The 72,089-nt window shown below is 45.0% G+C and overlaps 1 protein-coding gene and 1 long non-coding RNA gene across 2 annotated transcripts; one reads left to right on the top strand and one right to left on the bottom strand.

Moving 5' to 3' along the window:
• Positions 1 to 13,351: 13,351 nt before the first annotated feature.
• On the bottom strand, positions 13,352 to 54,243 carry LOC116957613 (uncharacterized). Its single transcript, XM_076056969.1, has 6 exons — positions 54,099 to 54,243; positions 48,408 to 48,979; positions 29,149 to 29,301; positions 20,350 to 20,469; positions 17,136 to 17,441; positions 13,352 to 16,203 (listed from the first exon to the last, which is right to left on the bottom strand). The coding sequence occupies exons 2-6, from the start codon at positions 48,454 to 48,456 to the stop codon at positions 15,488 to 15,490; spliced, it is 1,344 nt and encodes a 447-aa protein (XP_075913084.1). The 5' UTR covers positions 48,457 to 48,979; positions 54,099 to 54,243; the 3' UTR covers positions 13,352 to 15,487.
• Positions 54,244 to 62,265: 8,022 nt separating this feature from the next.
• On the top strand, positions 62,266 to 66,909 carry LOC142907457 (uncharacterized). Its single transcript, XR_012931014.1, has 2 exons — positions 62,266 to 62,855; positions 65,785 to 66,909. It is a non-coding gene; the product is annotated as an uncharacterized LOC142907457 (long non-coding RNA).
• Positions 66,910 to 72,089: the final 5,180 nt, after the last annotated feature.

The raw sequence follows: 72,089 nt of genomic DNA, 5'->3' as shown, positions 1-72,089 counted from the left end.
ACGATGCTGGCGGGGGGGCCACCGGCGGAGGGGGCCAATCGGTGATCACGTGGTCCGGAAAGAACTCTCGAGAGCCTTTAGGTTCAAGGGCGAGAGAGATCGAGAAGGTGGGCGGGGCGAGAGGCGGAGCCAGCCCCAGCCCAGCCCCATATAAGGGGGGGGGTGCCCCTGTGAGGGGTTCGGGGTTCTTACTGTTGGAGAGGCCGGAGATCCACGTCAAGCTTGAAGCATGCAGCCACGCGGTCCGGGACCCAGCTTGTGGTCCGGACCGGGATAGCGGAACCCGTGTCTAGTTCCACCGTAGCGGTTTGTTGTGTTTATAGCCCTGGAGTGTGTTGTGCTAATAGTTGAATAAATGTGTTGCTCCCTGAGACAACATCTGCGACTCAGTTGGACTCAATACACAATCAAACAGGGAGAGTGAGTTTCAGGATGACGGAGAGAGACAGCAGGCAGGCAAGCGAAGGTGAAGGTGCAGGAGAGGGAGGGGAGGAGCTTGGACCTTCGCCCAAATCAGCCAAATGTTAATGTCATACCTAGTCAAACCCTATCAAATAGGACACTCTACATTGAAGGAATGTGTTAGTTTTTTTATCGGTGTCCACGATAAGCGCAAGAAGGCCTTTGGATCATTTGCTTGAAGAATGGCAAGTCAAAACACTTGCCATTGCCTGGAGAGGAGATGCGATGATAGGATAGGATAGCAGAGGAATGGAGCAGAAATGACTGCAGAGCAGGGGATCAGAAAATACAGTGAGGGAAAAAAGTATTTGATCCCCTGCTGATTTTGTACGTTTGCCCACTGACAAAGAAATGATCAGTCTATAATTTTAATGGTAGGTTTATTTGAACAGTGAGAGACAAAATAACAACAAAATCCAGAAAAACGCATGTAAAAGATTTCTGGCTCCCGGGTGTCTTTTATACAGGGAACGAGCTGAGATTGGGAGCACACTCTTAAAGGGAGTGCTCCTAATCTCAGCTTGTTACCTGTATAAAAGACACCTGTCCATAGAAGCAATAAACCAATCAGATTCCAAACTTTCCACCATGGCCAAGACCAAAGAGCTCTCCAAGGATGTCAGGGACAAGATTGTAGACCTACACAAGGCTGGAATGGGCTACAAGACCATTGCCAAGCAGTTTGGTGAGAAGGTGACAACAGTTGGTGCGATTATTCGCAAATGGAAGAAACACAAAAGAACTGTCAGTCTCCCTCGGCCTGGGGCTCCATGCAAGATCTCACCTCGTGGAGTTGCAATGATCATGAGAACGGTGAGGAATCAGCCCAGAACTACACGGGAGGATCTTGTCAATGATCTAAAGGCAGATGGGACCATAGTCACCAAGAAAACAATTGGTAACACACTACACCGTGAAGGACTGAAATCCTGTTGCGCCCGCAAGGTCCCCCTGCTCAAGAAAGCACATATACATGCCCATCTGAAGTTTGCCAATGAATATCTGAATGATTCAGAGGACCACTGGGTGAAAGTGTTGTGGTCAGATGAGACCAAAATGGAGCTCTTTGGCATCAACTCAACTCGCCGTGTTTAGAGGAGGAATGCTGCCTATGACTCCAAGAACACCATCCCCACCGTCAAACATGGAGGTGGAAACATTATGCTTTGGGGGTGTTTTTCTGCTAAGAGGACAGGACAACTTCACCGCATCAAAGGGACGATAGACGGGGCCATGTACCGTCAAATCTCTGGGTGAGAACCTCCTTCCCTCAGCCAGGGCATTGAAAATGGGTCGTGGATGGGTATTCCAGCATGACAATGACCCAAAACACACGGCCAAGGCAACAAAGGAGTGGCTCAAGAAGAAGCACATTAAGGTCCTGGAGTGGCCTAGCCAGTCTCCAGATCTTAATTCCATAGAAAATCTGTGCAGGGAGCTGAAGGTTCGAGTTGCCAAACGTCAGCCTCGAAACCTTAATGACTTGGAGAAGATCTGCAAAGAGGAGTGGGACAAAATCCCTCCTGAGATGTGTGCAAACCTGGTGGCCAACTACAAGAAACGTCTGACCATTGTGATTGCCAACAAGGGTTTTGCCACCAAGTACTAAGTCATGTTTTGCAGAGGGGTCAAATACTTATTTCCCTCGTTAATACCACCGGAGTTGTGTCAAGATATTCAAACACCAAATGGACACACATGCCTATTATTGCAAGTCATCAGAGTTTGCATTAACCACACATCAGGCTCGTTGTAAAACATGCGACACAGAACGTGCTCCGATAATAATGTGAATGTAGTGTAGAAGCGCCGACTGGTGACAAGGAGTAGCAATTGCGGGTGTACCTACCCAAGGGGAAGAACTGTGCCAAGGGTCATAGAAGGGATCCATCTTTGAGCCCCCAGAACCAGCTATAAGGTTCGAGAAAGGGGGCGTGGTCAGGGCGGGTCTGGGCCCCGCTGCAAGCATAAAAGGGGGCGAGAGAGGGAGCTCGAGGCTGTCCGTGGGAATCAGGGTCATCTCGCTGTGGAAGTCGCCCTCATCAAGGGGTTATCTGCCAAAAGCCCGACAACAATCAAGAGTCAAGAAGAACAATGCACCCGACAACACGTCCAGCGAATTGTCCATCCCGGGGGAGCGGATATGCATCTGCTACTGAGACCTTATTTAGTTTGCGAAAAGCGACGCAAAACTGCAGGCTCCCGTCCCGTTTTTTTAACTAGCACCATGGGGGCGCCCCAAGGGCTGGTAGAGGGAGAAATAATGTCAGCGGCCAACGTCTCCTCAACCGCCTGCTGAACATGTTCTTTCTCCCTTGGGCTCAGCCTATACGAGTTTTGCCTAATGGGAGCTATATCATCAGTGTCAATACGGTGTTGCACTAAAGGGATGTGGCCAAAATACAATTTTCCCTGTCTGAAAATATCAGCGAATTCCCACAACAAGGTACGCAACTTGTCCCGTTGCTCTCGAGACAAGTCCGATTTCTATGCGCACAACTTGTCTGCCCATGTGCTATCCTACTCACCTCCCTATTTCACTGCGGCCATGACCCTTGCTGCAGCTGGGTCGACAGCTCCGCAGCCCGCAGTCATCGTGTAAGCCAAGACTGCCAGCCTGCACAATAGCTGTTCCCAACCAAACGTTCAACAATTGCAGGAATGGCTTCCGGTCTGTCCTCAGGACCGTCTGAGCATCCACCAGCATGAGGCCCCGGGTCGCTGTGTTCAAGGGGGTTTAGAGGACTCACGCCTCAGAATCGGCGAACTGTAGCCGCTTACGGTAGTGCAGAGGAAACGACATCTGTGCACCCGGTGGGATTTCAACAGATTCCCTCGGCAGTGCTTGGACCATGCCATTGGCCACAGTCACCCTACCTGGAGAACGCAAAAAGGGTAAACACCCTCCTGACGGCATCTCGACACAGCCCTGGTCCATAAAAAATTTCAGGGGCATCTTGCCGAAAAAGTCGTAACCCAGGAGGCAAGGCACTGCCAACGTCCTCGAAACCATTACAGGACTGGACATCGTGATCTTACAGATCCTGATGTGCGCCTCTATTTGTCCAACAATCTCCATGCTCCCCACATTGGCAGCAACACACGCATTTGCGACCGGCCTAATACAACGGTTCTTTGAGTGCAGAATATAATAAATCACATCCGAAATGATGGTAGCTGAGGAACGCGTATCAACCAAGACCCATAGTCCTACCCCTTGATGAGGATTCCAAACCAAAGACTGCATTTTGAACTCCCCAGGGAGTATTTCTGTTTAACTGCCTTCCTATGGGCTTGCATTCGGCTCCAGCCATGTTCCAAAGGCTAATGTAAATGGTCTTGGCAGGTCTACAATGGGACTCATGCCTTATTTATCTCAACGACGTCATTGTGTCCGGGCACACTTTTGATGAGCATTTTGCAGCGGTTGTATTCCATGTTCGTCAGGATAAGGTCAGCTAATCTCAAGTTTAAACCAAAGAAATGCCATTTATTACAAACCTCTGTGCGGTATTTGGGTCACATTGTCAGCGCTTCCGGAATAGCCAGGGATCCAGACTAAACGGCGTGCGTTTGTGATTGGTCAACTCCCAAATCAGTCGGTGGGTGAAGTTCGCAGTTTTATTGGGTTCGCGTCCTATTAATGACGGTTTATTCCTGAATTCGCGACGATTGCCAAACCGCTTAATGCTTTGACCGCTAAAAACCAAAGGTTTTGATGGGGGGAGGAGGAGGATGCATTCGCCGCACTGCATGATCACCTTGCTAATGCCAGTGATATGGGCATAGGCGCTGTCTTGTCCCAGTTAAAGAGTGGCATTTAAAGGGTGGTCGCATATGGTAGTCGCGTCCTGTCTACTGCAAAGCAGCGCTATTGTTTAACCCGCAGGGGAGCTTTTGGCCATGGTATATTTTATACAGCAGTATAGGCCATATCTTTATGGCAGGGCCTTTGTAGTTCGCCCAGACCACGCGGCCCCCCAGTACTCCTTGCTAGAGTCGACCAGCCTTCCGGCCAGCTTTCACGCTGGCTGGAAATACTGCAAGAGTACTCATTCAGGTTAGTTACTGAAAAGGTCTGAGCGATGTGCGTGCTCACCAGGTGCTGCCTGATATAAACCGCCTGCGGCTGGGTCGCCACAGGTCGTGGCGGAGTCTAGAGATGCATTACCAGCCGAGGGGGTTACCCTAGGGCAGGGGTCACCAAACTACGGCCCGCGGGTTGGATCCGGCCCGCGACGTCAGTCCATCAGGCCCGCCGACGGTTCTTGAATTTGGTTGATAAAACGTTATGGAACACGAGCCGTTGTGATACAATTTAAATTCAAATGTTATGTTTAGAATACTGGGAGATCTCCACGCGTGCGGAGACCTCCTGACTGCTATGTACCTTAAATTTACTATTTTAAATTTTAAATAATTGTATCTAGATTTTCTTGTTTAATGTTTGCTTATTTTGCGCCATCCCGAGTCCTTCCCCGGCTCGTGGTAGCTCCGCCTTCGCTCTGACGTTACCGTGGTTTCCATGGCAACGTCATGGCAACACGTTACCATGGTTTCCATGGTAACACACACAAACACGCATCTTTCCCGCCCCCAGATTTTCCGGCTGTCAACACAGGTCCGACGCTCCAGAAATATTTACTTCTTTTTGCCTGTAATCCATTTTATAGGTATGTAACAAGGATTTATTTGTGTTGACAGTGATAGGTAAGTGAACTACAAGTGCGATTAGAGGTCATAAAGTAACAAACATAGAATAACAATGCCATCGAAGCCTCGTGTTATTACGAAAATATTATCCCCAGCTCAGAAAAATTCCCCAGTCAAGGTGTTAATCGAGCTGGTCTCTAGGCTGTTTATTTAGGCCCGCCCTATTTATATATTTAGTAAACCTTATTATGTGATATATTCTATTACCAAAGGTACCTATAAACTTGATATGTACCTTTGGTGAGCCGTAGCTTCACCAGTGACCCCTGAATCCTCTGCTTTTCTTGTGTTTCAATAGGAAACAATTCAATGTCTTTTTCATTTTCAGATCCCGTTTTCTTCACCCTTCATTATGGCTACGAAGAAAATAAAAGTGGACGCCGAGTGTCGCGTTTTCAATGAAGAATGGGGAGCAAAGTACTTCTTTTTGGAAACAAGGGACCAGAAAGCTAGTTGCGTAATATGCAGCGAAAGTGTCGCCGTTTTGAAAGAGTACAATCTTCGGCGTCACTATGAAACAAAACATCTATCAACATTTTTATTTAAAGCTTTCGTGACTGCAGAAATTCATATTCTTAGCTCTTTCGGTAAAGTCACGTTGAAGGAAAACAATAAAATAATAAAATTTATATATTTTATAAAATTTATATATTTTATTATTTTATTGTTTCCCTTCAACGTGACTTTACCGAAATAATAAAATTTATATTACGAGACCTCCTTTGCCAGTAACAAGATATAGGAATAGGTTTTACCCTTTTAACTGGCACAAAAACTGACACCTTTATTCAAGGCATCATGTTTGCAATAACCACAACACAAGCAGTCAAAATGCAAACAAAAAAGACAACTCTGATAATAATATTGGCACTGTCCTTGAATTCAATTGGTCCACAGCTGTCTCGGGTGTGGACCAATTAAATTCAAGGACAGTGCATATTATCATCAGAGTTGTCTTTTTTGTTTGTATTTTGACTGCTTGTATTGTGGTTATTGCAAACATGATGCCTTGAATAAAGGTGTCAGTTTTTGTGCCAGTTAAAAGGGTAAAACCTATTCCAATAAAATGTATATATTTTATTATTTTATTGTTTCCCTTCAACGTGACTTTACCAAAAGAGCTAAGAATATCCATCAACATATTCAAAGTTTTCTGGAAAGTTACGCTCTGAGAAATGAGTCCATGAAACGTGGTTTAGAAACTCAAAGAAATCTCTTCACGAGAAAGTTTGCTGAAAATGAATCTGTCACTCGTACAAGTTTACAAAATAGTGCATAAGATGGCAGAACGAGGAAAACGTTTACTGATGGCAACTTCATCAAAGAGTGTATGATGGAAGCAGCAAATAACTTGTGTCCTGAGAAAGCTGATTTGTTTGAAAGTATCAGCCTTTTGGCAAGTTCAGTTGTGCGGAGAACAGAAGAACTTGGAGAGAACATAGTGCTACAGATACGCGAGAAAGCTAGGAACTTGTTGTGGTATTCTCTGGCGCTGGATGAATCTACTGATCTCTCGAGTACGTCACAACTTCCCGTGTTCATCTTCTTTGGTTCTTTCGGTAAAGTCACGTAGAATGAGAATAAAATAATAAATTGATAAAATAAAATAACACAATAATATTCTCACGACATTTCGGCCACAACACAAGCGGCCTTCATCAGGTGAAGGGACGAGGCTGTCCTACCATTCTACGTGACTTTACCGAAAGAACCAAAGAAGATGAATCATTGCAGTCACGAAAGCTTTAAATCGAAATTTCCCGTGTTCATTCGCGGTGTCAATTGGATTTTCAGATAATGGAAGAGTTGGCATCCCTTTGCGGCATGCATGGAACAACAACTGGAAAGGACATTTTCATGGAAGTCCAAAAAACTTTGCAAGACTATAACCTTCAGTGGAGTCAGCTTCGAGGTGTTACAGTTGATGGAGGAAAAAAAAACATGGCTGGAGTGAGGAAGGGTCTGGTGGGGCAGATCAGGACTCAGTTGTAAGATTTGCAAATTCCGGGCGCTCTGTTCATACATTGCATCATTACATCAGCAAGCACTCTGTGGGAAAAAACTTAGATATTTCTTGTGTACTGAAACCAGTCGTTTCTGCTGTGACTTTCATTCAGGGACATGCACTCAATCACCGTCAGTTCCAGGCTTTTATGGAAGAAATTGATTCTGATTTCTGCGACTTGCCTTATCACGCAGCAGTGAGGCGGCTCAGCTGCGGTAAAGTCCTGTTTCATTTTTACAAGCTCCGAAACGAAATAGATGTTTTTATCACTGAAAAAGATAGAGCTGATCCACAGCTGTCAGATCCGACCTGGCTGTCAAAGTTGTCATTTTTGGTCGACATCACATCCCACATGAATGAACTGAACTTGAAACTTCAGGGAAAGGATAACCTCATCTGTGATCTCTACAGAATCATCAAAGGATTTCGGAGAAAGCTGTCATTGTTTGAAGCACAACTGGAAGGAGAAAACTTCTCTCATTTTCACTGTTTCAAAGAGTTTTGCGCTACAATCGCTGAAGATGTCAACCTCGATTTTCCGAAAAAAGATTATTCGTGACTTGAAGAAGCATTCTTTGAAGAGATTTTCAGATCTTGACAGAATTGAGAGTGACATTCTTCCGTTGCAGAATCCGTTTGATTGTAACCTTGATGATGTGCCAGTTGAACTAAAGTTGGAGCTCATTGATTTGCAAGCAAATGACTTGTTGAAAGAGAAGCACAGAGAAGGAATACTGCTGCTTGCCTGATGTTGAGTTTCCGAAACTGAAGAAATTTGCCGCTGGTATGGCATCAGTGTTTGGAACAACTTATGTCTGTGAGCAAACATTTTCAAAAATGAAGTATGTGAAGTCAACACATCGAACGAGATTGACTGATGAACATTTGAAAGCAATTCTCTTGATTGGATGCAGCAATTCCAAACCAAATATTGATGAGATCTTGAAAGCCCAACGTCATCTTCTTTGGTTCTTTCGGTAAAGTCACGTAGAGTGAGAATAAAATAATAAATTTATAAACAATAAAATAACGCAATAAAATTCTCACGACGTTTCGGCCACAACACAAGCGGCCTTCATCAGGTGAAGGCACGAGACTGTCTGGAGGACAGCGCTGGAGCAAAAAAGCCACGCTCAGATCGCGACCTTTAAGCTGTGTGAGAGGAAACAAAGCGCCTTGACAAAGGAATTAGCATACAATTTAGCATTGAAATAGCTGAGTGATTAGCTTGTGACTGGTCACAGAAATGGCTATGTTGAAGTCAAGGCCTACAGTATAAAGGCTATGCAACTACCAGAGCATTCATAGCTCGGGTTGAGGAACTATCTTCTTTTTCTCTTATATATAAAAGTCTCCGCACGCGCGCGTTTGCGAGGGATTTGACTCTCGGACAGTGGGGGTATAAGTAAAAAAAAAATTGCCAGGCAGAATGCCCTAAGCCCCGCGGTGAGAATAGGCTATTCCTTTTTCACGTCCGTCACCTTTAAATTTGTTAAATTAGCGATTTAGTGCGATTGTGCCAAATGAGTAAGGGGGGGGGGGGGGGGCGGACCCTGCCAAGTGATGCGTGTTCGGTCGAGCTCACTGTTTCCTGGCCAAACCCCATTTGGCGGAGCCAGGGGACTGAATCCTTACCCTCGGGGCTCCTCCAAAAATAACAAAAACACTATGTGTGGCCACGTAGAATGTTCGAATGCTCACTGCGGAGGAGAGGCTGCCACTCCTCTGTTGGAAGCTGTACTTTTCCCGCCTGGATCTGTGGTATTCAAGAGGTCCGATGGACCGGCTCTGGCTTCTGCCACCATGAGGGGTGGCCAGTCCTCTACTCGGGGCAGGAGACTGCCAAACAACAGGGTGTGGCTCTTCTTCTGACTAAAATAATGAAGAGGGCGTGGGAGCGTGGCAGTGAGGTGTGGGCAGCTGTAAGCCCCAGCCTACTTTGGGCTCGCCTTCCCATCAACCAGAGGCGAGGAGTCGTGGTCGTGGTTACTTATGCCCCCACTGAAGACAAACATTCATGAAGGGATGCAGGCAAGGCCGATGAGTCAGATGCCTTCTATGACCTCCTGTCACAGGTGCTAGCTAAAGTGGCCCCTCGGGATAGAGTAATCTTGTTGGGTGACTTCAATGCCCGAGTTGGTCACGATGCTGGCACCTGGTCTGGAGTAATTGGAAGGCATGGGCCAGATCAGCTCAATAACAACGGCAGGAGGCTGCTAGATTTTTGTGCAGCTCATGGGCTTGTAATTATCAACACGCTGTTCTGGCATCGGCGCATCTACACCACATCATAGATGCATGCCTGGTCCAAGCAAGACCATCTGCTGGACCACATAGTGACGAAACAGCGGATGCGGGCCCATGTCCTTGACACCAGGACCGACCGTGGAGCTGATCTGCCCACTGACCATCGACTTGTCATCTGTAAGATGCGCCTGCCATTCTTCCACTCTGGTAGTGGGTGTATACCCAGGACCCCATTCAAACCCTGTGGCATGGTCTCAGCTAGCTGATGAAAGTTGCAAGCGAGAATTTCATCATCGCTTGTGGCTGGAGTTGGCATCGTCCCCCACTCCTCCTGATGTTGAAAGGAAATGGGCGAGGTTTAGGACTGTGACTCATGCAGCTGCAATGGCTGCTTTGGGTACACGGTCCAGACCTCCCCAGAGACCTTGGCTGACAGAGGAAGTGTTCAAGCTGGCTGAGAAAAAGTGACAGGTCCACTCTTATCGGCTACAGCATCCCACGTCGGAGAATGAGGCCTACCGCAGCCTTCGCTCGGAAGTTCGGAGAGCTGCGAGGCGCTGCAAGGATGGGTGGTGGTCGCAGGTTGCAGAGAGTCTGCCTCAATGCCCGCGATCACAAATCGTTCTTTAATTCCATCAAAAAGGTAACCTGCTGCGCCACACCTATTACAATCATTAGAGGAAAAAACGGTGATCCAATTTCCGACCCCCAGGAACAGGTTTGCATTCTGAGGTCCTGGGGGAAGGGGAAATGCCTCAGCCAGGAAATCAACGTGGGACTAAGTGGGGATGCCCCTGCCAAGGCTGCGGTTCCTCAAATATTGGAAGAATTCACCCCCTGTGAGTGGCTGGCTGAGGTGCCATCTGTTGAGGAAGTACTGAAGGCGATGCAGAGTCTGCGACCAGGAAAGGCACCGGCCAGAGATGATCTCCCAAGTGAAATGCTGAGGGAGGGTGGCGTTTGTGCACAGACTGCCCTACATGACATTATAACAACAGTCTGGACCACTGGACAGGTTCCGCAGGATTGTAAGTGTCATGACCAGTAGCGTCACTACTGCGTACACACACGCACACATGTGACATCACTATGCGGGGGAGCGTCACTACACACACACATGACGTCATCTGGGCTGGAGGTGGGAATGACGTGTGTATTGACCTGGTCAACGCCTATGATACCATCAGTAGGCCTGGGCTCTGGGTTGTTCTTCGTGCTTTCGGAGTCCCTGACCCTCTGCTCACGCTCATTAAGGACCTTCACGATGGCGAGCGGGCCCGGGGAAAACTACGTGGCAGGGAGTTAGAGCCATTCCCTGTACACCTTGGGTGCGACAGGGATGTCCTCTTGCTCCCACATTATTGAACATCTATTTTGACCACATAGTTCATGAAGCCTTCAACAGCTGTACCGGAGGAATTTCCATCTGTTGCAGATACAATGGGAGGCTGATCGATTACCCGGGTGCGGTCAAGCGATGGCTCCCTATTGCTCAACCAAGTTATGTATGCCGATGATCTTGTAATTGCTGCTCACTCAGAGGAGGAGTTGGAGGTGCTGCTGAACCTGGAGCTTGACACTAAGAGGTGGGGCCTTACCATCAGCCCCTCCAAAACTAAGCACCTGCCTGGGTATTTAGTACCATTGGACACTCCACCTCCACAACTCCCAATTAGTGATGGGGCAGTTGTGGAGAGAGTGGAGAGTTTCCCATACCTGGGCAGCGTGCTCATGACCGGCTCCAGTTTAACAGCAGAGGTCTCACTCCGAATCAGTCGAGCGGCATTATCCTTTCATCGGTTGCGTAATGCTGTGTGGAAGCTACCTGGTCTCTCGCTCCACACGAAGCTTCAGGTCTTCACGGCCACGGTCATTCCCTCCCTTCTCTACACTTGCTAAACGTGGACCCCCCAAATGGAGCATCTTCGCTGCTTATAAACATTTCGGCTGGCCTGCCTACGATCCATCCTGGGCTTAACCAGGCTGGATTTGTTTAAGGAGCTCACAAATTCTTGAAAAATCTGGACAAAGTCCCATCGGTGGGCTTCTACGGCAGGCAAGGCTGCGTTGGCTGGGTCATGCAGCCCACATGCCCAGCCACCGCATGCCTAAACAGCTTTTGTTTGGCCGGATCGAGGGGGCTAAACAGGCGCGGCATGGGCTAGAGAAGAAATGGAGTGATGTGGTACAGGAAGACGTGGAGCTGAGTGGACTTGCCGATGACTGGTACCAGCGGTGTCAAGATCGGCCTCTGTGGAGGAGGCTCGTGATGGATGCTACTGGGCAGTTGGAGGCAATCGCCCTCCAACAATGGAGGGCGGAGGAGCAACGCTCACAACAATGAGCGGAGCGCCGGGTGGCTAAAGCACAGCAAGTTGGCACAGTAGGGGGCACAGGTGGTGCATCAGCCAGTCATCTCTGTCAGTCGACCTGTGGCATCTGGGTCTGCCCCGTGACCTTCGTGCTAGCGGGCGTTCGACACTTCACGTGGCCTCAAGGTGCACATAGCCTGGCACAAGCGTCGTGGTGACATCACTGCCACTTAGTGGCGAATGGCGGTTGTTGTTGTTGACCGAGTGTTAAGCAGAGCAGCTATTTTTATGGGAGAGCTCGACCCGAACCGGGAGCCCCTCGGTTTAGAAAACCTTCCCTCGCTGCCAGCAAGGTTGAGGTCAGGCACGGCCCAATAGGAGTACACCACGTGCCGCGAGAGGCCATGTAAGAGCGGAGGAAGTACGGATTCGCCGTAGGTATTGTGTGACGGGGCCCACTTTAAGCCGTACTCACGTTGCTCTCCGACAGGCCACCGCTGTATAATTCACATCGTAAGCACCTCAGTTTCCCCTCGATCAGAAAAACACCGGGCACGGCCCGATATAACCATGCTACGCACCGCCAGACGTCACGAAAGAGCAGGTAAAGTGCAATATCACTTAATGTGGCCGCGTGCACACCACGCGCAGACGGACCGCCGCCATGTAATTTGCGTCATGAACAGAGCGGCTCCCACTCTTTATCAGGCCAATGAAAGAGCGGGAGAAGTACAGATTTGCCGCGTGTGCATGGCACAAGGGGCCAAATTCAGGCTGTTACGCTGCTCTCGGATCGGCCACCGCCATACAATTCACACCGTAAACGGGAGCGGTTCCCCCTCTGTCAAGCGAGATCAGGCATGGCCCGATTAGGAGCAAGCCGCGCACTGCTAAAGGCCGCGAAAGAAGTGGGGGGGAGGGGGGGGAAGATTCGCCGCGGGCGCGGCGCAAAAGGCCGACTTGAGGCTGTGCCTCGCGTCGCGTGCAACGGGGACCACCGCCGTGTAAATTCATATTATCAACGGAGACGAGGCACGGCTCAACACGGCCATGCCAGGCGCCACCTGAGGCCGCGAAAAAAAACCTGGGGAAGTACAGACTGGCCGGGCGTGCGTGGCTCATGCCACCCACTACGAGGGGCAACACACTCTGGCCCGAAATCGCTTCGTTGAAAACATGCCCGCTGCCGAAATGCGAAAACGGAGGACGTCGATAAAGACGCGCTGCACGTTTCTTGCATTGCTCAGGCAAATGACAGCGGCGTTTCTTGGTTCACGGCCAAGATGGTCCTATACAGTGGCATCATGTTGGCGAGAATGTTAACTACCTCACCTGGTATACAGAAGGTTGTGGGTTCACTCACAACCATGCCGCCTGCTGTATATTTGGAGTTTTGTGTGTTCTCCCCGTGGCCGTGTGGACTTTTCTCCGGGGTCCTCCATTTTTTAGGTCCACGATTTAAAAACATGCTTCAAAGTATTTGGCTGCTATACATTTTCAAATGAAAAGCCACTTCGTTGAGTTATCATTTGTGATAGCCAGATCGCTTCCGCAAAGTGGGCCCTACCTGTCAAAATAAAAACAATTAATAAAACATCTCTCAGTCTCACGATTTATTCAAAATGTGAGTTTATTACCATGCTGATTAAAGCGACAATTGTATTTGCGTTCAAATTAATGCCAATACCTTCATGAAATAATCGTAATTATTTCATGAAAGAAATACTCTTATGATTTTTATTTGTACCTTCTTATCTGGTTCAGTTAAATGTTTACATTATTCACAATGATTAAGTTTTGCCATGTATTCCAATTTACACAATCGTGCATCTTAAGTAGTGCTAATATTTGTAATACTTGTTTTTATACAATTTGCATTTTGTGAATCTTGAAACATCTGCTCCGAGTTGTTTCAATAATGTAGCTCATGTACCTTGTGTTCAACCAGTGTTTTGAGTGCGACGCCGTGGCTAGGAGATGTCAACTACCTCGCCCTGTATACTGGAGATCATGGGTTCGATCCCGACCCTGACGCCTGTGTTCTTGTAGTTTGTATGTTCTCCCGCGTTGATTTTTCTCCGGGTCCTCCAGGTTTTGCCTCCACATACAGAAACGTGCGTTTTAGAGTATTTTCCTGCTGCTATAAATGTCCACTTTGTTGAGCTATAATTTGTGACATCCAGGTCGCATCTGAAAAAGATCTACGTAGTACCTCATAGATCCCACGGGGGGCACAGAGGCCTTGTGGTACTCACAACACTTGTGCAGGGCTTCTCTCCCGCCCGGGTGTTAATATTCGCGTGGTTTCTGAGATCAAGAAAAAAGAGCCTTCCCCGCACTCACGACACTTATTGGGGTTTCGCCCCACCCAGGTGCTGATCTTTGCGTGGTTTCTGAGATCTAAAAAAAGCCTTCCCAGCACTCGCGACACTTACTGGGGTTTCGCCCCACCCAGGTGTTGATCTTTGCGTGGTTTCTGAGATCTAAAAAAAGCCTTCCCAGCACTCACGTCACTTATTGGGGTTTTGCCCCACCCAGGTGCTGATCTTTGCGTGGTTTCTGAGATCTAAAAAAAGCCTTCCCAGCACTCACGACACTTACTGGGGTTTCGCCCCACCCAGGTGCTGATCTTTGCGTGGTTTCTGAGATCTAAAAAGAACCTTCCCCGCACTCACGACACTTACTGGGGTTTTGCCCCACCCAGGTGCTGATCTTTGCGTGGTTTCTGAGATCTAAAAAAGCCTTCCCAGCACTCACGACACTTATTGGGATTTCGCCCCACCCAGGTGTTGATCTTTGCGTGGTTTCTGAGATCTAAAAAGAACCTTCCCCGCACTCACGACACTTACTGGGGTTTTGCCCCACCCAGGTGCTGATCTTTGCGTGGTTTCTGAGATCTAAAAAAGCCTTCCCAGCACTCACGACACTTATTGAGGTTTCGCCCCACCCAGGTGCTGATCTTTGCGTGGTTTCTGAGATCTAAAAAAAGCCTTCCCAGCAATCACGACACTTATTGGGGTTTCGCCCCACCCAGGTGCTGATCTTTGCGTGGTTTCTGAGATCTAAAAAAAGCCTTCCCAGCACTCACGACACTTATTGGGGTTTTGCCCCACCCAGGTGCTGATCTTTGCGTGGTTTCTGAGATCTAAAAAAAGCCTTCCCAGCACTCACGACACTTACTGGAGTTTTGCCCCACCCAGGTGCTGATCTTTGCGTGGTTTCTGAGATCTAAAAAAAGCCTTCCCAGCACTCACGACACTTATTGGGGTTTCGCCCCACCCAGGTGTTGATCTTTGTGTGGTTTCTGAGATCTAAAAAAAGCCTTCCCAGCACTCACGACACTTATTGTGGTTTCGCCCCACCCAGGTGCTGATCTTTGCGTGGTTTCTGAGATCTAAAAAAAGCCTTCCCAGCACTCACGACACTTATTGGGATTTCGCCCCACCCAGGTGCTGATCTTTGTGTGGTTTCTGAGATCTAAAAAAAGCCTTCCCAGCACTCACGACACTTATTGGGATTTCGCCCCACCCAGGTGTTGATCTTTGAGTGGTTTATGAGATCTAAAAAAAGCCTTCCCAGCACTCACGACACTTATTGCGATTTCGCCCCACCCAGGTGTTGATCTTTGCGTGGTTTCTGAGATCTAAAAAAAGCCTTCCCAGGACTCACGACACTTATTGGGATTTCGCCCCACCCAGGTGCTGATCTTTGCGTGGTTTCTGAGATCTAAAAAAATCCTTCCCAGCACTCACGACGCCTGTGGGGGCTTCTCTCCCGCCCGCGCGTGGATCTTCGCGTGGCTTCTGAGATTGGACGGGCGCGCGAAGGCCTTGCCGCACACCAGGCACTGGAACGGGTGCTCCCCCGTGTGGATTATCGCGTGGCTCCTGAGGACGTAGGCGTGGAAGAATGCCATCCCGCACTCCGGGCATACGTGCGGCCTCTCTCCCGTGTGCGTCCTCACGTGGTTGGCCAGGGCCGAGGGGCGGATGAAGCCCTTGCCGCACGCGGGGCACTCGTGCGGCCTGTCTCCCGTGTGGATCCTCGCGTGGCACCTGAGGTTCGAGGACAGCGCGAAGCCCCTGCCGCAGACGGCGCAGACGTGCGGCCGCTCGCCAGTGTGCATCCTCGCGTGGCCCCTGAGGTCCCACGGGCGGGCGAAAGCGGCGCCGCACACGGCGCACTCGTGCGGCCTGTCTCCCGTGTGGACCCTCGCGTGGCTCCTGAGGTTGGACGACGCGGCGAAGGCCCTGCCGCAGACGCCGCAGACGTGAGGCCGGTCGCCAGCGAGAGCCCCCGCGCGGCGCTTCGGCTCCGCCGGGAATTGTTCCCCACCGCAGCTGCCGCTGCCGCTGCCGCTGCCGCTGCCCCGCGCTGGCAATTGGAGCTTCTTGCCGAGGGGCGCCTTGCCGCGGACTGCGTCTGGGGGCCGCCCCTGCCGACGCTCGCCTCCCGGCAGTGTCGCTGCGTCACGCAAGCGGAAATTTACAGATACACACGGGGGGGACGGGGGGGGCGCTTGAGACTTGTGTTTGTTTTTTTTGTTTTTTTTTAAACGCTTTTGAGAGTTTGACGACAATACCATGGGAAATGTGCCCCCGAGCTCTGAAGGCCGCCTGGAGAATATTCCAAGGCATGCGTCGGCAATGATAGCGAACGAGTGGAGACTCATATTCTTAGTTTTTTTCGGTAAAGTCACGTTGAAGGTAAACAACAAGATAATAAAATATATATATATAAAACAATAAAAAAAATTCTCACGACGTTTCGACCGTAACTCAAACGGTCGTCTTCAGGTGTGTTGGCCGTTTGAGTTATGGTCGAAACGTCGTGAGAATTTTTTTTATTGTTTTATATATATATATTTTATTATTTTGTTGTTTCTCTTCAACGTGACTTTACCGAAAAAACTAAGAATATGAATTACTGCAGTCACGAAAGCTTTAAATCAAGAGTGGAGACTCTTTGACTTTTTGAAGATATCAACGTACATTTGTTATCATGTTACGGTGTGTTATCCATTCTTTCTCCATTAAAAAAACGATAGTTCCATACAAGTGTTAACGCGTTTTTTGAAACGCCGTGGATTTTTGTACGCGACGTGAAAACCACCGCTCGCCATCTCGAGGCGCCGAAATCCCTCCCGATTTTTTTTTTTTTAAATAACAATTGAAAGGTCTGGCACAGGGGTTGCGCTGACCTGTGACAGACCAGGGGCTGGTAAAAAGTAGCCCGATGAGTTCTGCCAAAGAGCCAAGTGTATATACAGGCTGCTTGCATTTAGCGGTTTTTAAATGTAAGCACCCTGGTTCGTAGCGCAGCACGCACACCACCTACACTACCGCTCCCCCCCCCACACACACACACACACAGAGAGATTCACGCTCGCTCCTTACCACCACCAGCACCACCATTTCCGTCCTCCTCTTCCAAGGTCACTTCGATCTCCGCCACATCGGACGAAGCCGCCAGTTCCCGACATGATGCCAACGGCTCTCCGGGGCATGGGAAGGATTTGTCGCGCCGCACGTGGTCGTCCAAAGCCTCCTCCTCCTCCTCCTCTTCTTCTTCTTCTTCTTCGTCGTCTTCATCGTCACCCTCAACCTCCACCTCCACAACCTCCTCCTTCTCCTGTTTAATGTGAAGGTCACATTGTTCACCCAGGAGGTCCTCTTCTTTAATCTGAACGTGAGCTCCCGGAACTGGGGGGGGGGGGGGGGGGGGGGAAGAGGGGGTCAACAAAAAATGAAAAACATCCTCGTGAATATTCAGCTCTGCGGAAACATACCCCGGAGGGTGGTGTAGCGGTCAGCGCTGAGCTGCACTATGAACCCGGTGACGTGAGGTCGATTCCCGCTCACGGACCAACAACCAGTGACAATTACACTGGTCTACAGCCAAAATTCTTGCGAAATAAAATGTGGTCCAACTTTACTAATTCTGGGTCACTGAGAATGAAAATGATGCTTAAAATTGTTGTTTGGCTCGAGTTTTCAAGATATCATATTGGGTCAGTATACATTATACGACCCTTGACTTGGGAATGGTGGAGAATAAGTGAGTTATAAAGGGAAGGGATCTCAATTTAAACCAGAAATTACTAAAATACATCTTCGACTGGATCTATGAAATAAATCTATGACTGGGTTTGGACAGTACTTGCTTTATGAGCAAAACGATGAATGATGCAATCTGAACCTGGTATTGCATCATACATGATATGAATTGCATCATGTTATTCCTAGAAGTCATGAATGATGCAATCATAACTAGGCTTACATCCCTCAGCTCTAGAAATCATACAGTGTGGTGCTCTCTTATTTGTCAGTGTTTGATGTTGCAAAGGGACACATTTCTGTTTAGCCAAAGTGAGCAGAGATGCCTCGTAATTGTGTGAACAAAGCAGATAACTTCTGCCATGTTTGTGGTGAAGTAACTTTTGCATCACAAAAGCGCAGTATAACCACGATGGTTAAGGAAGCCTATCACCTTCTTTGGTTCTTTCGGTAAAGTCACGTAGAATGAGAATAAAATAATAAATTGATAAAATAAAATAACACAATAATAATAATTTTATCAATATATTATTTTATTCTCATTCTACGTGACTTTACCGAAAGAACCAAAGAAGATGAATCATTGCAGTCACGAAAGCTTTAAATAGAAGCCTATCACCTTTATTTTGGCTGCAAAATTGGAGATCAGGACAGGATGTGGGCCCCACACATATGCTGCAACACTTGTGCAACAAATCTTCGCCAGTAGAATGACCGTGGCCGAGAAGACCCGAAGCTTCGTGCGGAGCGACAGACCAGGTAGCTTCCACACAGCGTTATGCAACCGATCAAAAGATAATGCTGCTCGACTGATTCGGAGTGAGACCTCTGCTGTAAAACCGGAGCCGGTCATGAGCACACTGCCCAGGTATGGGAAACTCTCCACTCTCTCCACAAATGCCCCATCACCGATTGGGAGTTGTGGGGGTGGAGTGCCCGATGGTATAAAATACCCAGGCAGGTGCTTAGTTTTGGTGGGGGTGATAGTAAGGCCCCACCTCTTAGTGGCAAGTTCCAGGTTCAGCAGCAGCGCCTCTAACTCCTCATCTGAGTGAGCCGCAATTACCAGGTCATCGGCATACATAACGTGGTTGACCAAGAGGGAGCCATCTCTTGACCGCACCCGGGCATCGATCAGCCTCCCATTGTATCTGTACCAGATGGAAATTCCTCCGGTACAGCTACTGAAGGCTTCACGAACTACGTGGCCGTAATAGATGTTAAATAATGTTAGAGCCAGAGGACATCCCTGTCGCACCCCAAGGTGTACAGGGAATGGCTCTGACTCCTGGCCACGTAGTTTTACCAGGGCCTGCTCACCGTCATGAAGGTCCTTAATGAGCATGAGCATGAGCAGAGGGTCAGGGATTCCGAAAGCACGAAGAACAACCCAGAGCCCAGGCCTACTGATGGTATCATAGGCCTTGACCAGGTCAATAAAGCAGAGATGTAGGTCTTGTTTGAATTCCCTACACCTCTGCTGTAGCAGACGGACAGAAAATATGGCATCTGTGCAGGACTGCCCTTTCCTGAAACCACATTGGGGCTCCGCAAGCCTCTCCTCAGCGTGCCTGGCAAGGCGATGTTGAATAATCCTTGCCAGGATCTTTCCCGGCACACTGAGGAGTGAGATGCCCCTGTAGTTGTTACAGTCTGTGCGGGCCCCCTTCATAAAGAGGGGGACCATCAGGGCATCCTTCCAATCCTGTGGAACCAGTCCAGTGGCCGAGACTGTTGTTATGATGTCATGTAGGTCAGTCTGTACAAACGCCACCCTCCCTCAGCAATTCGCTTGGAAGATCATCTCTGGATTGCCCTTAGTACTTCCTCAACAGATGGCACCTCAGCCAGCCACTCACAGGGGGTGACTTCCTCCTCTAATATTTGAGGCACCGCAGCCTCAGCAGGGTCATCCCCATTTTGCCCCATGATGTTTTCCAGGCTGGGGGATTTCCCCTCCCCCAGGACATCACAGAAATGCTCAGCAAATCTGCAAACCTGTTCCTGGGGGTCAGAGATTGGATCACTGTTCTTTCCCTTAATGATGGTAACAGGTGTGGCGCTGCAGGTTACTTTATTGATGGAGTTAAATAGGGATTTGTGATCACGGGCCATTGAGGCAGACTCCATCTCCTCAGCAACCCGCGACCACCACCCGTCCTTCCATTACACAGATTTTACTCCACAGATTCCACTCCACAAAAATCCAGTCCACAGATTCCACTTCACAAATTCCACTCCACAGAGATTACACTCCACAAATTCCACTCCACAGAGATCCATTCCAGAGATTCCACTACACACAGATTCCACTCCAGAGATTCCACTCCACCATAGATTCCACTCCACAGAGATTCCACTCCACAGATTCCACCCCACAGAGATTCCACTACACAGATTCTACTCCACAGATTCCACTCCACAAAAATCCACTCCACAGAGATTACACTCCACAAATTCCACTCCACAGAGATTCCACTCCACAGAGATTCCACTCCACCACAGAGATTCCACTCCACCACACAGAGATTCCACTCCACAGTTGTCCACTCACCGTCGTGCGGCTCTTGTGGCTCCACCTTCACGTGTGGCCGTGTCTCAGCCACAGCCCCGTGTCCGCCAGCCTCTCGCTTGACGGTCGGTGGCCACGATGGGGAATGCTCCACCGCATCGCCTGTCCCGAAAGCAGCAAAGGAAAAGACACGGCGAGAATCGGTTCGATTGATTTCATACTGCAGCAGGAAAAATTCATTCAGACCGGTGGTTCTTAAACCTTCACTTGCAGCCTGTGCTTAGTGGAGTGTATAGTAGTGTAGTGTATAGTGCAGTGTAGTAAATAGTTGTGTAGTGTATAGTGTAGTGTATAGTAGTGTAGTGTACAGTGCAGTGTATAGTAGTGTAGTGTACAGTATTGTAGTGTATAGTAGTATAGTAGTGTAGTGTATAGTAGTATAGTGTATAGTAGTGTATAGTAGTGTAGTGTATAGCAGTATAGTGTATAGTAGTGTAGTGTATAGTAGTGTAGTGTATAGTAGTGTAGTGTACAGTGCAGTGTATAGTAGTGTATAGTAGTGTAGTGTACAGTATTGTAGTGTATAGTAGTGTAGTGTATAGTAGTATAGTGTATAGTAGTATAGTGTATAGTAGTATAGTGTATAGTAGTGCATAGTAGTGGTGTACAGTGCAGTGTATAGTAGTGTATAGTAGAGTAGTGTATAGTAGTATCGTGTATAGTAGTGTAGTGTATAGTAGTATAGTGTATAGTAGTATAGTATTGTAGTGTATAGTAGTATAGTGTATAGTAGTGTAGTGTATAGTAGTATAGTGTATAGTAGTGTAGTGTATAGTAGTCTAGTGCGTAGTAGTGTAGTGTATAGTAGTGTAGTGTATAGTGTAGTGTATAGTAGTGTAGTGTACAGTATTGTAGTGTATAGTAGTGTAGTGTATAGTAGTATAGTAGTGTAGTGTATAGTAGTATAGTGTATAGTAGTGTAGTGTATAGCAGTATAGTGTATAGTAGTGTAGTGTATAGTAGTGTAGTGTATAGTAGTGTAGTGTACAGTGCAGTGTATAGTAGTGTATAGTAGTGTAGTGTACAGTATTGTAGTGTATAGTAGTGTAGTGTATAGTAGTATAGTGTATAGTAGTATAGTGTATAGTAGTATAGTGTATAGTAGTGTATAGTAGTGGTGTACAGTGCAGTGTATAGTAGTGTATAGTAGTGTAGTGTATAGTAGTATCGTGTATAGTAGTGTAGTGTATAGTAGTATAGTGTATAGTAGTATAGTATTGTAGTGTATAGTAGTATAGTGTATAGTAGTGTAGTGTATAGTAGTATAGTGTATAGTAGTGTAGTGTATAGTAGTCTAGTGCGTAGTAGTGTAGTGTATAGTAGTGTAGTGTATAGTGTAGTGTATAGTAGTGTAGTGTATAGTAGTGTAGTGTATAGTAGTGTAGTGTATAGTAGTGTAGTGTATAGTAGTCTAGTGCGTAGTAGTGTAGTGTATAGTAGTGTAGTATATAGTAGTGTAGTGTATAGTAGTATAGTGTATAGTGTAGGGTATAGTAGTGTAGTGTATAGTAGTGTAGTGTATAGTGTAGTGTATAGTAGTGTAGTGTACAGTGTAGTGTAGTATATAGTAGTGCAGTGTATAGTAGTGTAGTGTACAGTGTAGTGTATAGTAGTATAGTGTATAGTAGTGTAGTGTACAGTGTAGTGTATAGTAGTATAGTGTATAGTAGTGTAGTGTACAGTATTGTAGTGTATAGTAGTAAAGTGTATAGTAGTGTAGTGTATAGTAGTGTATAGTAGTGTAGTGTATAGTGTAGTGTATAGTAGTCTAGTGTATAGTAGTGTAGTGTATAGTAGTGTAGTGTATAGTAGTGTAGTGTACGGTGCAGTGTATAGTAGTGTAGTGTACAGTGTAGTGTATAGTAGTATACTGTATAGTAGTGTATAGTGCATTGTATAGTCAGTTCAACACGTAGGCTTTCACGATCAATTTCATCCATAATGCAGGTTGTTTGGGTCAGATCTCGTAAATATATAAATGTATCGTTAAACCCACCACCACCCGACACAGCCAATTAGTAAGTTTTGATAGTAGTTATTTAGCCTTTTGTTTCATAATACATTGTGTCTATATAACCCTCTTGCTGATTATTAAACTGTTACATGAACAGGACAGGTGACATGTTATCATGTAAAGCAACGATAAACACACGAAAAAAACCTAGGTTTACAATTTATGAGTAAAACTCTACCATCTACACAATATACATAGACGTAAAATGTAAAAAACGTTAATATCTTGGGAACAGTAACCAATCAGTTGTTTTAATTGTCATATTTTAATTAAGCACGTAAAAATCCAGACTCCAAATATACAGCGGCAGGCGTCAGGGTCGGGATCGAACCCACGACCTCCTGCATAGCAGGCGAGGGAGTTAACATCTCTAAGCCATGGGGAGAGAGACACGCAGACTCCAAATATACAGCAGCGGGCGTCAGGGTCTGGATCGAACCCACGACCTCCTCCGTACCAGACGAAGTAGTTAACATCTCATTTGGCACCGCAGAACTAAAATAACTTTGATCGGTACCGAGGCTCTCCCCAACAAGGACTACGTGCGTGAGGGTTGTCCTGTGGCGCCAGCTACCGTAGGGAATGGCGGCGGACGTGCCGCTATGGTTCTCTGCGGTGAGTGATGTCGTCTTTAATAAAGACACAACGGTGCTGCTGCTACTGTGCCTCGCTGCAATGAAACGAATGCTTCAGCCGCTTTGCACATTCCCCGAGATTGGGCGGTGAATGGGGGGCCCCCACACCTGACCCTGCGACTAGCGGACGTCTCGGACACGGGGAAAGGGGAGTCAAGGATGGGTCTCTATGGGTTTCAGTGCGTTTCTGTGGGTCCCTGTGGGTCTCCACAGAGGTCCCACTCCACAGAAATTCCACTCCACAGAAATTCCACTCCACAGAGATTCCACTCCACAGAAATTCCACTCCACAGAAATTCCACTCCACAGAAATTCCACTCCACAGAAATTCCACTCCACAGGAATTCCACTCCACAGAAATTCCACTCCACAGAAATTCCACTCCACAGAAATTCCACTCCACAGAAATTCCACTCCACAGAAATTCCACTCCACAGAAATTCCACTCCACAGAAATTCCACTCCACAGAAATTCCACTCCACAGAAGTTCCACTCCACAGACATTCCACTCCACAGAAATTCCACTCCACAGAGATTCCACTCCACAGAGATTCCACTCCACAGAGATTCCACTCCACAGAGATTCCACTCCACAGAAATTCCACTCCACAGAAATTCCACTCCACAGAAATTCCACTCCACAGAAATTCCACTCCACAGACATTCCACTCCACAGAAATTCCACTCCACAGAAATTCCACTCCACAGAAATTCCACTCCACAGAAATTCCACTCCACAGAAATTCCACTCCACAGAAATTCCACTCCACAGAAATTCCACTCCACAGAGATTCCACTACACAGAAATTCCACTCCACAGAAATTCCACTCCACAGAAATTCCACTCCACAGAAATTCCACTACACAGAAATTCCACTCCACAGAAATTCCACTCCACAGAAATTCCACTCCACAGAAATTCCACTCCACAGAGATTCCACTCCACAGAAATTCCACTCCACAGAAATTCCACTCCACAGAAATTCCACTCCACAGAGATTCCACTACACAGAAATTCCACTCCACAGAAATTCCACTCCACAGAAATTCCACTCCACAGAAATTCTGGCAGGAGGACACGGGACAGACCCAGGTGCCATGAGTTGACAGATGACTGGCCGATGCACCACCTGTGCCCCCTAGTGTGCCAACTTGCCGTGCTTAAGCCGCCCGGCGCTGCGTTCATTGTTGCGAGCGTCGCTTCTCTGCCCTCCGTTGTTAATGGAGAGCGACTACCTCCAACTGGCCAGTATCATCCTTCACGAGCCTCCTCCACAGAGGTCGATCTTGATACTGCTGGTACCAGTCATTGGCAGGTACACTCAGCTCTACAGCCTCTCGTGCCACATCATTCCACCAATGGGACTGTGCCCAGATCTTTAAAGGATTTGTGAGCTCCTCACACAATTCAGCCTGGTTAAACCCAGGATTGATCATAGGCAGGACAGCCTGTATATCTCACACTGGCATAGATGTTCGATTAGGGGGTCCCCATAACAATTAATGTAAATGACATTAATTCGTTCCAGACACAAGAAATCTCTCATTATAAAGCATTGTTACACGAAGTTTACAGTAATTGCACGCGTAAAATCACACAAAAACACAATAAATGAATGAATAAATATATGGAATAAATGAAATAAATGAACAATGAACTTCACTTTACCTGCGGTAAGAGGAGAGTTGTTGGCTTGAGTGTAAGGTGGTGAGGTGGAATAGGAGGTGGTGGTGGTGGTGGTGTTATTGTTTGGAAGAGGGAGTGTCCCACACGGTAAACCCTTTGTCTGGGCAAGCGTCATGCACGCTGCTGGCAATACGCGTCTCAGCCGTGTACAGGTTCTTTCAATTTCGATTTAAAGCTTTCGTGACTGCAAGGATTCATCATCTTCTTTGGTTCTTTCGGTAAAGTCACCACGTAGAATGAGAATAAAATAATAAATTGATAAAATAAAATAACACAATAATAATATTCTCACGACGTTTCGGCCACAACACAAGCGGCCTTCATCAGGCGAAGGGGGCGAGACTGTCTGGTAGGACAGCGCTGGAGTGAAAGAGCCACGTTCAGATCACGACCTTTAAGCTGTGTGAGAGGAAACAAAGCGCCTTGACAAAGGAATTAGCATATAATTTAGCATTGAAATGGCTGAGTGATTAGCTTGTGACTGGTCACAGAAATAGAAATGTTAAAAGTTAAAGCATACACATCTGCAGAGGCACCCCTTGACAAAGGAATTAGCATATAATTTAGCATTGAAATAGCTAAGTTAAAGCATACACACCCGCAGAGGCACCCCTTGACAAAGGAATTAGCATATAATTTAGCATTGAAATGGCTGAATGTGTATGCTCTGACTTTAACGTAGCTATTTCTGTGACCAGTTACAAGCTAATCACTCAGCTATTTCAATGCTAAATTCTATGCTAATTTCTTTGTCAAGGGGTGCCTCTGCGGATGTGTATGCTTTAACTTTTAACATAGCTATTTCTGTGACCAGTCACAAGCTAATCACTCAGCTATTTCAATGCTAAATGATATGCTAATTCCTTTGTCAAGGCGCTTTGTTTCCTCTCACACAGCTTAAAGGTCGTGATCTTAACGTGGCTCTTTCACTCCAGCGCTGTCCTACCAGACAGTCTCGCCCCTTCACCTGATGAAGGCCGCTTGTGTTGTGGCCGAAACGTCGTGAGAATATTATTGTGTTATTGTTATTTTATCAATTTATTATTTTATTCTCATTCTACGTGGTAGTGACTTTACCGAAAGAACCAAAGAAGGTTCTTTCAAGTCGCGATTGCCCATTCGACCTGCGGATTTCATTCGGTTTCCGGGGCAAAAAATGTTCGGAAACATCGTTCGAACACCGATTTGGTCGAGTTCTGGTGCGTTCGATCTCTGAGGTTCTACTGTAATTAGTTTATTTTTCAGAAGCGACCTGACCACAAATGGGGCTTATCGCCGTCACGTGGAAATTCAAATAGCAGCAGCCTAATATTCTAAAACGCGTGACGTTCATTCTAAATGCGGAGGGAAAACCGTAGGAGCCGGAGAAAAATCCACGTGACCACGGGGCGAGAGAGACGCGCAAACTGTGGGTCTCTGGTTCTACAGGAGTATGGGTCTCTCTGGATCTATATGGGTTTCTATGGGTCTCTAATGAGTGAAGAATCAATGTGGCCGCTATACATTTCCACACGACGATGATGATGATGATGATATCAGCCCACTTTGTTGGGCTATCACTTGTGATGGTCAGGGTCACTTTTCAAAAAGAGCTATGCAGCTCAATGGGGCCTTACCTGGTCACGTAAACAGAGTTAACAGTTGAAGAGTTTAGTTTGTGATGGCCAGGCCACTTGTGAAGATCTACAATCTCAATGGGGCCTTACCTGGTCACGTAAACAGAGTTAACAGTTGAAGAGTTTAGTTTGTGATGGCCAGGCCACTTGTGAAGATCTACACTCTCAGTGAGGCCTTACCTGGTCACGTAAACATAGTTAACAGTTGAAGAGTTTAGTTTGTGATGGCCAGGTCACTTGTGAAGATCTACAATCTCAGTGGGGCCTTACCTGGTCATGTAAACATAGTTAATAGTTGAAGAGTTTAGTTTGTGATGGCCAGGTCACTTCTGAAGATCTACACTCTCAGTGAGGCCTTACCTGGTCACATAAACATAGTTAATAGTTGAAGAGTTTAGTTTGTGATGGCCAGGTCACTAGTGAAGATCTACAATCTCAGTGAGGCCTTACCTGGTCACGTAAACATAGTTAATAGTTGAAGAGTTTAGTTTGTGATGGCCAGGTCACTTCTGAAGATCTACAATCTCAGTGGGGCCTTACCTGGTCACGTAAACATAGTTAATAGTTGAAGAGTTTAGTTTGTGATGGCCAGGTCACTTCTGAAGATCTACAATCTCAGTGAGGCCTTACCTGGTCACATAAACATAGTTAATAGTTGAAGAGTTTAGTTTGTGATGGCCAGGTCACTTGTGAAGATCTACACTCTCAGTGAGGCCTTACCTGGTCACGTAAACATAGTTAATAGTTGAAGAGTTTAGTTTGTGATGTCCAGGTCACTTCTGAAGATCTACACTCTCAGTGAGGCCTTACTTGGTCACATAAACATAGTTAATAGTTGAAGAGTTTAGTTTGTGATGGCCAGGTCACTTGTGAAGATCTACAATCTCAATGGGGCCTTACCTGGTCACGTAAACATAGTTAACAGTTGAAGAGTTTAGTTTGTGATGGCCATGTCACTTGTGAAGATCTACACTCTCAGTGAGGCCTTACCTGGTCACGTAAACATAGTTAATAGTTGAAGAGTTTAGTTTGTGATGGCCAGGTCACTTGTGAAGATCTACACTCTCAGTGAGGCCTTACCTGGTCACGTAAACATAGTTAATAGTTGAAGAGTTTAGTTTGTGATGGCCAGGTCACTTGTGAAGATCTACACTCTCAGTGAGGCCTTACCTGGTCACATAAACATAGTTAACAGTTGAAGAGTTTAGTTTGTGATGGCCAGGCCACTTGTGAAGATCTACAATCTCAATGGGGCCTTACCTGGTCACGTAAACATAGTTAACAGTTGAAGAGTTTAGTTTGTGATGGCCAGGTCACTTGTGAAGATCTACAATCTCAGTGGGGCCTTACCTGGTCACATAAACATAGTTAACAGTTGAAGAGTTTAGTTTGTGATGGCCATGTCACTTCTGAAGATCTACAATCTCAGTGGGGCCTTACCTGGTCACGTAAACATAGTTAATAGTTGAAGAGTTTAGTTTGTGATGGCCAGGTCACTTGTGAAGATCTACACTCTCAGTGAGGCCTTACCTGGTCACATAAACATAGTTAATAGTTGAAGAGTTTAGTTTGTGATGGCCAGGTCACTTGTGAAGATCTACAATCTCAATGGGGCCTTACCTGGTCACATAAACATAGTTAATAGTTGAAGAGTTTAGTTTGTGATGGCCAGGTCACTTGTGAAGATCTACAATCTCAATGGGGCCTTACCTGGTCACGTAAACATAGTTAACAGTTGAAGAGTTTAGTTTGTGATGGCCATGTCACTTGTGAAGATCTACACTCTCAATGGGGCCTTACCTGGTCACATAAACATAGTTAATAGTTGAAGAGTTTAGTTTGTGATGGCCAGGCCGCTTGTGACGAAGACCAACTTAGTGAGGCCTTACCTGGTCACGTAAACATAGTTAATAGTTGAAGAGTTTAGTTTGTGATGGCCAGGTCACTTGTGAAGATCTACACTCTCAGTGAGGCCTTACCTGGTCACATAAACATAGTTAATAGTTGAAGAGTCTAGTTTGTGATGGCCAGGCCGCTTGTGACGAAGACCAACTTAGTGAGGCCTTACCTGGTTAAAATAAAAAGATAAAGATTTAGCTTAGAGTCACCTGCGATGCCACGGACCCATGGCATCCCCACAGCGGCAGTCCCTGGCGAACCGGCGGCATCGCGACCCCAGGCGTGGTCGAGGCAGCCGCCTGTCCCTTGCCTGGGCCGTGGCCCGGAGATTCAGAGACTTATATACAACTATAAGAGACCCACAGAGATTCAGAGACTTATATACAACTATAAGAGACCCACAGAGACTAACAGAGACCCACAGAGACTCATTCTCAGACCAACAGAGACCCACAGAGACTCATTCTCATAGAGACCCACAGAGATTCAGAGACTTATATACAACTATGAGAGACCCACAGAGACTCATTCTCATAGAGACCCACAGAGATTCAGAGACTTATATACAACTATAAGAGACCCACAGAGACCCATTCTCATCGAGACCCACAGAGATTCAGAGACTTATATACAACTATGAGAGACCCACAGAGACCCATTCTCATCGAGACCCACAGAGATTCAGAGACTTATATACAACTATAAGAGACCCACAGAGACCCATTCTCATCGAGACCCACAGAGATTCAGAGACTTATATACAACTATAAGAGACCCACAGAGACTAACAGAGACTCAGAGACTCATTCTCAGACCCACAGAGACCCACAAAGACTCATTCTCATAGAGCCCCATAGAGACCCACAGAGACAAACAGCGACTCATTAAATCATAGAGTCCCACAGAGATGCAGAGACTTCAGCACTCACTCTCATCGTTGTCCCCCTCCTCCTGTCTCTCCACCTTCACCTGCACGCGCGTCTCAATCCAGCATCCCTCAACATCTCCTCCGCTAACCGACGGCTCCGTTGGACGAACGGCGGCGGCCACCTCCTCCTCCTTCTGCTCCTGCTCAAAGTCACCTGCGCCGAATGAAATCCAGCACAGCAGAGAGAGACTCAGGCTGCTGCTGATGATCTCTCTCGCTGTAGACCAGATCAAGCCTCCAGTAAAACCACGTGGCTTCTGTGTACGGAGTGTTAAGTCTGCGGCGCAGTGTTGAGTCTGTGGGCAGTGTTGAGTCTATGACAGTGCTGAGTCTATGACAGTGTTGAGTCTATGACAGTGATGAGTCTATGACAGTGCTGAGTCTATGACAGTGCTGAGTCTATGGCAGTGCTGAGTCTATGACAGTGCTGAGTCTATGACAGTGCTGAGTCTATGGCAGTGCTGAGTCTATGACAGTGCTGAGTCTATGGCAGTGTTGAGTCTATGACAGTGCTGAGTCTATGGCAGTGTTGAGTCTATGACAGTGCTGAGTCTATGACAGTGCTGAGTCTATGGCAGTGCTGAGTCTATGACAGTGCTGAGTCTATGGTGACAGTGCTGAGTCTATGACAGTGCTGAGTCTATGACAGTGCTGAGTCTATGACAGTGCTGAGTCTATGGTGACAGTGCTGAGTCTATGGTGACAGTGCTGAGTTTATGACAGTGCTGAGTCTATGACAGTGCTGAGTCTATGACAGTGCTAAGTCTATGACAGTGCTGAGTCTATGACAGTGTTGAGTCTATGACAGTGCTGAGTCTATGACAGTGCTGAGTCTATGGCAGTGCTGAGTCTATGACAGTGCTGAGTCTATGGCAGTGTTGAGTCTATGACAGTGCTGAGTCTATGACAGTGCTGAGTCTATGACAGTGCTGAGTCTATGGTGACAGTGCTGAGTCTATGACAGTGCTGAGTCTATGACAGTGCTGAGTCTATGGGTGGCAGTGCTGAGTCTATGACAGTGCTGAGTCTATGACAGTGCTGAGTCTATGACAGTGCTGAGTCTATGACAGTGCTGAGTCTATGATAGTGCTGAGTCTATGACAGTGCTGAGTCTATGAAAGTGCTGAGTCTATGACAGTGCTGAGTCTATGGTGACAGTGCTGAGTCTATGACAGTGCTGAGTCTATGACAGTGCTGAGTCTATGGCAGTGCTGAGTCTATGACAGTGCTGAGTCTGTGACAGTGCTGAGTCTATGACAGTGCTGAGTCTATGGTGACAGTGCTGAGTCTATGACAGTGCTGAGTCTATGTCAGTGCTGAGTCTATGGTGACAGTGCTGAGTCTATGGCAGTGCTGAGTCTATGACAGTGCTGAGTCTATGACAGTGCTGAGTCTATGACAGTGCTGAGTCTATGGTGACAGTGCTGAGTCTATGACAGTGCTGAGTCTATGACAGTGCTGAGTCTATGGCAGTGCTGAGTCTATGACAGTGCTGAGTCTATGACAGTGCTGAGTCTATGACAGTGCTGAGTCTATGACAGTGCTGAGTCTATGACAGTGCTGAGTCTATGATAGTGCTGAGTCTATGACAGTGCTGAGTCTATGAAAGTGCTGAGTCTATGACAGTGCTGAGTCTATGGTGACAGTGCTGAGTCTATGACAGTGCTGAGTCTATGACAGTGCTGAGTCTATGGCAGTGCTGAGTCTATGACAGTGCTGAGTCTGTGACAGTGCTGAGTCTATGACAGTGCTGAGTCTATGGTGACAGTGCTGAGTCTATGACAGTGCTGAGTCTATGTCAGTGCTGAGTCTATGGTGACAGTGCTGAGTCTATGGCAGTGCTGAGTCTATGACAGTGCTGAGTATATGACAGTGCTGAGTCTATGACAGTGCTGAGTCTATGACAGTGCTGAGTCTATGGTGACAGTGCTGAGTCTATGACAGTGCTGAGTCTATGACAGTGCTGAGTCTATGACAGTGCTGAGTCTATGACAGTGCTGAGTCTATGACAGTGCTGAGTCTATGGCAGTGCTGAGTCTATGACAGTGCTGAGTCTATGGCAGTGTTGAGTCTATGACAGTGCTGAGTCTATGGCAGTGTTGAGTCTATGACAGTGCTGAGTCTATGACAGTGCTGAGTCTATGGCAGTGCTGAGTCTATGACAGTGCTGAGTCTATGGTGACAGTGCTGAGTCTATGACAGTGCTGAGTCTATGACAGTGCTGAGTCTATGGTGACAGTGCTGAGTCTATGGTGACAGTGCTGAGTTTATGACAGTGCTGAGTCTATGACAGTGCTGAGTCTATGACAGTGCTAAGTCTATGACAGTGCTGAGTCTATGACAGTGTTGAGTCTATGACAGTGCTGAGTCTATGACAGTGCTGAGTCTATGGCAGTGCTGAGTCTATGACAGTGCTGAGTCTATGGCAGTGTTGAGTCTATGACAGTGCTGAGTCTATGACAGTGCTGAGTCTATGACAGTGCTGAGTCTATGACAGTGCTGAGTCTATGGTGACAGTGCTGAGTCTATGACAGTGCTGAGTCTATGACAGTGCTGAGTCTATGGGTGGCAGTGCTGAGTCTATGACAGTGCTGAGTCTATGACAGTGCTGAGTCTATGACAGTGCTGAGTCTATGACAGTGCTGAGTCTATGATAGTGCTGAGTCTATGACAGTGCTGAGTCTATGAAAGTGCTGAGTCTATGACAGTGCTGAGTCTATGGTGACAGTGCTGAGTCTATGACAGTGCTGAGTCTATGACAGTGCTGAGTCTATGGCAGTGCTGAGTCTATGACAGTGCTGAGTCTGTGACAGTGCTGAGTCTATGACAGTGCTGAGTCTATGGTGACAGTGCTGAGTCTATGACAGTGCTGAGTCTATGTCAGTGCTGAGTCTATGGTGACAGTGCTGAGTCTATGGCAGTGCTGAGTCTATGACAGTGCTGAGTCTATGACAGTGCTGAGTCTATGACAGTGCTGAGTCTATGGTGACAGTGCTGAGTCTATGACAGTGCTGAGTCTATGACAGTGCTGAGTCTATGGCAGTGCTGAGTCTATGACAGTGCTGAGTCTATGACAGTGCTGAGTCTATGACAGTGCTGAGTCTATGACAGTGCTGAGTCTATGACAGTGCTGAGTCTATGATAGTGCTGAGTCTATGACAGTGCTGAGTCTATGAAAGTGCTGAGTCTATGACAGTGCTGAGTCTATGGTGACAGTGCTGAGTCTATGACAGTGCTGAGTCTATGACAGTGCTGAGTCTATGGCAGTGCTGAGTCTATGACAGTGCTGAGTCTGTGACAGTGCTGAGTCTATGACAGTGCTGAGTCTATGGTGACAGTGCTGAGTCTATGACAGTGCTGAGTCTATGTCAGTGCTGAGTCTATGGTGACAGTGCTGAGTCTATGGCAGTGCTGAGTCTATGACAGTGCTGAGTATATGACAGTGCTGAGTCTATGACAGTGCTGAGTCTATGACAGTGCTGAGTCTATGGTGACAGTGCTGAGTCTATGACAGTGCTGAGTCTATGACAGTGCTGAGTCTATGACAGTGCTGAGTCTATGACAGTGCTGAGTCTATGACAGTGCTGAGTCTATGGTGACAGTGCTGAGTCTATGGTGACAGTGCTGAGTCTATGACAGTGCTGAGTCTATGACAGTGCTGAGTCTATGACAGTGCTGAGTCTATGACAGTGCTGAGTCTATGTCAGTGCTGAGTCTATGGTGACAGTGCTGAGTCTATGGCAGTGCTGAGTCTATGACAGTGCTGAGTCTATGACAGTGCTGAGTCTATGACAGTGCTGAGTCTATGACAGTGCTAAGTCTATGGTGACAGTGCTGAGTCTATGACAGTGCTGAGTCTATGACAGTGCTGAGTCTATGCTGACAGTGCTGAGTCTATGACAGTGCTGAGTCTATGGCAGTGCTGAGTCTATGGTGACAGTGCTGAGTCTATGACAGTGCTGAGTCTATGACAGTGCTGAGTCTATGGCAGTGCTGAGTCTATGACAGTGCTGAGTCTATGGCAGTGCTGAGTCTATGATAGTGCTGAGTCTATGACAGTGCTGAGTCTATGAAAGTGCTGAGTCTATGACAGTGCTGAGTCTATGGTGACAGTGCTGAGTCTATGACAGTGCTGAGTCTATGACAGTGCTGAGTCTATGGCAGTGCTGAGTCTATGACAGTGCTGAGTCTGTGACAGTGCTGAGTCTATGACAGTGCTGAGTCTATGGTGACAGTGCTGAGTCTATGACAGTGCTGAGTCTATGTCAGTGCTGAGTCTATGACAGTGCTGAGTCTATGACAGTGCTGAGTCTATGGTGACAGTGCTGAGTCTATGGCAGTGCTGAGTCTATGACAGTGCTGCGTCTATGACAGTGCTGAGTCTATGACAGTGCTGAGTCTATGGTGACAGTGCTGAGTCTATGACAGTGCTGAGTCTATGACAGTGCTGAGTCTATGGCAGTGCTGAGTCTATGACAGTGCTGAGTCTATGACAGTGCTGAGTCTATGACAGTGCTGAGTCTATGACAGTGCTGAGTCTATGACAGTGCTGAGTCTATGGTGACAGTGCTGAGTCTATGACAGTGCTGAGTCTATGACAGTGCTGAGTCTATGACAGTGCTGAGTCTATGACAGTGCTGAGTCTATGGTGACAGTGCTGAGTCTATGGTGACAGTGCTGAGTCTATGGCAGTGCTGAGTCTATGACAGTGCTGAGTCTATGACAGTGCTGAGTCTATGACAGTGCTGAGTCTATGACAGTGCTGAGTCTATGGTGACAGTGCTGAGTCTATGACAGTGCTGAGTCTATGGTGACAGTGCTGAGTCTATGGTGACAGTGCTGAGTCTATGGTGACAGTGCTGAGTCTATGGCAGTGCTGAGTCTATGACAGTGCTGAGTCTATGACAGTACTGAGTCTATGACAGTGCTGAGTCTATGGTGACAGTGCTGAGTCTATGGTGACAGTGCTGAGTCTATGGCAGTGCTGAGTCTATGACAGTGCTGAGTCTATGACAGTGCTGAGTCTATGACAGTGCTGAGTCTATGGTGACAGTGCTGAGTCTATGACAGTGCTGAGTCTATGACAGTGCTGAGTCTATGGTGACAGTGCTGAGTCTATGGTGACAGTGCTGAGTCTATGGCAGTGCTGAGTCTATGACAGTGCTGAGTCTATGGTGACAGTGCTGAGTCTATGACAGTGCTGAGTCTATGGTGACAGTGCTGAGTCTATGACAGTGCTGAGTCTATGACAGTGCTGAGTCTATGGTGACAGTGCTGAGTCTATGGTGAGAGTGCTGAGTCTATGACAGTGCTGAGTCTATGACAGTGCTGAGTCTATGACAGTGCTGAGTCTATGACAGTGCTGAGTCTATGGTGACAGTGCTGAGTCTATGACAGTGCTGAGTCTATGGCAGTGCTGAGTCTATGACAGTGCTGAGTCTATGGTGACAGTGCTGAGTCTATGACAGTGCTGAGTCTATGACAGTGCTGAGTCTATGACAGTGCTGAGTCTATGGTGACAGTGCTGAGTCTATGACAGTGCTGAGTCTATGACAGTGCTGAGTCTATGACAGTGCTGAGTCTATGACAGTGCTGAGTCTATGGTGACAGTGCTGAGTCTATGACAGTGCTGAGTCTATGGTGACAGTGCTGAGTCTATGACAGTGCTGAGTCTATGACAGTGCTGAGTCTATGACAGTGCTGAGTCTATGACAGTGCTGAGTCTATGACAGTGCTGAGTCTATGACAGTGCTGAGTCTATGACAGTGCTGAGTCTATGACAGTGCTGAGTCTATGGCAGTGCTGAGTCTATGACAGTGCTGAGTCTATGGTGACAGTGCTGAGTCTATGACAGTGCTGAGTCTATGGTGACAGTGCTGAGTCTATGACAGTGCTGAGTCTATGGTGACAGTGCTGAGTCTATGACAGTGCTGAGTCTATGGTGACAGTGCTGAGTCTATGACAGTGCTGAGTCTATGGTGACAGTGCTGAGTCTATGGTGACAGTGCTAAGTCTATGGTGACAGTGCTGAGTCTATGACAGTGCTGAGTCTATGACAGTGCTGAGTCTATGCTGACAGTGCTGAGTCTATGACAGTGCTGAGTCTATGGCAGTGCTGAGTCTATGGTGACAGTGCTGAGTCTATGACAGTGCTGAGTCTATGACAGTGCTGAGTCTATGGCAGTGCTGAGTCTATGACAGTGCTGAGTCTATGGCAGTGCTGAGTCTATGATAGTGCTGAGTCTATGACAGTGCTGAGTCTATGAAAGTGCTGAGTCTATGACAGTGCTGAGTCTATGGTGACAGTGCTGAGTCTATGACAGTACTGAGTCTATGACAGTGCTGAGTCTATGGCAGTGCTGAGTCTATGACAATGCTGAGTCTGTGACAGTGCTGAGTCTATGACAGTGCTGAGTCTATGGTGACAGTGCTGAGTCTATGACAGTGCTGAGTCTATGTCAGTGCTGAGTCTATGACAGTGCTGAGTCTATGACAGTGCTGAGTCTATGGTGACAGTGCTGAGTCTATGGCAGTGCTGAGTCTATGACAGTGCTGCGTCTATGACAGTGCTGAGTCTATGACAGTGCTGAGTCTATGGTGACAGTGCTGAGTCTATGACAGTGCTGAGTCTATGACAGTGCTGAGTCTATGGCAGTGCTGAGTCTATGACAGTGCTGAGTCTATGACAGTGCTGAGTCTATGACAGTGCTGAGTCTATGACAGTGCTGAGTCTATGACAGTGCTGAGTCTATGGTGACAGTGCTGAGTCTATGACAGTGCTGAGTCTATGACAGTGCTGAGTCTATGGTGACAGTGCTGAGTCTATGACAGTGCTGAGTCTATGACAGTGCTGAGTCTATGACAGTGCTGAGTCTATGGTGACAGTGCTGAGTCTATGACAGTGCTGAGTCTATGACAGTGCTGAGTCTATGACAGTGCTGAGTCTATGACAGTGCTGAGTCTATGGTGACAGTGCTGAGTCTATGACAGTGCTGAGTCTATGGTGACAGTGCTGAGTCTATGACAGTGCTGAGTCTATGACAGTGCTGAGTCTATGACAGTGCTGAGTCTATGACAGTGCTGAGTCTATGACAGTGCTGAGTCTATGACAGTGCTGAGTCTATGACAGTGCTGAGTCTATGACAGTGCTGAGTCTATGGCAGTGCTGAGTCTATGACAGTGCTGAGTCTATGGTGACAGTGCTGAGTCTATGACAGTGCTGAGTCTATGGTGACAGTGCTGAGTCTATGACAGTGCTGAGTCTATGGTGACAGTGCTGAGTCTATGACAGTGCTGAGTCTATGGTGACAGTGCTGAGTCTATGACAGTGCTGAGTCTATGGTGACAGTGCTGAGTCTATGGTGACAGTGCTAAGTCTATGGTGACAGTGCTGAGTCTATGACAGTGCTGAGTCTATGACAGTGCTGAGTCTATGCTGACAGTGCTGAGTCTATGACAGTGCTGAGTCTATGGCAGTGCTGAGTCTATGGTGACAGTGCTGAGTCTATGACAGTGCTGAGTCTATGGTGACAGTGCTGAGTCTATGGTGACAGTGCTGAGTCTATGGTGACAGTGCTGAGTCTATGGCAGTGCTGAGTCTATGACAGTGCTGAGTCTATGACAGTACTGAGTCTATGACAGTGCTGAGTCTATGGTGACAGTGCTGAGTCTATGGTGACAGTGCTGAGTCTATGGCAGTGCTGAGTCTATGACAGTGCTGAGTCTATGACAGTGCTGAGTCTATGACAGTGCTGAGTCTATGGTGACAGTGCTGAGTCTATGACAGTGCTGAGTCTATGACAGTGCTGAGTCTATGGTGACAGTGCTGAGTCTATGGTGACAGTGCTGAGTCTATGGCAGTGCTGAGTCTATGACAGTGCTGAGTCTATGGTGACAGTGCTGAGTCTATGACAGTGCTGAGTCTATGGTGACAGTGCTGAGTCTATGACAGTGCTGAGTCTATGACAGTGCTGAGTCTATGGTGACAGTGCTGAGTCTATGGTGAGAGTGCTGAGTCTATGACAGTGCTGAGTCTATGACAGTGCTGAGTCTATGACAGTGCTGAGTCTATGACAGTGCTGAGTCTATGGTGACAGTGCTGAGTCTATGACAGTGCTGAGTCTATGGCAGTGCTGAGTCTATGACAGTGCTGAGTCTATGGTGACAGTGCTGAGTCTATGACAGTGCTGAGTCTATGACAGTGCTGAGTCTATGACAGTGCTGAGTCTATGGTGACAGTGCTGAGTCTATGACAGTGCTGAGTCTATGACAGTGCTGAGTCTATGACAGTGCTGAGTCTATGACAGTGCTGAGTCTATGGTGACAGTGCTGAGTCTATGACAGTGCTGAGTCTATGGTGACAGTGCTGAGTCTATGACAGTGCTGAGTCTATGACAGTGCTGAGTCTATGACAGTGCTGAGTCTATGACAGTGCTGAGTCTATGACAGTGCTGAGTCTATGACAGTGCTGAGTCTATGACAGTGCTGAGTCTATGACAGTGCTGAGTCTATGGCAGTGCTGAGTCTATGACAGTGCTGAGTCTATGGTGACAGTGCTGAGTCTATGACAGTGCTGAGTCTATGGTGACAGTGCTGAGTCTATGACAGTGCTGAGTCTATGGTGACAGTGCTGAGTCTATGACAGTGCTGAGTCTATGGTGACAGTGCTGAGTCTATGACAGTGCTGAGTCTATGGTGACAGTGCTGAGTCTATGGTGACAGTGCTAAGTCTATGGTGACAGTGCTGAGTCTATGACAGTGCTGAGTCTATGACAGTGCTGAGTCTATGCTGACAGTGCTGAGTCTATGACAGTGCTGAGTCTATGGCAGTGCTGAGTCTATGGTGACAGTGCTGAGTCTATGACAGTGCTGAGTCTATGACAGTGCTGAGTCTATGGCAGTGCTGAGTCTATGACAGTGCTGAGTCTATGGCAGTGCTGAGTCTATGATAGTGCTGAGTCTATGACAGTGCTGAGTCTATGGTGACAGTGCTGAGTCTATGACAGTACTGAGTCTATGACAGTGCTGAGTCTATGGCAGTGCTGAGTCTATGACAATGCTGAGTCTGTGACAGTGCTGAGTCTATGACAGTGCTGAGTCTATGGTGACAGTGCTGAGTCTATGACAGTGCTGAGTCTATGTCAGTGCTGAGTCTATGACAGTGCTGAGTCTATGACAGTGCTGAGTCTATGGTGACAGTGCTGAGTCTATGGCAGTGCTGAGTCTATGACAGTGCTGCGTCTATGACAGTGCTGAGTCTATGACAGTGCTGAGTCTATGGTGACAGTGCTGAGTCTATGACAGTGCTGAGTCTATGACAGTGCTGAGTCTATGGCAGTGCTGAGTCTATGACAGTGCTGAGTCTATGACAGTGCTGAGTCTATGACAGTGCTGAGTCTATGACAGTGCTGAGTCTATGACAGTGCTGAGTCTATGGTGACAGTGCTGAGTCTATGACAGTGCTGAGTCTATGACAGTGCTGAGTCTATGGTGACAGTGCTGAGTCTATGACAGTGCTGAGTCTATGACAGTGCTGAGTCTATGACAGTGCTGAGTCTATGGTGACAGTGCTGAGTCTATGACAGTGCTGAGTCTATGACAGTGCTGAGTCTATGACAGTGCTGAGTCTATGACAGTGCTGAGTCTATGGTGACAGTGCTGAGTCTATGACAGTGCTGAGTCTATGGTGACAGTGCTGAGTCTATGACAGTGCTGAGTCTATGACAGTGCTGAGTCTATGACAGTGCTGAGTCTATGACAGTGCTGAGTCTATGACAGTGCTGAGTCTATGACAGTGCTGAGTCTATGACAGTGCTGAGTCTATGACAGTGCTGAGTCTATGGCAGTGCTGAGTCTATGACAGTGCTGAGTCTATGGTGACAGTGCTGAGTCTATGACAGTGCTGAGTCTATGGTGACAGTGCTGAGTCTATGACAGTGCTGAGTCTATGGTGACAGTGCTGAGTCTATGACAGTGCTGAGTCTATGGTGACAGTGCTGAGTCTATGACAGTGCTGAGTCTATGGTGACAGTGCTGAGTCTATGGTGACAGTGCTAAGTCTATGGTGACAGTGCTGAGTCTATGACAGTGCTGAGTCTATGACAGTGCTGAGTCTATGCTGACAGTGCTGAGTCTATGACAGTGCTGAGTCTATGGCAGTGCTGAGTCTATGGTGACAGTGCTGAGTCTATGACAGTGCTGAGTCTATGACAGTGCTGAGTCTATGGCAGTGCTGAGTCTATGACAGTGCTGAGTCTATGGCAGTGCTGAGTCTATGATAGTGCTGAGTCTATGACAGTGCTGAGTCTATGAAAGTGCTGAGTCTATGACAGTGCTGAGTCTATGGTGACAGTGCTGAGTCTATGACAGTACTGAGTCTATGACAGTGCTGAGTCTATGGCAGTGCTGAGTCTATGACAATGCTGAGTCTGTGACAGTGCTGAGTCTATGACAGTGCTGAGTCTATGGTGACAGTGCTGAGTCTATGACAGTGCTGAGTCTATGTCAGTGCTGAGTCTATGACAGTGCTGAGTCTATGACAGTGCTGAGTCTATGGTGACAGTGCTGAGTCTATGGCAGTGCTGAGTCTATGACAGTGCTGCGTCTATGACAGTGCTGAGTCTATGACAGTGCTGAGTCTATGGTGACAGTGCTGAGTCTATGACAGTGCTGAGTCTATGACAGTGCTGAGTCTATGGCAGTGCTGAGTCTATGACAGTGCTGAGTCTATGACAGTGCTGAGTCTATGACAGTGCTGAGTCTATGACAGTGCTGAGTCTATGACAGTGCTGAGTCTATGGTGACAGTGCTGAGTCTATGACAGTGCTGAGTCTATGACAGTGCTGAGTCTATGACAGTGCTGAGTCTATGACAGTGCTGAGTCTATGGTGACAGTGCTGAGTCTATGGTGACAGTGCTGAGTCTATGGCAGTGCTGAGTCTATGACAGTGCTGAGTCTATGACAGTGCTGAGTCTATGACAGTGCTGAGTCTATGACAGTGCTGAGTCTATGGTGACAGTGCTGAGTCTATGACAGTGCTGAGTCTATGGTGACAGTGCTGAGTCTATGGTGACAGTGCTGAGTCTATGGTGACAGTGCTGAGTCTATGGCAGTGCTGAGTCTATGACAGTGCTGAGTCTATGACAGTACTGAGTCTATGACAGTGCTGAGTCTATGGTGACAGTGCTGAGTCTATGGTGACAGTGCTGAGTCTATGGCAGTGCTGAGTCTATGACAGTGCTGAGTCTATGACAGTGCTGAGTCTATGACAGTGCTGAGTCTATGGTGACAGTGCTGAGTCTATGACAGTGCTGAGTCTATGACAGTGCTGAGTCTATGGTGACAGTGCTGAGTCTATGGTGACAGTGCTGAGTCTATGGCAGTGCTGAGTCTATGACAGTGCTGAGTCTATGGTGACAGTGCTGAGTCTATGACAGTGCTGAGTCTATGGTGACAGTGCTGAGTCTATGACAGTGCTGAGTCTATGACAGTGCTGAGTCTATGGTGACAGTGCTGAGTCTATGGTGAGAGTGCTGAGTCTATGACAGTGCTGAGTCTATGACAGTGCTGAGTCTATGACAGTGCTGAGTCTATGGTGACAGTGCTGAGTCTATGACAGTGCTGAGTCTATGGCAGTGCTGAGTCTATGACAGTGCTGAGTCTATGGTGACAGTGCTGAGTCTATGACAGTGCTGAGTCTATGACAGTGCTGAGTCTATGACAGTGCTGAGTCTATGGTGACAGTGCTGAGTCTATGACAGTGCTGAGTCTATGACAGTGCTGAGTCTATGACAGTGCTGAGTCTATGACAGTGCTGAGTCTATGGTGACAGTGCTGAGTCTATGACAGTGCTGAGTCTATGGTGACAGTGCTGAGTCTATGACAGTGCTGAGTCTATGACAGTGCTGAGTCTATGACAGTGCTGAGTCTATGACAGTGCTGAGTCTATGACAGTGCTGAGTCTATGACAGTGCTGAGTCTATGACAGTGCTGAGTCTATGACAGTGCTGAGTCTATGGCAGTGCTGAGTCTATGACAGTGCTGAGTCTATGGTGACAGTGCTGAGTCTATGACAGTGCTGAGTCTATGGTGACAGTGCTGAGTCTATGACAGTGCTGAGTCTATGGTGACAGTGCTGAGTCTATGACAGTGCTGAGTCTATGGTGACAGTGCTGAGTCTATGACAGTGCTGAGTCTATGGTGACAGTGCTGAGTCTATGGTGACAGTGCTGAGTCTATGGTGACAGTGCTGAGTCTATGACAGTGCTGAGTCTATGGTGACAGTGCTGAGTCTATGGTGACAGTGCTGAGTCTATGGTGACAGTGCTGAGTCTATGACAGTGCTGAGTCTATGACAGTGCTGAGTCTATGACAGTGCTGAGTCTATGGTGACAGTGCTGAGTCTATGACAGTGCTGAGTCTATGACAGTGCTGAGTCTATGACAGTGCTGAGTCTATGACAGTGCTGAGTCTATGGTGACAGTGCTGAGTCTATGGTGACAGTGCTGAGTCTATGGTGACAGTGCTGAGTCTATGGCAGTGCTGAGTCTATGACAGTGCTGAGTCTATGACAGTGCTGAGTCTATGACAGTGCTGAGTCTATGGTGACAGTGCTGAGTCTATGACAGTGCTGAGTCTATGACAGTGCTGAGTCTATGGTGACAGTGCTGAGTCTATGGTGACAGTGCTGAGTCTATGGCAGTGCTGAGTCTATGACAGTGCTGAGTCTATGGTGACAGTGCTGAGTCTATGACAGTGCTGAGTCTATGGTGACAGTGCTGAGTCTATGACAGTGCTGAGTCTATGACAGTGCTGAGTCTATGGTGACAGTGCTGAGTCTATGGTGAGAGTGCTGAGTCTATGACAGTGCTGAGTCTATGACAGTGCTGAGTCTATGACAGTGCTGAGTCTATGGTGACAGTGCTGAGTCTATGACAGTGCTGAGTCTATGGCAGTGCTGAGTCTATGACAGTGCTGAGTCTATGGTGACAGTGCTGAGTCTATGACAGTGCTGAGTCTATGACAGTGCTGAGTCTATGACAGTGCTGAGTCTATGGTGACAGTGCTGAGTCTATGACAGTGCTGAGTCTATGACAGTGCTGAGTCTATGACAGTGCTGAGTCTATGACAGTGCTGAGTCTATGGTGACAGTGCTGAGTCTATGACAGTGCTGAGTCTATGGTGACAGTGCTGAGTCTATGACAGTGCTGAGTCTATGACAGTGCTGAGTCTATGACAGTGCTGAGTCTATGACAGTGCTGAGTCTATGACAGTGCTGAGTCTATGACAGTGCTGAGTCTATGACAGTGCTGAGTCTATGGCAGTGCTGAGTCTATGACAGTGCTGAGTCTATGGTGACAGTGCTGAGTCTATGACAGTGCTGAGTCTATGGTGACAGTGCTGAGTCTATGACAGTGCTGAGTCTATGGTGACAGTGCTGAGTCTATGACAGTGCTGAGTCTATGGTGACAGTGCTGAGTCTATGACAGTGCTGAGTCTATGGTGACAGTGCTGAGTCTATGGTGACAGTGCTGAGTCTATGGTGACAGTGCTGAGTCTATGACAGTGCTGAGTCTATGGTGACAGTGCTGAGTCTATGGTGACAGTGCTGAGTCTATGGTGACAGTGCTGAGTCTATGACAGTGCTGAGTCTATGACAGTGCTGAGTCTATGACAGTGCTGAGTCTATGGTGACAGTGCTGAGTCTATGACAGTGCTGAGTCTATGACAGTGCTGAGTCTATGACAGTGCTGAGTCTATGACAGTGCTGAGTCTATGGTGACAGTGCTGAGTCTATGACAGTGCTGAGTCTATGGTGACAGTGCTGAGTCTATGACAGTGCTGAGTCTATGACAGTGCTGAGTCTATGGTGACAGTGCTGAGTCTATGACAGTGCTGAGTCTATGGTGACAGTGCTGAGTCTATGACAGTGCTGAGTCTATGACAGTGCTGAGTCTATGACAGTGCTGAGTCTATGACAGTGCTGAGTCTATGACAGTGCTGAGTCTATGACAGTGCTGAGTCTATGACAGTGCTGAGTCTATGACAGTGCTGAGTCTATGGCAGTGCTGAGTCTATGACAGTGCTGAGTCTATGGTGACAGTGCTGAGTCTATGACAGTGCTGAGTCTATGGTGACAGTGCTGAGTCTATGACAGTGCTGAGTCTATGGTGACAGTGCTGAGTCTATGACAGTGCTGAGTCTATGGTGACAGTGCTGAGTCTATGACAGTGCTGAGTCTATGGTGACAGTGCTGAGTCTATGGTGACAGTGCTAAGTCTATGGTGACAGTGCTGAGTCTATGACAGTGCTGAGTCTATGACAGTGCTGAGTCTATGCTGACAGTGCTGAGTCTATGACAGTGCTGAGTCTATGGCAGTGCTGAGTCTATGGTGACAGTGCTGAGTCTATGACAGTGCTGAGTCTATGACAGTGCTGAGTCTATGGCAGTGCTGAGTCTATGACAGTGCTGAGTCTATGGCAGTGCTGAGTCTATGATAGTGCTGAGTCTATGACAGTGCTGAGTCTATGAAAGTGCTGAGTCTATGACAGTGCTGAGTCTATGGTGACAGTGCTGAGTCTATGACAGTACTGAGTCTATGACAGTGCTGAGTCTATGGCAGTGCTGAGTCTATGACAATGCTGAGTCTGTGACAGTGCTGAGTCTATGACAGTGCTGAGTCTATGGTGACAGTGCTGAGTCTATGACAGTGCTGAGTCTATGTCAGTGCTGAGTCTATGACAGTGCTGAGTCTATGACAGTGCTGAGTCTATGGTGACAGTGCTGAGTCTATGGCAGTGCTGAGTCTATGACAGTGCTGCGTCTATGACAGTGCTGAGTCTATGACAGTGCTGAGTCTATGGTGACAGTGCTGAGTCTATGACAGTGCTGAGTCTATGACAGTGCTGAGTCTATGGCAGTGCTGAGTCTATGACAGTGCTGAGTCTATGACAGTGCTGAGTCTATGACAGTGCTGAGTCTATGAAAGTGCTGAGTCTATGACAGTGCTGAGTCTATGGTGACAGTGCTGAGTCTATGACAGTGCTGAGTCTATGACAGTGCTGAGTCTATGACAGTGCTGAGTCTATGACAGTGCTGAGTCTATGGTGACAGTGCTGAGTCTATGGTGACAGTGCTGAGTCTATGGCAGTGCTGAGTCTATGACAGTGCTGAGTCTATGACAGTGCTGAGTCTATGACAGTGCTGAGTCTATGACAGTGCTGAGTCTATGGTGACAGTGCTGAGTCTATGACAGTGCTGAGTCTATGGTGACAGTGCTGAGTCTATGGTGACAGTGCTGAGTCTATGGTGACAGTGCTGAGTCTATGGCAGTGCTGAGTCTATGACAGTGCTGAGTCTATGACAGTACTGAGTCTATGACAGTGCTGAGTCTATGGTGACAGTGCTGAGTCTATGGTGACAGTGCTGAGTCTATGGCAGTGCTGAGTCTATGACAGTGCTGAGTCTATGACAGTGCTGAGTCTATGACAGTGCTGAGTCTATGGTGACAGTGCTGAGTCTATGACAGTGCTGAGTCTATGACAGTGCTGAGTCTATGGTGACAGTGCTGAGTCTATGGTGACAGTGCTGAGTCTATGGCAGTGCTGAGTCTATGACAGTGCTGAGTCTATGGTGACAGTGCTGAGTCTATGACAGTGCTGAGTCTATGGTGACAGTGCTGAGTCTATGACAGTGCTGAGTCTATGACAGTGCTGAGTCTATGGTGACAGTGCTGAGTCTATGGTGAGAGTGCTGAGTCTATGACAGTGCTGAGTCTATGACAGTGCTGAGTCTATGACAGTGCTGAGTCTATGGTGACAGTGCTGAGTCTATGACAGTGCTGAGTCTATGGCAGTGCTGAGTCTATGACAGTGCTGAGTCTATGGTGACAGTGCTGAGTCTATGACAGTGCTGAGTCTATGACAGTGCTGAGTCTATGACAGTGCTGAGTCTATGGTGACAGTGCTGAGTCTATGACAGTGCTGAGTCTATGACAGTGCTGAGTCTATGACAGTGCTGAGTCTATGACAGTGCTGAGTCTATGGTGACAGTGCTGAGTCTATGACAGTGCTGAGTCTATGGTGACAGTGCTGAGTCTATGACAGTGCTGAGTCTATGACAGTGCTGAGTCTATGACAGTGCTGAGTCTATGACAGTGCTGAGTCTATGACAGTGCTGAGTCTATGACAGTGCTGAGTCTATGACAGTGCTGAGTCTATGACAGTGCTGAGTCTATGGCAGTGCTGAGTCTATGACAGTGCTGAGTCTATGGTGACAGTGCTGAGTCTATGACAGTGCTGAGTCTATGGTGACAGTGCTGAGTCTATGACAGTGCTGAGTCTATGGTGACAGTGCTGAGTCTATGACAGTGCTGAGTCTATGGTGACAGTGCTGAGTCTATGACAGTGCTGAGTCTATGGTGACAGTGCTGAGTCTATGGTGACAGTGCTGAGTCTATGGTGACAGTGCTGAGTCTATGACAGTGCTGAGTCTATGGTGACAGTGCTGAGTCTATGGTGACAGTGCTGAGTCTATGGTGACAGTGCTGAGTCTATGACAGTGCTGAGTCTATGACAGTGCTGAGTCTATGACAGTGCTGAGTCTATGGTGACAGTGCTGAGTCTATGACAGTGCTGAGTCTATGACAGTGCTGAGTCTATGACAGTGCTGAGTCTATGACAGTGCTGAGTCTATGGTGACAGTGCTGAGTCTATGGTGACAGTGCTGAGTCTATGGTGACAGTGCTGAGTCTATGGCAGTGCTGAGTCTATGACAGTGCTGAGTCTATGACAGTGCTGAGTCTATGACAGTGCTGAGTCTATGGTGACAGTGCTGAGTCTATGACAGTGCTGAGTCTATGACAGTGCTGAGTCTATGGTGACAGTGCTGAGTCTATGGTGACAGTGCTGAGTCTATGGCAGTGCTGAGTCTATGACAGTGCTGAGTCTATGGTGACAGTGCTGAGTCTATGACAGTGCTGAGTCTATGGTGACAGTGCTGAGTCTATGACAGTGCTGAGTCTATGACAGTGCTGAGTCTATGGTGACAGTGCTGAGTCTATGGTGAGAGTGCTGAGTCTATGACAGTGCTGAGTCTATGACAGTGCTGAGTCTATGACAGTGCTGAGTCTATGGTGACAGTGCTGAGTCTATGACAGTGCTGAGTCTATGGCAGTGCTGAGTCTATGACAGTGCTGAGTCTATGGTGACAGTGCTGAGTCTATGACAGTGCTGAGTCTATGACAGTGCTGAGTCTATGACAGTGCTGAGTCTATGGTGACAGTGCTGAGTCTATGACAGTGCTGAGTCTATGACAGTGCTGAGTCTATGACAGTGCTGAGTCTATGACAGTGCTGAGTCTATGGTGACAGTGCTGAGTCTATGACAGTGCTGAGTCTATGGTGACAGTGCTGAGTCTATGACAGTGCTGAGTCTATGACAGTGCTGAGTCTATGACAGTGCTGAGTCTATGACAGTGCTGAGTCTATGACAGTGCTGAGTCTATGACAGTGCTGAGTCTATGACAGTGCTGAGTCTATGACAGTGCTGAGTCTATGGCAGTGCTGAGTCTATGACAGTGCTGAGTCTATGGTGACAGTGCTGAGTCTATGACAGTGCTGAGTCTATGGTGACAGTGCTGAGTCTATGACAGTGCTGAGTCTATGGTGACAGTGCTGAGTCTATGACAGTGCTGAGTCTATGGTGACAGTGCTGAGTCTATGACAGTGCTGAGTCTATGGTGACAGTGCTGAGTCTATGGTGACAGTGCTGAGTCTATGGTGACAGTGCTGAGTCTATGACAGTGCTGAGTCTATGGTGACAGTGCTGAGTCTATGGTGACAGTGCTGAGTCTATGGTGACAGTGCTGAGTCTATGACAGTGCTGAGTCTATGACAGTGCTGAGTCTATGACAGTGCTGAGTCTATGGTGACAGTGCTGAGTCTATGACAGTGCTGAGTCTATGACAGTGCTGAGTCTATGACAGTGCTGAGTCTATGGTGACAGTGCTGAGTCTATGACAGTGCTGAGTCTATGGTGACAGTGCTGAGTCTATGACAGTGCTGAGTCTATGACAGTGCTGAGTCTATGACAGTGCTGAGTCTATGACAGTGCTGAGTCTATGACAGTGCTGAGTCTATGACAGTGCTGAGTCTATGACAGTGCTGAGTCTATGACAGTGCTGAGTCTATGGCAGTGCTGAGTCTATGACAGTGCTGAGTCTATGGTGACAGTGCTGAGTCTATGACAGTGCTGAGTCTATGGTGACAGTGCTGAGTCTATGACAGTGCTGAGTCTATGGTGACAGTGCTGAGTCTATGACAGTGCTGAGTCTATGGTGACAGTGCTGAGTCTATGACAGTGCTGAGACTATGGTGACAGTGCTGAGTCTATGGTGACAGTGCTGAGTCTATGGTGACAGTGCTGAGTCTATGACAGTGCTGAGTCTATGGTGACAGTGCTGAGTCTATGACAGTGCTGAGTCTATGACAGTGCTGAGTCTATGACAGTGCTGAGTCTATGACAGTGCTGAGTCTATGACAGTGCTGAGTCTATGACAGTGCTGAGTCTATGACAGTGCTGAGTCTATGACAGTGCTGAGTCTATGACAGTGCTGAGTCTATGACAGTGCTGAGTCTATGGCAGTGCTGAGTCTATGACAGTGCTGAGTCTATGGTGACAGTGCTGAGTCTATGACAGTGCTGAGTCTATGGTGACAGTGCTGAGTCTATGACAGTGCTGAGTCTATGGTGACAGTGCTGAGTCTATGACAGTGCTGAGTCTATGGTGACAGTGCTGAGTCTATGACAGTGCTGAGTCTATGGTGACAGTGCTGAGTCTATGACAGTGCTGAGTCTATGACAGTGCTGAGTCTATGACAGTGCTGAGTCTATGACAGTGCTGAGTCTATGACAGTGCTGAGTCTATGACAGTGCTGAGTCTATGACAGTGCTGAGTCTATGACAGTGCTGAGTCTATGACAGTGCTGAGTCTATGGCAGTGCTGAGTCTATGACAGTGCTGAGTCTATGGTGACAGTGCTGAGTCTATGACAGTGCTGAGTCTATGGTGACAGTGCTGAGTCTATGACAGTGCTGAGTCTATGGTGACAGTGCTGAGTCTATGACAGTGCTGAGTCTATGGTGACAGTGCTGAGTCTATGACAGTGCTGAGTCTATGGTGACAGTGCTGAGTCTATGGTGACAGTGCTGAGTCTATGACAGTGCTGAGTCTATGACAGTGCTGAGTCTATGAAGTCCTCACCCCTAGTTGTGTCTCCGTCTCCGCTCCGAGCGTCCCCTCTGTGCGACATCTCACGGCCCCCCCCTCGCGGTCCCCTGCAGCTCCGCGCCACCGAACGGGCGATGGCGATGATGGTGGAGACCCTTCCTACTCCTCCTCCTCCTCCTCTTCACGCGATGATGGTGGAGACCCTTCCTACTCCTCCTCCTCCTCTTCACACGATGATGGTGGAGACCCTTCCTACTCCTCCTCCTCCTCCTCTTCACGCGATGATGGTGGAGACCCTTCCTACTCCTACTCCTCCTCCTCTTCACGCGATGATGGTGGAGACCCTTCCTACTCCTCCTCCTCCTCTTCACACGATGATGGTGGAGACCCTTCCTACTCCTCCTCCTCCTCCTCTTCACGCGATGATGGTGGAGACCCTTCCTACTCCTCCTCCTCCTCCTCTTCACGCGATGATGGTGGAGACCCTTCCTACTCCTCCTCCTCCTCTTCACGCGATGATGGTGGTGGAGCAGCTTCCTCGCTCACCTCGGCTCCCGTGAACTCGAGACGCCGGCCATCGTGGTTGCGGTCCACCGGGAAGGGATCTTTTTGGAGAGAAAAAAAGTTTTAACATTTTTTTTAAAAGAGTTAAAAGTGAAATAAATCGTCTCAAAAAAAAAAATTTTACATTTTTTTTTTAAGTTAAAAGTGAAATAAATCGTCTCAAAAAAAACATTTTTAACATTTTTTTTTAAAGTTAAAAGTGAAATAAATCGTCTCCAAAGTCTAAGAATGTAAAAAGGGAAAAAAAAAGTTTAAGAAGGGAAAAGGAAAGCTAAAAAAAATATAAGTCCAATGAAAGTGAAAAAAGTACAAAAAAAATATTAGAAGTTTAACACGTAGTAGGCTTTCGCGACCAATATTATTCGTAATAAAGGTTTTTTTTTGGGTTAGATCGCGTTTATTTTATAAATGTGTCGTAACCCTCCACCACCCGACACGGCCAATCAGCAAAAAAAAGCGTCACGTTGACAAAAGACAAATAAATAGTTCACTGCTTTAGCCCACCGGTGTGTTGAAGAGTGAATCCACAACACTTACACTTTGAGTTGTACTACTGTGACGTTTCGCTGGTAAATACATCCAGCATCATCGTCGGGAAATTCGCCAGAATGGTAAAGCCCTCTCCACTTGCCCCCGGTTTCATATAGAGCAGCAGTAGGGTGTTCTTGGCTCTTTCGCTGGAGTCGCGTTGGGGGGTAAGCAATAAAATAATAAAATATATATGTATTCTTAGTTTTTTCGGTAAAGTCACGTTGAAGGGAAACAACAAAATAATAAAATATATATAAAACAATAACAAAAATTTGATTTAAAGCTTTCGTGACTGCAGTAATTCATATTCTAATGTTTTTCGGTAAAGTCCCGTTGAAGGGAAACAACAAAATAACAAAATATATATAAAACAATAAAAAATTCTCACGACGTTTCGACCATAACTCAAACGGTCATCTTCAGGTGTGTTGGTTTGCATAAATTTATTTTTAAACGGCGCATTTATTTATTTATAAAAAACGTTAGCGCCACGCGCAACGATTTGGCAGTTTACCCAGGACTAGTCCATCTATATTCTGAAAAGAGGAGGGGGGAGACGAAATTTTTTATAATGTATGCTGTCTGAAAGCCACTGTAAGCGTGAACAATCAATTAAGAACTGAAATGGTTTATCAAATCTTTCCAATGATTGCTAAGATAGAATCCATCTTCTCGGTTGAAATTGTCTCTGTGCTTGTATATGTGGATAGCCTCATGAACGAATCTCTCACGGAAGCCAGATGGCTTACAAAGAACCTCTGTCTTGGAAAAGTCAATGTCATGTGAGCCTACTGAATTAGGACAATGATCTGCCACGGCCGAGGTGTTGGTCCTACCGTGTTCAAGGTCTGCTTTGTGTTCACGAATGCGGTCCGAGACATGGCGTTTGGTTTCTCCAATGTAACTATTAAAAACCAACACACCTAAAAAATTTTATTGTTTTATATGAGAATTTTTTGATTGTTTTATATATATTTTATTATTTTGTTGTTTCCCTTCAACGTGACTTTACCGAAAAAAACTAAGAATATGTATTACTGCAGTCACAAAAGCTTTAAATCAAAATAGAATATATATGTGTTTGTTGATTTGTTATTTCCCTTCGGCGTGGCTTTGCCGAGGGAGCTAAGAATATGAATGCACATTACAATTCCTTATAGGGGAAACACATTCCAATTAAACGGATTACTAACATAGCACATAATCACTAACACACATTACAACTAATTACTAATCTACAACTCATTACTAATCATAACCATTGACCGATTACTAATCGATTATATAATTACAATACCCCCCAACCACTCCGCCTCTAATCACTGCACCTGATATGAGTTAAGTGATGACGTCACCCCGCTGCTCTATTTAAGACCGGGAGCAAGTGGAGAGGGCTTTACCATTGTGGCGAATTTCCCGATGATGATGCTGATGATGTATTTACCAGCGAAACGTCACAGTACTCAAACTGTAAATGTTGTGGATTCACTCAACACACCGGTGGGCTAAAGTAGTGAACTATTTATTTGTCTTTTGTCAACGTGACACTTTTTTGTTTGCTGATTGGCCGTGTCGGGTGGTGGAGGGTTACGACACATTTATAAGTAACGCGATCTGACCCAAAAAAACCTTCATTATGAAAAAATTAGAAGTCTAAAAAAAGTTAAAAACAAGAAAAAATGTGAACAAAAAGTCTAAATAAAGTCGTGCGGATTCATCAACGTGAAGACCGCCTACGTAGATATTTTTATAAGTGACCTGGCCTTCACAAATGATAGCCAAACGAAGTGGGCTGATATCATCATCATCATAATCATCGTGTGGAAATGTATATCAGCCAAGTTGATGCTACACTCATTAGAGACCCAGACTCGTATAGACCGATAGAGACCATAGTTATACAGAACTATAGACACCCATACTCATCAAGAACCAGAATCCCATAGTTGCCCATAATAATAATAATATCAACCAGTGAGACCCACAGAAACCCATACCCATCGATACCCATATTAAAACTAAACTATTTTTATTTCACCAGGTAATGCCCCAACGAAGTGAACTGATATCACCGTCGCGTGGAAATTTATACCAGCAGCAACAGCAGCAGCAGCAGCCAAATTCTGTCTAAACGCGTGGTGACGTTGATTCTAAATGTGGAGGGGGGAAAAATCCGGAGGACCCGGAGGCAGATCCACGCAACCACGGGGAGAGACGCAGACTCCAAATATACATCAGCAGGCGTCAGGCTCGGGATCGAACCCACGATCCTCCTGCATACCGGGAGAGGTAGTTAACATCTGCCAGCCGCAAAAAAAAATCAGCAGACACCCCTGCTGGATCCAGGGTCTGGAATGCTATCGCCAATAAACTGAAACTCGGATCACTACCGGTGAAATCTGCGCTCAAAACTGCTCTTGAGGAGTTGTACACCCCCAGCTGCCACTGCGAATCCGTGGCCTGAAATCAAATGTACCGCTCCGGATGAGCGCTGCAAAGTATGAATCTTGAGTTTTGATCGTAGTGGTGCGCCGATCTCTAAAGGTGCATTGAACATTTCTGATGCCGCTCTTGATGCTCCTGCTGTTACGGAGTGACTCATGCTGCCAGCTATGGCTGCAAAGTTTAGGTCGTGCGTGTTATGTAGATATCGTTCATTGTAAAATACGAATCACAGTTCCTATGATCGTCGTTACATTGTTTTTTTTTATAGCTTTATTTTTGGTCGATTTTGAAAACGTTTGGTTGAGCCATGTTTGTCTGTTTAAGTACAGAGTTAGCCTGGAAACTTCAATCTACATTTTCTCATGGTTATCGTTCGATTTGCATCCCACTGGGATTTTAGCACGCAGCGCTGATATACGGTGTTTTTTTATCCTCTGGAAGACCTTGATATCTTTTTTTCCATCGGATTTTTCCGTTGTGCGTAGTCAGCTTAAGATGTTCCCTGTTCGTGAATTTGTTGTGCACCCGAGTCAACAGCCGCATGGCTCACAGGGCCACACCTAATGAATGAAACTGAAATGAAAGTGAACCGTGGCATTAGATTCCGGATCGACCCCACGACCTCCTGCATGCCGGGAGATGTAGTTAACATCTCCATAGCCACAGTGGCACCCTACAACACACACACAGAGAGTGCGATTCTACTTCACACGCTGGCTACGCACGGTACGTATGGTGCACGTGAACTTCAACAGACATACTGCTATACGCTACACTACTATACGCTACAATACACACTACATTATACACTACATTATTATACACTACACTATCATACACTCTGCTATACACTGTGCTATTATACACTACACTATACAATACACTACTATACACTACACTACACACTACAATATTATACACTACACTACTATACACTACACTACTGTACACTACATTATTATACACTACACTATACACTACACTACTATACACTACACTACTATACACTGCACTACATTACTATACACTAGACTACTATACACTAGACTACTATACACTAGACTACTATACATAACACTATACACTACTATTCACTACACTACTATACATTACACTATACACTACCATACACTACACTACTATACACTACACACTCCACACCACAATAGTATACACTACACTACTATACACTACACTACTACACACTAGACTACTATACACTATATTCTTGGTTCTTTCGGTAAAGTCACGTAGAAGGGAAACAATAAAATAATAAAAATATAAAACAATACAATTCTCACGACGTTTTGACTGCAACACAAGCAATCATCATCAGGTGTGAAAACCACAACAAGAAATTTTGATTTTTTTTTTCTATAAACTACACTACTATACACTACACTATACACTACACTATACACTACATTACTATACAATATACTACTATACACTACTATACACTACACTATACACTACACCACTATACACTACACTACTATACACTACACACTACTATACACTATACTACTATACACTACACTATACACTACTATACACTACACTATAAACTACACTACACTACTATACACTATACTACTATACACTACACTACTATACACTACACTACTATACACTACACTACTATACACTACACTATACACCACACTAATATACACTACTATACACTACACTACTATACACAACATACAACACACAGACTCCATACAACACACTACATACACTATTAGCATACGACATACACACAACATACACACACTACAGACAACACACACACTACACACAACATACAACACACGTACACACTACACACGTACACACGACACACAACATACACACAACATACAACACACAACATACAACACACAACATACAACACGCGTACGACATGTGTACGACATACGTAGCACCATGCATCGCCGTCACCACCACCAGCAGCAACAGCAGCGGGAGACGGAGCCGATGGTGGTGGTGGTGATGATGATGGTGATGATGGTGGTAGTGGTGGTGATGGTGATGATGGTGGTGGTGGTGATGGTGGTGGGGGTGGTGGTGATGGTGGTGATGATGGTGGTGGTGATGGTGGTGATAGTGGTGATGATGATGTTGGTGGTGATGATGATGGTGATGATGATGACAATAAGTATAACAAAGAAGATGAATTACCGAAAGAACCGAAGAGTAAAGATGATGAAGTGTGATAAAAATAATAATAAAAATATATAAACACGAGTCCAAAGGACGGCTAAATGCGGGTCAAGACGCTGCGCTGAGGATTTGGAGGAGGGAGCTGCCCATCCCCCACCCACCCCCAATCTTCTATTTAAGCTCATCAATAATAATAAGTAATATTTAAGAAATACTTTCTTTTTTAAAAACACGCTTTAATTAAATGTACCGTACTCGTAATTGTAGAACTCCAGGGAGTGGCCCGAAGCTAATTGCCACAACGTTAGGGGCCCGTGGTGATTTAGAGCCAACGTGAGTTGAGCGTCGACAATTAAGAGCCAAGCCGAAACATCTAACATAAAAATTAACGTTTAATAAAAATATATATATTTTTATGATATAATATGGTATCGTCATCAGTAAGACATAAGTATACCAAGTTTTGCGGTCGATACCACATTGGGAAGTGGGTTAACATTGAGTTACAAGATTTGAGGATACAAAAGAGTGAGTTAAATAAAAACGTGTAATAATAATAATAAAAACGTGTAGTAATAATAATAATGTGGAATAATAAAAATAATAAAAACGGTTCGTCGTCGTCTTTTACATTTTTTTTAACAGCTTGTTTTAAAAAAAAAGATTTTCTTTCGTTTGATTAACAAGTAAAAACATCCATGTCTAAAGACACGTAAGGATTTCGCAGCCAAAATCATCCATAATACAAACCTGTCTGTCCACCTGATAGTTCAAAGTCCGTAGTTCCATTTATTTTGGTGTAGCCCTGTGAGCCATTCGGCTCTTGAATCGGGTGCAACCACAACAAACACAATATCAAAAACATGAACAAGAAAACATCTTAAAGTGACGTTGTGTGTGACTGTGCAAACAGAAAATCCAGGAAAAAAAATATCAAAACATTCCTGAAATAGCACCGTACACCACCAACGCTGTGTGCAAAAATCCCAGTGGGATGCAAGTCAAAATAACAACAACAACAACCACAAGACAACTGAGATTAAGGCCATCAGTCTAACTCCGTACTACAATAAACAAAAACATGGCCAAACTAAAAAAACCGTTTTCGAAATCACCAAAATAAAAGCTCATAAATGCAATGTAACAGTGATCATAGGGACTGTGATCGAATTTTTAACAATAAACTACTTAAATAAATTATAACACCAAAATCTAGAGCCATATTTTAGGCCACTGAATAGCAGTGGCAGCTAGGGGTGTACAACTCCTCTAAAGCAGTTTTGAGTGAAGATCTCATAGGTAAGTGATTCAAGTTGCAGTTTATTGGCAATAGCATTCCAGACCCTGGGGGCATCAATAGCAAAGGCCATTCCTCCGGTTTTTGTACGGCAATAGGGAATGTGAAGCTGGTAGATGAGCGAAGACCTGAGGTCAAATTTGTTCTTTGAAACAGAGAGGAGATCCAGCAGCAGGTAGTCTGCGGATTTTTTTTGTAAGTACATCGTGAATAAATAAGATCTGGTGCACAAGCCGTCGAACATTAAGAGATGTTAAGTTTGACCCAATGTAGAGATCACAGTGGTGAGTCCTATATGGGCAGTTCGATGCAAATCTTAAGGCCAAGTGATAGATGGAATCAAGCTTCTTCAGTACAGTACTTGGGGCTGATTTATACACGATGTCACAGTAGTCAAGTAGAGGCAGTATGGTAGCTTTTATCAATTCCAAACGGAACATTTGGGGGAAGCAGTGCTTGTGTCGATACAGAAAACCAATTTTTATTTTTATCTTTTTACCAATATAATCAATGTGATCTTCAGAATTCAGTTTTGAATCCAGGATGACCCCAAGATACTTATAGATCTTGACTTGCTATATTTGATAATTATTCAAAGAATGTAATTGGGGAAAAATAACTTCCTGCTTTAGTCCCGGTGAGAAGCATAGCACCTTGGTTTTGGAGGTATTTAGGACTAGTTTAAGAGCAACTAGCTGATGTTGTAGTTTGTTGAAATCACCCTGGAGCTTAGCAATCACGTCATCCGGAGAGTGGCCAGCAGTGATCAGTATCGTGTCATTTGCAAAAAGATTTACCCTGGAATGATCCAGGTCAGTGCCCAAGTCATTGACATAAAGAGAGAACAAGAGGGGGCCGAGGATGGAACCCTGTGCAACCCCTTTTGTTATCTTAACACTGTTTGACCTCCAACCATCTGTGAATACAGTTTGGGAGCGAGAAAAGAGGAAATCGTTTAACCATTTTACTTTGTTCTCGGAAAAACCGAGGCAACTTAATTTACTAAGCAGGGTGTTGTGGTCAACTGTATCAAAAGCTTTGGACAGGTCAAGAAAAAGACAGGCACAGTACTGCTTATTATCAAGGCTACTGTAAATTTGATTCAGAGAGTCTAATGCAACAGATGTGGTGCTGTATTTTTTTCGTAACCCAGATTGTTTTAGATCTAGTAGATTGTTGGTGGACGGGAAACTGCTAATTTGGCAGTTCAATAATTTTTTTTTTAAATGTTCATCAACGGGGACAAAATTGAGATAGGTCGGTAGTTATCCGGATCATCTTTAGGGCCCCCTTTGTGAAGTGGACGGACATAGGAATGTTTCCATTCTAGAGGAACTGATGCTTCTTTGATGGACAGGTTGAAAATATGGGCTAGAGGTTTGTATGTTAGGTGACCAACAGTTAGTAGAGCAATATGATGCAGGTTGTAATTAGTGGTGAAACGTCGTACTCGGAGTGTAAATGTTGTGGCTTCGCTCACCAACACACCGGTGTGCTGTACTAGTACACTACACTATACACTACATTATACACTATGCACTACACTAAACTATACACTACAGACTACACTATATACTAAACTATACACTACTATACACTACACTACACACTACATTATACACTACGCACTAGACTATACACTACAGACTACACTAATACTAAACTATACACTACTATACACTACACTACTATACACTACACTATACACTAATATGCACTACACTATACACTACACTATACACTATGCTATACAATACGCACTACACACACTACACTATACACTATTATACACTGCACTATACACTACTATACACTACACTATACACTACACACTACACTATATACTAAACTATACACTACTATACACTACACTACTATACACTACACTATACACTACACTATACACTAATATACACTACACTATACACTACACTATACACTACACTATATACTAAACTATACACTACTATACACTACACTACTATACACTACACTATACACTAATATACACTACACTATACACTACACTATACACTATGCTATACAATACGCACTACACACAATACACTATACGCTACACTATACACTATTATACACTACACTATATACTACACAATACACTACACACTACACACTAGTGCTGTACTAGTAACGAATTGCCGTGCTCTGTTTACGTGACACACCTCACTGATTGGCTGTGTCGGGTGGTGGCGGGTTTGACGACACTTCTGTATATTTACGCAATCTCACCACCCCCCCCAAAAAAAAACCTACATTATGACAAAAACGTAACATTAAACCGTTGATTATTTACAACTCGTGTAACACGTAGGATTCCGCGACCAATACCATCCACAATATAGGGTTTGTTTGTTGTTGTGTTAGATCCCGTGACAGACCATCACTACCCGACACAGCCGATTAGTGAGGCTTGCCGTGTAAACGGAACGCGCCAAAAGTTTTGAGGTGCAATTGACGACGCTGACACGGTTCCTGAGTAGGTGCGGATGCCAGGGTTTATTCAGGCCTACTGCCGGTAACTTATGAAAGGCTTATGCCCCAACAGGTGACAACCCTAATATCTCCCCAGGCGAAAGGGTGCCGGGAGGTCCCTAGCTCCACCCAGGCTAGACGTGATCTTCCCCCCCCCCAGGGAATCATCCAACTCGGTCGGCCGGGTGAAGTAGTCACCCTAGCCTGACGCTTATTCCGCCTACCCTCGACCCCGGCCCGCTAACTCTCTCCATTCCTGGCCCTTCGCGACGATCCCCTCTACGCCACGGGTCCCCCCTTATATATCCCCCGTGACCTCTGACCTCATGCGTTCTCACCCCCCCCCCCCCCCCCTTTAGTGACGTGACGTCCTCCACTACCCGTCTACGCAAGTACAGCACTAGTGTGTAGTGTATAGTGTAGTATATAGTGTAGTGTATAGTAGTGTAGTGAATAGTGTAGGGTATAGTAGTGTAGTGAATAGTGTAGGGTATAGTAGTGTATAGTGTAGTGTATAGTAGTATAGTGTAGTGTATAGTGTATAGTAGTGTATAGTGTAGTATATAGTGTAGTGTATAGTAGTGTAGTGAATAGTGTAGGGTATAGCAGTGTATAGTGTAGTGTATAGTAGTATAGTGTAGTGTATAGTGTATAGTAGTGTAGTGTATAGTGTAGTATATAGTGTAGTGTATAGTAGTGTAGTGAATAGTGTAGGGTATAGTAGTGTATAGTGTAGTGTATAGTAGTATAGTGTAGTGTATAGTAGTGTAGTGTATAGTGTAGTATATAGTGTAGTGTATAGTAGTGTAGTGAATAGTGTAGGGTATAGTAGTGTATAGTGTAGTGTATAGTAGTATAGTGTAGTGTATAGTAGTGTAGTGTATGGTGTAGTATATAGTGTAGTGTAAAGTAGTGTAGTGAATAGTGTAGGGTATAGTAGTGTATAGTGTAGTGTATAGTAGTATAGTGTAGTGTATAGTGTATAGTAGTGTAGTGAATAGTGTAGGGTATAGTAGTGTATAGTGTAGTGTATAGTAGTATAGTGTAGTGTATAGTGTATAGTAGTGTAGTGTATAGTGTAGTATATAGTGTAGTGTATAGTAGTATAGTGAATGGTGTAGGGTACAGCAGTGTATAGTGTAGTGTATAGTAGTATAGTGTAGTGTATAGTGTATAGTAGTGTAGTGTATAGTGTAGTGTACTATTACAGCACACCGGTGTGTTGGAGAGCCAAGCCACAACATTTACAATCCGAGCACGACGTTTTGCCAGTGATTACAACCTGCTTGATCAGGCGACAGCCATATTTGTGGAGGCATCCTCCTGTTATTATTTACGACTAGTTCATAAAAGGGCTGTTCTGGCCAGGCAAACGTTTGCCACGTGATTTCATAATTAACTTGATTTTATTTTTTGCTCATTTTTAAAGATAAATCTACGATCAGTGACCACCGGACGCCTTTTGACGTTCTCCGGTCTGACACTGGTAGTGAGAATAACCCCTAAAGAAGGCTGCCGTCTATGCTGTAGGCCAATAATTTTCAAATACAATGCCATGGATTATAATCAGAGCCATGGTTCTGTGCATGTTCACCACAAGGTACCGTGTGTGGTTAATGCAAACCCGATTCCTCGCAAAATGTAATCTATTCGGTGTTTGAACATCTCAACACAACTCCTGTTTCTATTGCCATACAGGGTAAACACCTATTATTTAATCAACGACTTTAAACATTTGGTATTTTAATCTGTGATCAGACATTAACTACTATTCTAAACATTTCCCATTTTAATCTACGATGAGACCACTAACAACTACTCAACATTTGGTATTTTAATCTACGATCAGACACTAACTACTCTAAACATTTGCCATTTTAATCCACGATGAGACCGCTACTAAGCATTTGGTATTTTAAAGTACGATCAGACCACTAACAACTCCAAACATGGTATTTTAATCTACGATCAGACACTAACTACTCTAAACATTTACCCTTTTAACTGGCACAAAAACTGACACCTTATCTTGTTACTGGCAAAGGAGGTCCCATAATGTAAAAGCTCACCCTGAGCCCTCAATACTCTGATAGTGCGCTGTTTTTGAGTTGTACGCCTTTTGGCGTCTTCTGGTCCAACACCAGTGGAGAGACTAAAGGGCTCTTAAGAAAAGCCGTCTCGGGTGTGGACCAATCAAATTCAAGGACAGTGCCAATATTATTATCAGAGTTGTCTTTTTTTTTGTTTGCATTTTGACTGCTTGTGTTGTGGTTATTGCAAACATGATGCGTTGAATAAAGGTGTCAGTTTTTGTGACAGTTAAAAGGGTAAAACCTATTCCTATATCTTGTTTCTGGCAAAGGAGGTCCCATAATGTAAACGCTCACCCCGAGCCCTCAATACTCTGATAGTGGCGCTGTTTTTGAGTTGTACGCCTTTTGGCGTCTTCTGGTCCAACACCAATGGAGACTAAAGGGCTCTAAGAAAAGCCGTCTCGGGTGTGGACCAATCAAATTCAAGGACAGTGCCAATATTATTATCAGAGTTGTCTTTTTTTGTTGTTTGTATTTTGACTGCTTGTGTTGTGGTTATTGCAAACATGATGCCTTGAATAAAGGTGTCAGTTTTTGTGCCGGTTAAAAGGGTAAAACCTATTCCTATAGCTAATTTCCATTTTATATATATGGAGATATATGAACCGTATCGCCCACCGGGGCTTATTCCAGCGCGGGTCACAGGGCGCGAGTCCAAAGTCTCCAAGACTCGGCCAGGCAGAGCGGGTCTCTGCCTCCACCGGGTCTGGGTATTCACACGGGGCTAGCGCAACAGCGTCCACCAGCGTCCACCAGCGTCCACCAGCGTCCACCAGCGTCCACCGTGCAGACGAAGAGGTAGCGGAGGAGGGGAGGTGGAGGAGAGGAGGTGGAGAATAGTGTAGTGTGTAGTGTATAGTGTAGTGTATAGTGTAGTGTATAGTGTAGTGTATAATAGTGTAGTGTATAGTGTAGTGTAGTGTGTAGTGTGTAATGTAGTGTATAGTGTAGTGTAGTGTATAGTGTAGTGTAAAGTGTAGTGTGTAGTGTAGTGTGTAGTGTAGTGTGTAGTGTAGTGTATAGTGTAGTGTATAGTGTAGTGTATAGTGTATATTGTAGTGTGTAGTGTATAGTGTAGTGTATAGTAGTATAGTGTAGTGTATAGTAGTATAGTGTAGTGTATAGTGTAGTGTATAGTGTAGTGTATAGTAGTATATAGTAGTGCGTAGTATATAGTGTAGTGTATAGTGTAGTGTATAGTGTAGTGTATAGTGTAGTGTATAGTCGTGTAGTGTATAGTCGTGTAGTGTATAGCGTAGTGTATAGTGTAGTGCATAGTCGTGTAGTGTATAGCATAGTGTATAGCGTAGTGTATAGTGAAGTGTATAGTGTAGTGTATAGCGTAGTGTGTAGTGTAGTGTGTAGTGTATAGTAGTGTATAGCATAGTATAGTAGTGTGGTGTATAGTAGTGTAGTGTGTAGTGTATAGTAGTGTAGTGTATAGTGTAGTGTGTAGTGTAGTGTATTGTAGTGTATAATAGTGTAGTGTATAGTGTAGTGTATAGTAGTGTAATGTATAGTGTAGTGTATAGTGTAGTGTATAGTAGTGTAGTGTATAGTGTAGTGTATAGTGTAGTGTATAATAGTGTAGTGTATAGTGTAGTGTATAGTAGTGTATAGTTTAGTATATAGCGTAGTGTGTAGTGTATAGTGTAGTGTAGTGCGTAGTGTATAATGTAGTGTGTAGTGTAGTGTACTAGTACAGCACACCGGTGTGTTGGTGAGCAAAGCCACAACATTTACAATCCGAGTACGACGTTTCAACACTAATTACAACCTGCATCATCAGGTGGACAGACAGATTTGTATTATGGATGATTTTGGCTGCGAAAGCCTTACGTGTCTTTAGACATGGATGTTTTTATTTGTTAATTAAACGAAAGAAAATCTTTTTTTTAAACAAGTTGTTAAAAAAATGTAAAAGACGACGAACCGTTTTTATTTTATTATTCCACATTATTATTACACGTTTATATTATTATTACACGTTTCTATTATTATTACACGTTTTTATTATTATTAGACGTTTTTATTATTACACGTTTATATTATTATTACAAGTTTTTATTATTATTACACGTTTATATTATTATTACGTTATTACACGTTATTATTACGTTATTATTATTACACGTTATTATACGTTTTTATTATAATTATTACACGTTATTATTACACGTTTTTATTATCATTATTACACGTTTTATTATAATTATTACACATTTATATTATTATTACACGTTTATATTATTATTACACGTTTCTATTATTATTACGTTATTACACGTTATTATTACGTTTTTATTATTACACGTTTTTACTATTACACGTTTATATTATCATTATTACACGTTTTTATTTAACTCACTGTCTGTTGCTGTATCATCAAATCTTGTAACTCAACGTTAACCCACTTCCCAATGTGGTATCGACCGCAAAACTTGGTATACTTATGTCTTACTGATGACAATACTATATTATATCATAAAAAATAAAAAATATATATTTTTAATTAAACATTCATTTTTATATGTTAGATGTTTCGGCTTGGCACTTAATTGTCCACGCTCAACTCACGTTGGCTCTAAATCACCACGGGCCCCTAACGTTGTGGCAATTAGCTTCGGGTCACTCCCTGAAGTTTTGCAATTACGAGTACGGTACATTTTATTAAAGCGTGTTTTTAAAAAAAAAGTATTTCTTAAATATTACTTATTATTATTTATGAGCTTAAATAGAAGATTGGGGGTGGGTGGGGGATGGGCAGCTCCCTCCTCCAAATCCTCAGCGCAGCGTCTTGACCCGCATTCAGCCGTCCTTTGGACTCGTGTTTATATATTTTTATTATTATTTTTATTTTTTACACTTCATCTTTACTCTTCGATTCTTTCGGTAATTCATCTTCTTTGTTATTCTTATTGTCATCACCATCATCATCACCATCATCATCATCACCACCATCATCATCACTATCACCACCACCATCATCACCATCACCACCACCATCATCACCAACATCATCATCACCATCATCACCACCATCATCACCATCATCACCACCATCATCATCACCACCACCATCATTACCACCATCATCATCATCACCACCATCATCATCACCACCATCATCATCACCATTACCACCATCACCATCATCACCACCATCAAAACCCTCACCACCACTATCACCACTATCACCATCATCATCATCACCACCATCATCATCACCATCACCACCATCACCATCAACACCATCATCATCATCACCACCACCATCAACACCATCATCATCACCATCATCATCAGCATCATCATCACCACTATCACCAGTAGTATGGCGTATGTAGTGTGTGTGTTGTATATTGTGTGTGTATGTTGTGTGTGTGTTGTATGTTGTGTGTGTTGTATGTTGTGTGTGTGTATGTTGTGTGTGTTGTATGTAGTGTGTGTATGTTGTGTGTGTGTTGTATGCAGTGTGTGTGTATGTAGTGTGTATGTAGTGTGTGTGTGTATGTTGTGTGTAGTATGTTGTACGTTGTTTGTATGTAGTGTGTATGTAGTGTGTGTGTAGTGTGTGTATGTTGTATGTAGTGTGTGTGTATGTTGTGTGTGTGCTGTATATTGTGTGTGTGTTGTATGTTGTGTGTGTTGTATGTTGTGTGTGTATTTTGTGTGTGTGTTGTATGTTGTGTGTGTATGTTGTGTGTGTATGTTGTGTGTGTGTATGTCCTATGTGTGTTGTATGTTGTGTGTGTGTTGTGTGTGTTGTGTGTATGTTGTGTGTTGTATGTTGTGTGTATGTTGTGTGTATGTTGTGTGTTGTATGTTGTGTGTATGTTGTGTGTGTATGTTGTATGTTGTGTGTATGTTGTGTGTGTATGTTGTGTGTTGTATGTTGTGTGTATGGTGTGTATATTGTATGTTGTGTGTATGGTGTGTGTATGTGTTGTGTGTGTATGTTGTATGTTGTGTGTGTATGGTGTGTGTATGTTGTGTGTATGTTGTGTGTGTGTTGTGTGTGTATGTTGTGTGTGTGTATGTTGTGTGTGTGTTGTGTGTGTGTGTATGTTGTGTGTGTGTATGTTGTGTGTGTGTTGTGTGTGTATGTTGTGTGTGTGTATGTTGTGTGTATGTTGTGTGTGTGTATGTTGTGTGTATGTTGTGTGTGTATGTTGTGTGTGTGTTGTGTGTATGTTTGTGTGTATGTTGTGTGTGTGTATGTTGTGTGTGTGTATGTTGTGTGTGTGTATGTTGTGTGTGTGTATGTTGTGTGTGTGTGTATGTTGTGTGTATGTTGTGTGTGTGTTGTGTGTGTATGTTGTGTGTATGTTGTGTGTGTGTATGTTGTGTGTATGATGTTGTGTGTATGTTGTGTGTGTATGTTGTGTGTATGTTGTGTGTGTGTGTATGTTGTGTGTGTGTATGTTGTGTGTATGTTGTGTGTGTGTTGTGTGTATGTTGTGTGTATGTTGTGTGGATGTTGTGTGGATGTTGTGTCTATGTTGTGTGTATGTTGTGTGTGTGTATGTTGTGTGTATGTTGTGTGTATGTTGTGTGTGTGTGTATGTTGTGTGGATGTTGTGTGTGTGTATGTTGTGTGTATGTTGTGTGTATGTTGTGTGTATGTTGTGTGTATGTTGTGTGGATGTTGTGTGTGTTGTGTGTGGGGGGGATGACAACAACAAACGACACAACAACAACAACATCAACCCACACATCGATAAATCAACAAGCACAACCAGTTGTTGAGACATCAGTTCTCATTGTAGTGTAGTGGTGTAGTGTATAGTGAAAATTAGTGTAGTATATAGTGTATTGTAGTGTATAGTAGTGTAGTGTATAGTAGTGTAGTGTATAGTGTAGTGTATAGTGAAAATTAGTGTAGTATATAGTGTATAGTAGTGTAGTGTATATAGTGTAGTGTATAGTGTAGTGTATAGTGAAAATTAGTGTAGTATATAGTGTATTGTAGTATATAGTGTATAGTAGTGTAGTGTATATAGTGTAGTGTATATAGTGTAGTGTTTAGTAGTGTATAGTAGTGTAGTGTATAGTAGTATAGTGTATAGTAGTGTAGTGTATAGTAGTGTAGTGTATAGTAGTGCAGTGTGTAGTAGTGTAGTGTATAGTGTAGTGTATAGTAGTGTAGTGTATATAGTGTAGTGTATATAGTGTAGTGTTTAGTAGTGTATATAGTGTAGTGTATATAGTGTAGTGTATATAGTGTAGTGTTTAGTAGTGTATAGTAGTGTAGTGTATAGTAGTGTAGTGTATAGTGTAGTATATAATAGTGTAGTGTATAGTAGTGTAGTGTATAGTGTATATAGTGTAGTGTATAGTGTAGTATATAATAGTGTAGTGTATAGTAGTGTATAGTGTAGTATATAATAGTGTAGTGTATAGTAGTGTAGTGTATAGTGTAGTGTATAATAATGTAGTGTACAGTAGTGTAGTGTATAGTAGTGTAGTGTATAATATTGTAGTGTGTAGTGTATAGTAGTGTAGTTTATAGTGTAGTGTATAATAGCATAGTGTATAGTGGAGTGTATGATAGTGTAGTGTATAATAATGTAGTGTATAATGTAATGTGTATTGTAGCGTATAGTAGTGTAGCGTATAGCAGTATGTCTGTTGAAGTTCACGTGCACCATACGTACCGTGCGTAGCCAGCGTGTGAAGTAGAATCGCACTCTCTGTGTGTGTTGTAGGGTGCCACTGTGGCTAGGGAGATGTTAACTACATCTCCTGGCCTGCAGGAGGTCGTGGGGTCGATCCGGAATCTAATGCCACGGTTCACTTTCATTTCTGTTTCATTCATTAGGTGTGGCCCTGTGAGCCATGCGGCTGTTGACTCGGGTGCACAACAAATTCACGAACGGGGAACATCTTAAGCTGACTACGCACAACGGAAAAACCCGATGTAAAAAAAGACATCAAGGTCTTCCAGAGGATAAAAAACACCGTATATCAGCGCTGCGTGCTAAAATCCCAGTGGGATGCAAATCGAACGATAACCATGAGAAAATGTAGATTGAAGTTTCCAGGTTAACTCTGTACTTAAACAGACAAACATGGCTCAACCAAACGTTTTCAAAATCGACCAAAAAAAAGCTATTAAAAAAACAATGTAACGGCGATCATAGGAACTGTGATTCGTATTTAACAATGAACGATATCTACATAACACGCACGACCTAAACTTTGCAACCATAGCTGGCAGCATGAGTCACTCCGTAACAGCAGGAGCATCAAGAGCGGTATCAGAAATGTTCAATGCACCTTTAGAGATCGGCGCACCACTACGATCAAAACTCAAGATTCATACTTTGCAGCGCTCATCCGGAGCGGTACATTTGATTTCAGGCCACGGATTCGCAGTGGCAGCTGGGGGTGTACAACTCCTCAAGAGCAGTTTTGAGCGCAGATTTCACCGGTAGTGATCCGAGTTGCAGTTTATTGGCGATAGCATTCCAGACCCTGGAGGCACCAATAGCAAAGGCCCTTCCTCCGGTATTTGTACGGCAATAAGGAATGTGAAGCTGGTACTTGAGCCAAGACCTTAAGTTAGAAACAGTGAGGAGATCCAGCAGGGGAGTCTGATGATTTTTTTGCGGCTGGCAGATGTTAACTACCTCTCCCGGTATGCAGGAGGATCGTGGGTTCGATCCCGAGCCTGACGCCTGCTGATGTATATTTGGAGTCTGCGTCTCTCCCCGTGGTTGCGTGGATCTGCCTCCGGGTCCTCCGGATTTTTCCCCCCTCCACATTTAGAATCAACATCACCACGCGTTTAGACAGAATTTGGCTGCTGCTGCTATAAATTTCCATGCGACGGTGATATCAGTTCACTTTGTTGGGCTGTCATTTGTGGTGGTCAGGGTCGCTTTTGAAAACAATAACATCGCTCAGTGGGCATTACCTGGTGAAATAAAAATATTGATTTAAAGCTTTTGTGACTGCAGTAATTCACATTCTTAGCTCTTTCGGTAAAGTCACGTTGAAGGGAAACAATAAAATAATAAAATATATATATAAAACAATAAAAAATTCTCACGACGTTTCGACCACAACACAAAGGGTCGTCATCAGGTGTGTCGGTTCTCATTTATTTATTAATAAACGGTGTATTTATTTATTTATAATAAAGACGTCAGCGCCACGTGCAGCGATTTGTCAGTTTATTTAGAAGGACGAGTCCATCTGTGTTCTGAGAAGAGGAGGGGGGAGACGAAACATTAATGTGTGAGGTCTGAAAGCCACCGTAAGCGTGGACAATCAATTAAGACCTGAAATGGTTAATCAAATCTTTCCAATGATTGCTAAGCCAGAATCCATCTTCTCGGTTGAAATTGTGCCAAATCGCTGCGCATGGCGCTGACGTTTATAAATAAATAAATATACCGTGATTATGGGCATCTATGGGATTCTGGTTCTCTAGGAGTATGGGTCTTTATAGTTCTATATGACTATGGTCTCTATGCGTCTATATGAGTATGGGTCTCTAATGAGTGTAGCATCAACTTGGCTATAATACATTTCCATATCAGCCCACTTCGTTGGGCTATTACTTGTGATGGTCAGGTCACTAGTGAAGATCTACACTCTCAGTGAGGCCTTACCTGGTCACATAAACAGAGTTAATAGTTGAAGAGTTTAGTTTGTGATGGCCAGCTCACTTGTGAAGATCTACAATCTCAGTGAGGCCTTACCTGGTCACATAAACATAGTTAATAGTTGAAGAGTTTAGGTTGTGATGGCCAGGTCACTTGTGAAGATCTACACTCTCAGTGAGGCCTTACCTGGTCACATAAACATAGTTAATAGTTGAGTTTAGTTTGTGATGACCAGGTCACTTCTGAAGATCTACACTCTCAGTAAGGCCTTACCTGGTCACATAAACATAGTTAATAGTTGAAGAGTTTAATTTGTGATGGCCCGGTCACTTCTGAAGATCTACACTCTCAGTGAGGCCTTACCTGGTCACATAAACATAGTTAATAATTGAAGAGTTTAGTTTGTGATGGCCAGGTCACTTGTGAAGATCTACACTCTCAGTGGGGCCTTACCTGGTCACATAAACATAGATAATAGTTGAAGAGTTTAGTTTGTGATGGCCCGGTCACTTCTGAAGATCTACACTCTCAGTGAGGCCTTACCTGGTCACATAAACATAGTTAATAGTTGAAGAGTTTAGTTTGTGATGGCCAGGTCACTTGTGAAGATCTACAATCTCAGTGGGGCCTTACCTGGTCACATAAACATAGTTTGTGATGGACAGGTCACTTCTGAAGATCTACACTCTCAGTGAGGCCTTACTTGGTCACATAAACATAGTTAATAGTTGAAGAGTTTAGTTTGTGATGGCCAGGTCACTTCTGAAGATCTACAATCTCAGTGAGGCCTTACCTGGTCACATAAACATAGTTAATAGTTGAAGAGTTTAGTTTGTGATGGCCAGGTTACTTCTGAAGATCTACAATCTCAGTGAGGCCTTACTTGGTCACATAAACATAGTTAATAGTTAAAGAGTTTAGTTTGTGATGGCCAGGTCACTTGTGAAGATCTAAAATCTCAATGAGGCTTTACCTGGTCACATAAACATAGTTAATAGTTGGAGAGTTTAGTTTGTGATGGCCAGGTCACTTCTGAAGATCTACACTCTCAGTGAGGCCTTACCTGGTCACGTAAACATAGTTAATAGTTGTAGAGTTTAGTTTGTGATGGTCAGGTCACTTCTGAAGATCTACACTCTCAGTGAGGCCTTACTTGGTCACATAAACATAGTTAATAGTTGAAGAGTTTAGTTTGTGATGGCCAGGTCACTTCTGAAGATCTACACTCTCAGTGAGGCCTTACCTGGTCACATAAACATAGTTAATAGTTGAAGAGTTTAGTTTGTGATGGCCAGGTCACTTGTGAAGATCTACAATCTCAGTGAGGCCTTACCTGGTCACATAAACATAGTTAATAGTTGAAGAGTTTAGGTTGTGATGGCCAGGTCACTTGTGAAGATCTACACTCTCAGTGAGGCCTTACTTGGTCACATAAACATAGTTAATAGTTGAAGAGTTTAGTTTGTGATGGCCAGGTCACTTGTAAAGATCTACACTCTCAGTGAGGCCCTACCTGGTCACATAAACATAGTTAATAGTTGAAGAGTTTAGTTTGTGATGGCAAGGTCACTTCTGAAGATCTACACTCTCAGTGAGGCCTTACCTGGTCACATAAACATAGTTAATAGTTGAAGAGTTTAGTTTGTGATGGCCAGGTCACTTGTGAAGATCTACACTCTCAGTGAGGCCTTACTTGGTCACATAAACAGTTAATAGTTGAACAGTTTAGTTTGTGATGGCCAGGTCACTTCTGAAGATATACACTCTCAGTGAGGCCTTACTTGGTCACATAAACATAGTTAATAGTTGAAGAGTTTAGTTTGTGATGGCCAAGTCACTTCTGAAGATCTACAATCTCAGTGGGGCCTTATCTGGTCAGATAAACATAGTTAATAGTTGAAGAGTGTAGTTTGTGATCGCCAGGTCACTTCTGAAGATCTACAATCTCAGTGAGGCCTTACCTGGTCACATAAACATAGTTAATAGTTGAAGAGTTTAGTTTGTGATGGCCAGGTTACTTCTGAAGATCTACAATCTCAGTGAGGCCTTACTTGCTCACATAAACATAGTTAATAGTTAAAGAGTTTAGTTTGTGATGGCCAGGTCACTTCTGAAGATCTACACTCTCAGTGAGGCCTTACCTGGTCACGTAAACATAGTTAATAGTTGAAGAGTTTAGTTTGTGATGGTCAGGTCACTTCTGAAGATCTACACTCTCAGTGAGGCCTTACCTGGTCACATAAACATAGTTAATAGTTGAAGAGTTTAGTTTGTGATGGCCAGGTCACTTGTGGAGATCTACAATCTCAGTGAGGCCTTACCTGGTCATATAAACATAGTTAATAGTTGAAGAGTTTAGGTTGTGATGGCCAGGTCACTTGTGAAGATCTACACTCTCAGTGAGGCCTTACTTGGTCACATAAACATAGTTAATAGTTGAAGAGTTTAGTTTGTGATGGCCAGGTCACTTGTAAAGATCTACAATCTCAGTGAGGCCTTACCTGGTCACATAAACATAGTTAATAGTTGAAGAGTTTAGTTTGTGATGGCAAGGTCACTTCTGAAGATCTACACTCTCAGTGAGGCCTTACCTGGTCACATAAACATAGTTAATAGTTGAAGAGTTTAGTTTGTGATGGCCAGGTCACTTGTGAAGATCTACACTCTCAGTGAGGCCTTACTTGGTCACATAAACATAGTTAATAGTTGATCAGTTTAGTTTGTGATGGCCAGGTCACTTCTGAAGATCTACACTATCAGTGAGGCCTTACTTGGTCACATAAACATAGTTAATAGTTGAAGAGTTTAGTTTGTGATGGCCAAGTCACTTCTGAAGATCTACAATCTCAGTGGGGCCTTATCTGGTCACATAAACATAGTTAATAGTTGAAGAGTGTAGTTTGTGATCGCCAGGTCACTTATGAAGATCTACACTCTCAGTGAGGCCTTACTTGGTCACATAAACATAGTTAATAGTTGAAGAGTTTAGTTTGTGATGGCCAGGTCACTTGTGAAGATCTACAATCTCAGTGGGGCCTTACCTGGTCACATAAACATAGTTAATAGTTGAAGAGTTTAGTTTGTGATGGCCACGTCAGTTCTGAAGATCTACAATCTCAGTGGGGCCTTACCTGGTCACATAAACATAGTTAGTAGTTGAAGAGTTTAGTTTGTGATGGCCAGGTCACTTCTGAAGATCTACACTCTCAGTGAGGCCTTACCTGGTCACATAAACATAGTTAATAGTTGAAGAGTTTAGTTTGTGATGGCCAGGTCACTTCTGAAGATCTACACTCTCAGTGGGGCCTTACCTGGTCACGTCAACATAGTTAATAGTTGAAGAGTTTAGTTTGTGATGGCCAGGTCACTTGTGAACATCTACACTCTCAGTGGGGCCTTACTTGGTCACATAAACATAGTAGTTGAAGAGTTTAGTTTGTGATGGTCAGGTCACTTCTGAAGATCTACACTCTCAGTGAGGCCTTACTTGGTCACATAAACATAGTTAATAGTTGAAGAGTTTAGTTTGTGAGGGCCAGGTCACTTCTGAAGATCTACAATCTCAGTGAGGCCTTACCTGGTCACATAAACATAGTTGATAGTTGAAGAGTTTAGGTTGTGATGGCCAGGTCACTTCTGAAGATCTAAAATCTCAGTGGGGCCTTACCTGGTCACATAAACATAGTTAATAGTTGAAGAGTTTAGTTTGTGATGGCCAGGTTACTTGTGAAGATCTACACTCTCAGTGAGGCCTTACCTGGTCACATAAACATAGTTAATTGTTGAAGAGTTTAGTTTGTGATGGCCAGGTCACTTCTGAAGATCTACACTCTCAGTGAGGCTTTACCTGGTCACATAAACATAGTTAATAGTTGAAGAGTTTAGTTTGTGATGGCCAGGTCACTTCTGAAGATCTACACTCTCAGTGAGGCCTTACTTGGTCACATTAACATAGTTAATAGTTGAAGAGTTTAGTTTGTGATGGCCAGGTCACTTGTGAAGATCTACACTCTCAGTGAGGCCTTACCTGGTCACATAAACATAGTTAATAGTTGAAGAGTTTAGTTTGTGATGGCCCGGTCACTTCTGAAGATCTACAATCTCAGTGAGGCCTTACTTGGTCACATAAACATAGTTAATAGTTGAAGAGTTTAGTTTGTGATGGCCAGGTCACTTGTGAAGATCTACACTCTCAGTGAGGCCTTACCTGGTCACATAAACATAGTTAATAGTTGAAGAGTTTAGTTTGTGATGGCCAGGTCACTTCTGAAGATCTACAATCTCAGTGAGGCCTTACCTGGTCACGTAAACATAGTTAATAGTTGAAGAGTTTAGTTTGTGATGGTCAGGTCACTTCTGAAGATCTACAATCTCAGTGAGGCCTTACCTGGTCACATAAACATAGTTAATAGTTGAAGAGTTTAGTTTGTGATGGCCAGGTTACTTGTGAAGATCTACACTCTCAGTGAGGCCTTACCTGGTCACATAAACATAGTTAATAGTTGAAGAGTTT

Source organism: Petromyzon marinus, chromosome 79, assembly GCF_048934315.1.
Source record: "Petromyzon marinus isolate PM22_M1 ecotype Great Lakes invasive population chromosome 79, UKy_Petmar_22M1.pri1.0, whole genome shotgun sequence".
Taxonomy (NCBI): domain Eukaryota; kingdom Metazoa; phylum Chordata; class Hyperoartia; order Petromyzontiformes; family Petromyzontidae; genus Petromyzon; species Petromyzon marinus.
The sequence above is the reverse complement of the archived record's forward strand: the minus strand, read 5'-3'. Positions and strand labels throughout refer to the sequence as shown.

What these genes read in the sequence shown, in the direction of transcription:
- LOC116957613 (XM_076056969.1), bottom strand. Translation starts at nt 48,456, where the DNA reads ATGTCGCACAGAGGGGACGCTCGGAGCGGAGACGGAGACACAACTAGG. An exon ending in AGACGGAGACACAACTAGGG is followed by an intron (nt 29,302 to 48,407) that starts GTGAGGACTTCA and finishes CATTCGGCGCAG; the next exon opens with GTGACTTTGAGCAGGAGCAG. An exon ending in GGAGGGGGACAACGATGAGA is followed by an intron (nt 20,470 to 29,148) that starts GTGAGTGCTGAA and finishes CTTTCGGGACAG; the next exon opens with GCGATGCGGTGGAGCATTCC.